The sequence below is a fragment of the Cicer arietinum genome, chromosome 2 (assembly GCF_000331145.2).
Source record: "Cicer arietinum cultivar CDC Frontier isolate Library 1 chromosome 2, Cicar.CDCFrontier_v2.0, whole genome shotgun sequence".
NCBI lineage: Eukaryota > Viridiplantae > Streptophyta > Magnoliopsida > Fabales > Fabaceae > Cicer > Cicer arietinum.
This window is the reverse complement of record NC_021161.2, coordinates 6,339,504-6,411,592: the sequence shown is the minus strand read 5'-3', so window position 1 is coordinate 6,411,592 and position 72,089 is coordinate 6,339,504. Positions and strand designations below refer to the sequence as shown.

The following is a 72,089-nucleotide window of genomic DNA, read 5'->3' as shown; positions in this document are numbered from 1 at the left end:
ATTAGTGTGAATTTCAGAATCAATATCTTCTTCTAACAAGTGGAGATTGATTGTTCTTGAAGCTGCCTTGATCGTTCTTGGTTCTGAAGAACATTCTCCGTTTTCCAGATTTTGTCAAGAATGTTCTACTTTCTTGTCTGTTCAGTTTCTTGCCTTTTTATGCTAATTCATTTGCTTTGTTTAAATCCTATCTTTAATTTAATACACTCAAAAGCACAAGTTAAATGAACATAACATTTAGAATCATAATTAACGTTCTTAATTAACCTTTGTTTATTTTCATCAAAACTTAAATTGAGAATTTGTCTTAACAATCTCCCCATTTTTTGATAATGACAAACATATTAAATTATATTTTAATTATGATCCTAATTTTAATTTTGAAGAGCTAAAAGCTCCACCTCAATTTATGCAGTATTTAATTTTGACAGAAAAGAAAGCATTAAGATACACAATTTTAGTATAAAGAAGATGTCATTGATATATTCAATAGATACACAGCTTCAGCTTCCAAACATATACATAAGTACCATATACAAAAGGTCTTCTAACTATTAATCAGAATATATAAAACTAAACTTAATTCTCCCCATTTGTCATACAAAAAAGCATGAGAAAAGAACGCCTACTTAGCCAACGACGGAGAGGATCCCTCAGATAAAGAAGATTTTGAATGATAAAGAATGGGTTGAGATGGAGGATGATGAAGAGGAGGGGGACTTAATCCTAGCTTAGGAGCAAACTGCTATGTCATCCAAGTCCGTAGTAAAGTAGTTTCCTTATCCTGCTCAGTTTGGCATGCCAAAATGGTTTATTTCAGTGTTTGATGGTTCAACCTTGGGAAAAGAAGTAGGAGGATGAGTGGTGGTAGGAGGAGTGGTAGCAATGGATGTGGTCTAGGGAATGAGGGAGATGCAAATAGATGGAAGAGTGGCAAAAGAGGTAATCACTAGTGGTAAGGGATCATAGGAAGATTGTTGGTTGATGGATGGGCCAAGAGTGTCGGGAAAGACTAAAAACTGATCGATTCAAAAAATGGAGGAACTAATTTTTTGTGGTGAAATGAAAATGGGAGACATGGTGCTGATATAATGGTTAGGAAGTAATGTACACAAGTCATGTCGTGGAGAGTGTATGGTTTGTGAGTAAGAAAGGAAGTCTGTTGAGGATATAGTGGATGGTTGAGGAAAAACGGAGAGAATAGGAAGATTGATGAGTTGTTCTGGAAAACATTCTCGGTTTGGTGGATAACGTTCTTGAGCATTTTCAATGACTGTTTGTGGTTCTGAATCAACATAAGGAGATGTCGAAGTTGGTTAAGGTGATGCAACTCTCTTCCTTGATGAGCGTTTTCTTTTAAGAATTTTTGGTGGAAAGGTGGAAGTGGGAACATTTTTAGATGAGGTTTTCTTCATGTGAGAGATGTTTTTGGAGGAAAATTTGGAGATTTTGATCAGAGATTTTTCATTGGTGAGAGGTATGTGGAAATGCCTAAAGATTTTGGTTAAAACCATTCCATAAGGGACAGTGTTTTTCTTGTAATCTTTAGTAGCGGTTGTGATAATGTGATGGAGAATAATATGGGGATATTGATTCGTTGCCAGTTGAAAAGATGGTGAATGATTAAGACATCATTATCAGACACATACTCATGACTTCCACAGTGAGGAAGAATGACATGTTGACTAATTCTATTGAATACCTTAGGAAAGGGTTTTAGGTAGATTGAGCGATAACAAGTGGATCCTTCCTGAAACAGATCAGAGAACACCTATGTCTTATTTAAATTTAAAGCGGAGTACCAGTTACTCCCAAAAATGGTAGGTTCTTCAGTTGGAAGGTTGAGTATTGAAGCAAGAATGTCTGGAGTGAGTCGAATCTGTATCCCCTTGATGGTGGATACAAAAAGCGATTTGTCGGGGATTAGAGATGATAAAAACATAGGTTTGGTGTTTGGGGCTTTTGAAGTTCCGATTCTTGCCTGGACATGGATAGAGCGTCTTTTGGCTGTTGTAGGATTGAGGGTAGGTTTCCGTAGATGTGGAGGAATTTGAGAAAGGTTTGGAGGAGGACATGTGTAGAGAGGTGGGAGTACTGTGGACAAGGGATTTGGGGGTAATGGGGTTAGAGTTTGATTCTGGAGATGATGATATGTAGTATGAGAAGGTTTTATCATATGAAATTTCTGGTGGAGTTCATCTTGATGGAGGAGATGGTGAACGACTCATGGAGGCTGATGATGGTGAGGATAATGATGGTGTGTTGGGGCATGAGTTTTTGCATGTGGATTTTTTTGTTCTTGCCATTTCGGGAAGTGATTCAGATTGTGGAGAAGATGAAATGTTGCTTCAGAACAAATATTTTAGAAGAAAAGAAATGGATTTTCGTGTTTTTGAAGAGGAAACGTAATGATGATTTGAACCTAGGGAAGAAGAAGAAATTGGAGGCGGGAAGTCACCTAACAACATGTCTGTGAAACTTTTGAGGACAAGAAGACAAATGCATTTAATGCCAAAACTTGCCTTTTTCCTTTTTTTGAGGAGAGAAAACGACGACGCAGAGGATAATGTTGAACGAAAAACAGACAATGATGTTTTAAAAATGGAGTTCGATAAACGTTCCCCGTTTGTGGAGAACACAATTTTAACGCGAATTTACTAGACTTTTTTTTGACAATTTTCGGTTTTTCTTGGATGAAATTGAAACTTTACTCAACCAGAGGCTTTGTAAAAATGTCAACAAGTTGTTTTTGAGTATCAACAAAGATTAATTCAATTTCTTTCTTGTTAACATGATCACGAATGAAATGATGTTTAATTACAATATGTTTGGATCTAGAGTGCGAAATGAGATTTTTAGACATATTAATTGCGCTAATGTTATCATAGTAAATTGAAATACTTGAATAACTTACAGAGTAGTTTTCGAGTTGATTTTTTATCGAAAGAACTTGAGAGCAGCAGTTCGCTGCTGAGACATATTCAGTTTCAATGGTTGATGAGGCTATTGTGTTTTGTTTTCTGCAAGACCAACTTATCAATGCTTTACGTAGGAACTAAAATGCTCCACTGATGCTTTTTCCTTTCAATTTTGTCTCCAACATAACCAGTATCACAATATGCTACAAGATTAAAATGAGAACCTTTTCTATACCAAAGGCCAAGATTAGTAGTACCGACAAGATATCTAAAAATTCATTTTACAACAATTAGATGTGATTCTTTCGGTGCTGATTGAAATCTTGCACATAATCCAACTGCGAACACAATGTATGGTCTACTTGCAGTTAAATAAAGTAAAGATCCTATCATGCCTCTATACTCTTTTTCAGAAACAAATTTTTCACTTTCATCTTTATCTAATGCAGATGATGGATGCATGAGAGTAGACATAATTTTTCCTTCATTCATTTTGTACTTAGTTAAAAGATCTTTGATTATTTCTATTGACAAATAAAAATGTCATTTTCATGTTGCTTAATTTGCAAGCCAAGAAAATATCTTAACTCTCCCGTCATGCTCATTTCAAATTCACTTTGCATGAGTTTTGAAAAACCTTCACACATTTTTTCATTTGTTGATCCAAAGATAATATCATTCACATAAACTTGAACAATAAGTAAATCATTTTTATTAGTTTTCTTGAACAATGTAGTGTTGATTTTACCTTTAGAAAATCCATTTTTAATTAGAAATGAGCTTAATCTTTCATACCAAGCTCTTGGTGCTTGTTTTAATCCATATAGAGTTTTGGTAAGTTTGAAAACATGATTTGCTTTTGATTGATCTTCAAAACTAGGGGGTTGTTTTACATAAACTTGTTCATTTAAAAAACCGTTTTTAAAAGGCGCTTTTAACGTCCACTTGAAATAATTTAACAAGCTTATGAGATGCATTTACAAGAAGTATACGTATAACTTCTAACCTTGCAACTCGAGCAAAAGTTTCATCATAGTCTATACCTTCTTGTTGATTGTAGCCTTGAGCAACCAACCTTGCTTTGTTTCTAACAACCTTACCATCTTCAACTAGCTTATTTCAAAAAACCCATCTTGTTTCAATGACAGTTTGATCTTGTGGATGTGGAACAAGAGTCCAAACTTCATTCTTTTCAAGTTGAATATGTTTTTTCTTCATAGCTTCAATCCAAGATTGATAAATTATGGCTTCTTTAATTGATTTTGGTTCACTCTGAGATATCATTGCCATGCAACTATTTTCATCATTCTTGAATGACTTTCTGGTTCTAATTCCATCAGTTGTAACCCCAATAATTTGAGTTTGAGGATGATCGCCTATCGTTCTCCAACTTTTAGGTGGAGACTGAAATAAAGACTGTTTATCGATCTCTATTTCCTGCAGATCATTTTGCTGCTGTAGACCAGATTGCTCTTCTTTTTCCTCAATTGTTTTTCTCAATTCTAGATCATTAAATTCATCAAACAATATATGCATATTGATTTCAACCACTTTAGTTCTTAGATTAAACACTCTATATCCTTTAGACTCAGTTGAATAACCCAAAAAGATTGCTTTGTCTGATTTTGCATCAAACTTACCAAGGATATCTTTGTTGTTTAAAATATAACAATAACACCCAAAAATGTGAAAATAAGAGATATTTGGTTTTCTGTTTTTCCAGATTTCATATGGGGTTTTGTTGATAATTTTTCTTATAGATACACGATTTAAAATGTAACAAGAAGTGTTAATAGCTTCAGGCCAAAAATATCTTTTAACGTTAGATTCTTCCAAGGCTGTTATTGCCATTTCTTGCAGTGTTCTATTCTTTCTTTCAACAACTCCATTTTATTGTGGAGTTCTTGCACAAGATAGATTATGAGAAATGCCAAGTTCATGAAAGAAGGTTTTAAAAGAATTCTCCTCCATGACCACTTCTTATAGAAATGATCTTGGATTCTTTTTCATTTTGTACCTTTTTTCTAAAAGTTTTAAATACATCGAATGCATCATCTTTCTGTTTTAAAAATAATACCCAAATGTATCTGGAAAAATCGTCAACAATAAAAAAAAACCATATTTCATCCCACCTAGACTTGTTGTTTTGATTGGCCCAAAAATATCATGTGAAGCAAATCAAAAGTTCTATTTGTAGTTATAAAATCTTATGAATGAAAACTGCTATTGACTTGCTTTCCCTTTGCACATGTTTCACATACTTTATCTTTATCAAAATTTAGTTTGGGTAATCCTCTAACAAGGTCTAGTTTTGAGATTTTAGAAATTGTTTTCATACTTATATGACATGTCCTTTTATGCCAAATCCATTTATCTTTATCAATTGACATAAAACAAGATTCTTCATGAAGTTCAAGGTAAAAGACATAAAGATTTTTGTTTTGTATTCCCAAAGAAGAGAACTTCTCCAGATTCTGTTTTCCTAACTTCACATACTCTTGGTTTGAAGATGACTTCAAAACCATTGTCACATAAATGACTTATGCTTAGAATATCATGTTTCAAACCTTCAACATATTGAACATCAATTATTTGAGCGTAGTTTGTCTTACCAATAGTTCATTTACCTTTAATATGAGCTTGATTGTTGTTTCCAAATGTTACCAATTCTCCATATTTCTTGACAAATGACATGAAACAGTTTTTATCTCCTGTCATATGTCTTTAGCAACCACTGTCCAAGAACCAAGGCTTTTTCTTGACATTTGGAAATTCAGCCTGCATAAGATGTGATGACTCTTCATCATATGCATATTTTTTATTGTTTTTAGTCTTATTTATCTTTTATTCATTAGTTAATTTAAGAATTTATTTGATATGTTTTGTTAATTTTAGTTCTTTGATTTAATGAAATGTTTATGTTCTTATTTCTTTGATTAACTAGATATTTTTCGTAGTTTTGCGTTGTTATGTTGTTTTAGTGCAGTGCTGAATTTTGGTGAGAAATTAACATGACTTATAAGGAGTATATCAGCCATATCTGAAGTTTTAGATGTCTAATTGGAGTCACACCAAGTTAAAATGAAAGCTAAGATCCATAGATACAACTTTCATGAAGACACCAAAACTAAATGCGGACTCAAAAGAGGACATGATTGCACTAAACGCCAGACACAAGATGTTGTGCACTTGGAGAGCGCCTGAGACGTATTTCCACGATATTTTCGCATCCTGATTCTGTCCATGTGCGCTTGAGGCGAGCCTGAGGCGCATCAGAACTCATTAAAACGCATTTTCTCAATTTTTAGGGATCTTTTTACTATTGGAAAGTGCAGACACTTGTGCCTTAGTAGGTAAACTCAAAGACGACTATTCTTAATACCATTGGAGCAGTTTTTATCAAGAATCATTCATGAATCTTTCTTGTAATTCTTCTCTAATCTCTATCTTTTCTATCTCTGTCATGAGTAACTAAACTCTATTTGTTAGGGATGAGTGTAACAAGATGAAACCCTTATTTTTCTGATTTGATTTCTAGTTATATGAATGAGTTTATTGAATTATTTTTCTCATCTCTGTGCTTAATTCTTTTTATTGCTTGATCAACATTAAAAAATTTTACGATTCATATTTTAAAACCGAAGTGGACTTTATGAATGCTTGAGATGAGAAATTCATGAATTTGTAGTATAGGGATAGATGCAGGTCATGAAATCAATTAAATTAGTTGCAAAAGACAATAGTTTAACAAGAGAATTCATGTATGGTAAAAGGTTAATTCTAATATTAAATCCACTAAGGAATTAGGAGTTACTTTGAAATTAAAGGTTCTGTCACTAAGACATTATGGCAAGAATAATAAAGAGGATTCGATGATAATTCAATTAAGGAATTCAATAAATAGGATCAAATTAGACACCAAGGTTGGATTCAAAGTGAAACTCATACCTAACATTTTTCTTATTATAAATGATTCATTTTATTATTGTTGTTAATTTCAAATATTATTTCAATCAATTCGGAAACTTTTTGTTCAATTTTAGTAATTAAATACAACTCGATAGTAAAAAGCAATCATTGAGTTCGACACTCGATACTATCGTTTTATTATTACTTGCAACGATTCAGTACACTTGCTGAAATGTTATCAAGATGTTACATCAACTTTAGGTACCCATTTGGTTTTGGGTCCTTGAGTGTTAGTTTGAAATTTTGATTTCTTTTTAAAGTAGTAGGTTGATTCTAGATGACAATTTTTGAGACAGTAGGAACACTTTATTGTTAATCTTGGAGGGGATTTCTAAATCTGGATTTTAAAAGGTTTTGAAATTTATTTTGAAAAGATTTCATATTGTTCTCCTTTTTTCAGACTTTCTGGAGAAAAAATTGCTTTTGTTTTAGAACGTTCTCCGTTTTGAGAACAGTCTGGAGAACGTTCTCCTTTTTATAAGTTTCTTGAGGTTGGTTCAATTTTTGTCCTAGAACGATTTCCTTTTTGAAAAATCATTTTTTTCTTGATTTTCTCATCTATTTTCTTAAAGTAACAAACAAATTCCAAATGTCCAATTTTTTTACAATATGAACATTGTATTTTGCATTTATCTTCCTTTCTTTTCGGAACAAAAAGTTTTCATATATTTTTGTTTTCTGAGTTTGATTAAAACCAAGACTAGCTTTATGAAATATTCTTACTTGAGATCCCATGATTTTTTGAAATGTTTCAGTGGCTTTAATAAAATTTGACAAGTTATTTTTAAGAAGTTCATTTTTGACTTTCTTCGTTTCAGCTGCAGAACGTTCTTGACCATTTTGACTTTCAAAATTTTGTTGTTGTGTTTCTTTTAGTTCTTGAGTGATATTTTGAGAACATTATTCATAGCTTGAGCTTTTTCTTTTTCTTCTTTTTGTTTATAAAATTGTTCTTTTAAGGAACTACATTTTTGAATGAGAAGGTTTGAATCATTTATAAAGTTGTCAAATTCTTTTCCAATTTGTTCACATAAATAGCAATGTTCAAAATTTGTTACCTTATCTTCTTATGTATTTGACATCAAGCATATGTTGACTTCTTCTCCTTCTTCTATATCTGATTCTTATGAATCATCATATGTGGCCAACATTGATTTCTTTTTAATAGGAAATCTGTTTGGTGGTTTTTTACTTAGGGGACATTCGAATTTTTAATGTCCCAACTTATTGCACCCAAAACATGTGATTTGACTCTTGTCCACTTCTGTTTTGGAACTTTCTCTGTTGTTTGGGAATCCCTTCTTGATATGATCTCTTCTTCTCATCATTCTTTGAATTCTTCTAGTGAGAAGAGAAATTTCTTCTTCAGCATCTTCTTGCTCAATTTCTTTAGATTCTTATTCTGTTTGTGCTGGTATACTTTCTTGAGATGCTTTTAAGGCTATTGTTTTTCCTTTCTTGGCTGGTTTGTCTTCTTTTAATAATACTTCATGTGTTCTTAAGGTTCCAATTAGTTCTTTTAATGCAAGTACTTCAAGATTTTTGGCTTGGCTTATGGCTGTCACCATTGGTCTCCATATGACTGGAAGGCATCTCATAATTTTTCTCACTTTGTCTTGTACTGAGTAAGCCTTGCCAAGAGAACGCATCTCATTCATTATAGTTGTGAACCTTGAGTACATCTCATCAATAGTTTCTCCTTCATTCATTTCGAACAACTCAAATTTCCTTATGCCGATGTCTATTCTTGCTTCTTTGACATGGTTTGTTCCTTCATGATGAGTTTGCAGTGTACCCCATACATCTTTAGTTGTTGTGCATTCATCAACTATTTCACTTTCTTCCCTGCTCAAGGCACATGATAAGAATAATTGAGCTTTAGAGTTTACGAGTACCTTAGTTTTATCTTCAGATGTCCAGTCTGCTTTCTTTCTTTACAAAATAGGTTGAATCATTTTGATCAACTCTTGATATGAAATCTCCATCTGTAATGATATGCCACATTCATGTATCTTTAGATTTCAGAAACATATGCATCTTATTCTTACAAAAGTAACAATTAGTTCCATCAAAGTAAGGTGGTTTGTTTGAAGATCCTCATTCAACAATGTATTTTGCTTTTGACATTTTTTCTTCTAGATATTTACTATAGCAATTGTTAGGTATTTAATCTTTAGATATTGAGCTTTGATGCCAATTGAAGTAGAAATGTTGATTTACAAGGAATGGAGGTTTGAATTGTAAATGTCCCTATTTAAAATTTCCTGTAAATTTTTTGATTTTAACTCAAGATTGATATTGGTTGTGAAAACAGAAGACAAAAAACGTTATTGGTTTTAACTAGAAAACATAGAACGTTATTGATTAGTTAAAATCTGCAATTCAATTTAAATATTTAATTTGATAATTAATCAGACTTAAATTAAATAGAGATAAGAGAAGAAATACCACATAATGATATATCCTGGTTCACCCAACAAGGGCTATGTCCAGTTCTCACAATTGTGAGATTTTCACTAAATAATAAAAACGGAGAACAATCTTAGTTTACACCACTTTTCCAGATCAACATTGATCTGTTACATAGCAAGTCCTTTCTACCCAGAAAGGATTTCGAAACAATCTCCTATCAGGCTCTAGATAGGACTTTACACTTTACCTTTTAACCTTAAAAGGATTTCTTATACTCTACTCAAACTATACTCAACACTTGTAGTTTCTGTTTTATACAATTATGATAAGATTGTTTTAATAGAATATGAGATGTCTCAACTCTTGTTTGAGATTTGATTATTTATATAAGATTTAGTACAAGTATAACAAAGGATTGAAATAAACTTAGAGCTAATGCTTCTTGAGAAAGTTAGAATTTCAAGTAACTGAATATGAATGATTTAATGAGACTTGTTAGCACTTGAACTTATGTGATTTCCTTGAACATTGGTCTTCCTTTTATAGGCCTTTAGGACATTTAATGATGGTCAAAATGAGTTTTTGGTAAGGCTCTTGTCAGTCTTGACCAAAAAACAAATTATATGATAAAAATTTGTTCCAGCCTTTGAATATTCTGAGTTCTGTTGACTGGACTCATTTTCTTCATTCTTGGCAGTCTTCTCTTGAGTTTTAATGATCCTACATTCTTAAGATATCTCTATTGATGCCATCAGTTTAATATGAAGTTTTGATTCTTGCAAAACATGCTGAAGAATGATTGCATTTTATTGCAGAATGATTGTTGAACATTTTGGAGAATGTTTGATCATTATGGAGATTTAATGATCATTCTGGAGATTGATAATTGATATGGAGATTTAATCTTGATCATTCTAGACATTTGTCTGATCGTTCTTGAGGGTGTTGTGATGTCTTACATATCTTCAAGATCGTCCAACGTTCTTGGCAGTCAGTCTGGAGAACGATCCGTCTTGTTTGATCTTGTGATTCGAATTATTTCTTTGAATGGAATTGATCTTGTTTGTTCCTTAGTTAGTACTGATAATATTAGTGTGAATTTCAAAATCAATATCTTCTTCTAATAAGTGGAGATTGATTGTTCTTGAAGTTGTCTTGGTCATTCTTGGTTCTAGAGAACATTCTCCGTTTTCTAGATTTTGTCAAGAAGGTTCTCATTTCTTGTCTGTTCAGTTTCTTGCATTTTTATGTTGATTTCTTTGCTTTGTTTAAATCCTATCTTTAATTTAATACACTTAAAAGTATAAGTTAAATTAACATAACATTTAAAATCATAATTAACATTTGTTTATTTTCTTCAAAACTTAAATTGAGAGTGTGTGTTAACAATATGCTCCTGTTCCGAACGAGGGATGTACATGCAAAGACAATCTGATGTCAAAGTATGGCATAGTGTAAGCAAATAGCAAGTATAATGAATAATGTGTGTGATCCCTGGGGGCAAACTTATTTAATTTATAGAGTCACTAGACTCATATCCGCTATACTATGTTGCTATTATTAATTAAATGATTGTTGAGATCACAGTAGAGTTGTTGTTCGCTGCAATACAAGTGCATACAAGATAAGTGTTAGGACTTATCTAGCTGAAAATGTGTTCCACAATGCGTGAATGTTATAAGCATGTTCACCTTTAGGGATGACGTCAGTGGTAGTTTCCATGTTGTGCCGTCCCTTAGTGTCAAGGTCACCACGCCAGATCTTTATTTAGCCCGACCTCAATATTATGCATACTTGTTCCATTTGTATTGGATTTCCCCTATAGTCAATCCATAACACATTTGGGTTCAGCCTTTTAGGCCCATATCGTTACAATCTCGAATTTTGAAAAGGAAAGCCTAAGCCATATGTCTGAGAATACCTCCCAAGACACAACAAATGAAATATTTTCCATGTAACAGTAGATATTTGTTTCATGGTAGCACAAGCAATCATCCAAATACTTTTATTAGCAACATCGAAGGACTTCAACTAAATTTAAGACTCATCTTTCAACACATACAAATAACAGGTCCTCGATACCTCTTTGGCAACCAATGAGTACTTATCGACGTTAGGTGGTATCTCGAACTCATTGTGAGAAGGTGGAGTTGTCTTTCACATTTGTCCATACTCAAATTAGAGGAAGATAAATAAATTCAAGGCTTATCAACCTTATACCTCTGTTTGAGTTAAAGAAGTGCTCAAATCGGCCGCCAATAGACCTTACAAACTTCAAAATTCAACCAAGGATATCCTCGCTATTAGTAATCCCTCTCAAAACAGTTGGGAGAGGAAAAGTAGAAGAATGAGAGGAAACATATGACACTTATTTTCAAGGGTTCAAACAACTACCATTAGAGGTGGCTCCACTCAATCTGGAGGAGACGTTGGAGGTTTTGGAATCACATTCCCATAATCATCAAAGACCTCACGAATGCAAAAATAAAAGGTTGAAGAAGATGCAAAAATATGGAGACCATCATGAAGTAAAGAGAAAACATGGTAGAAAAGAAAGAAAACCATTGTAAAATGGTTGGGGGCAGACAAAACTGAGATAAAAAGGCAAAGCTTCAAAATACGTTTTTCCTAATTCTTAAACCCTAAAAGGTAAGTAGGGGAAAACCATGAAAATGTTGTTTTCCCTTATATGTATATCTAACAAAAGGTGATTCGATAAAACAACATTTTGGTCCATTCAATGGTTGTCATGGATTGTTCAAGCACATTAAATAACATTCCCTAAAAACTCAAATGTTGTTATTATAGCTTTCATGTGTTTCCTTTGGAAATCGCAAAACATCACTTCATGTGATGTTTTTTGTGAGAGGCGTCTAACTTCGAAGCAACTTTTCAATTACAAATTCAAATTTACTATCAGTTGCACGCTTTACTTGTATTTAGACTCCTTACTTTTTATAGACTAGGCCAAGTCCTAAATTCGATCTAGACTTCTACATTGAAGGAACAATTCCACATGAAGAACATGTTGAAGTAATAACTTTTTTAACATGTGTTTTCATAACAATAAACCTGATGAAATAAATGTTAAGTTTCCTAAATGAGGATTTACTAATGTTTGCATTTGAGCTTTTGTTGAAAGAACAGAAGTGGTCAAGTTTGAAGCTACTCACATAAACAAGTGTGTTCTATCAATTCAACAATGAAAGAATTGAGGAGCCTAATTCATCAATATAAATATGATTGTTAGAACCAAGTTGGTTTTACATTTAGAGTTTTGATGTTAACAAAAGTATTTTATGAAAACAATATATTTGACTTCAAAGAGTATGAAAGAAGATTCATGTTTTTGAAGAAAATCTAAGATAAGGATTGATTCAAATTTATAATTAAAGAAAATCTAAAATAAGATTTGATTCAATTTTATAATTGATGAAAATCTAAAATAAGATTTGATTCATATTTATAATTGAAGAAAATCTTTGACCAAGTTGAAAAGAAGATATGGTCAAGATTTGAATAATACTTGATCAACATTTGATGAAGATTTGAAGAATATTTTATTTGAAGAATTTACAAAGTTAATCTACACAAAATATGAACAAAATTAATCTGAAGAACTTACAAACTCAATCCACACAAAATAGGAACATAATCAACCTAAAAAATTTACAAACTCAATCTAAACAAGATACAATTTAGAATTAAACAACGACTAAATTGAAATCCAAATTTTCACTGTAAATAGACACTCAAGGTTGAAGGAGAAAAATATCGAAAAACAGAAAAGAGTATAAGAATTCAAACTCAAAGTTTTTAATTCATCTTAGAGTTCAAAGAGATAAACACTTGTTCATGTTATAAATATTTTTTGAGTGTTCTTTTCTTAGAGTGTGAGAGTTATTATTATTATCAACTTTGTTAGAAGCAACTACTCAAATTCAAATCTTTGGTATCTAACCCAATAGTGATTTAGTTCCATCTTCAATCTGGGGTTGTCAGGTTGTTAGGAGAAGACTTGGCTTGCAGGGGCAAGGTGGTTAGTTCCTCAAAAGTCTATGGTTGCCAGGCTATTTGGGAGGACTGACTTGGAGGGTCAGATGCTTTGTAATTCAAGGTATTTGAATTAGTGGATTAAAGCCCTCTAAATGAAGGGACATTGTTTACTGCTTTTGAAACCGATTGCTTCTTATCTGAGTAGTTCACAAAAACCAAACAACCTTCGTCAATTAGCAAAAAGTTATCAACTTTATCAAACACAATTCAATTCCCCTTCTCGTGTTTGCACATGCAATGATTTTCCTCAAGCCAAGGATAATCATCGCAATATGTTGCATCTCAATCACACATAAAATCTCTTAGAAAAAGTCAAGAAAAACTATGGATCAAATGTGTCTATATGAAAATTAGATGATGAAGTATCCAAATTCGAGGATGAATATTTTACACAATCTTATATCCGAGAATAAACCCTATGATGAACATTCATCACAATCTCAGCTTTGAGGATAAACATTTTTCACAATCTCAAATCCGATGATAAATATTTATCAAAATTTTCATCTCACAATTATTGAAAAAGTAATTTTCATAAAAGTACAACATGAGAAAAGTTGACAAGTTGTTCACACTATTCAAGATTTACCAAAAGTAAACATAGAAGTGACATCACATCAATCACATACTCTTAGGTGAAAGATAAGAACTTTCATCCTCGCACTTAACATAACTTGAGCATGAATTCTCAAAAACATCATACTTTCATATATTAAAATGAGGTCTTAGTAAGCAGTGAAAAAATATTATGTCAGCATCGTTCAAATTTATACCAAAGCCTTTGAAGTACGACAAACACACCAATCGTGATTTTCAATGTATTGGAAACAAAAAGGAAAATTCTCATCCATAATAAATCAAGAGGATAATAAAAATATCTTTTAGAAATCATATTCTAGAAGTTTACCTAACAAGTAAAAATGTGTCAACATGTTTACACCAAATTCCAACAGTCACATCTTGAAAATAAAGATATAGAATCATCTTTCAAAGACTTGCATAGATTCGAGAATGATCATCCATTAATATCCTTAGAACCAGTTACATAAAAGGATGAATACAGTCTCAAGATGAGAATATACGTAAAGGATATCCTTATAACAAAATTAATACATAAAGAAAAGTACAAAGGTACAAAAATGTGAAGTACTTGACATGAATGACACACTTAACATGAGGATAAATGCTTAATGGCAGTTTTGTAAATAAAGACAAGTCCAAGGAAACTTAGCAAAGTCCTCCACAACTATATTTTGCTAACTCATATGTTTGAAACTCCATAGGCAACTATAAATAGAGAAGTATTAATCTTCAAACATTAAGAGAATCATCTACAAAAAAATATCTAAATTATTCAAGTTTATCATCATTCTCTTTATTCTATACACTCTTCTAAACTTAAACATATATGAGGATCATTTTAATTAAGTGTGTTATGTACAACTTCACATCACTATCTTATCTTAAAAAGTTGTAATTTCATCCCAAACAAATCAAACACATTACTACTTGTATATCCTAAAGTTGATATAAACTTTAGTTATTTTGTAAGTCTGTCGAGGCTAGTAAAAATACAACGTTGTAAGCCTGGTGAGACTAAAACAATACATTGTTGGAAAGGTGTAGATCAGATGACAAGTTTCTGAGCACTAGTGAAAATCTCACAAAGTTGTGAGAAATGGAACATCATATATTAAGTGAACCAATATAAATTCTATGTGTGTATGTTCTTAGGCTCTACTATCTTTATATTTGTTTTACTCACACCATTAGCACAATTTATCGTACATATTTCAAATTCATACTATTCTTCTTTATATCATCCTCAAAAGAGGAGAATTATTTTTCATCTAACCATCCTTATTCAAAGACATCTTGAGAGAATAATATAAGTGCAAGAACTAAAATTTAAAAAGTGTCACAATTGAACCTCCTTTTGGTGACATTCACTTTTACTTCAGAACATCCCTATAAGGATCAAGGACTACATGATCATGATCAGATGCTAATCTACGCATCACACCAAGATCCACACGTCTGATAACATCCTCAACGAACTTACCCACCATGTATGTTGAATGTCTCTACTATATAAGGAGTTCTTTCATCGGGAAGAAAGGTACATTATATTTCTCAATGCCTCACACTCACCTTAATTTCTCACTAACTTAAGCACTAGAGTATTTGCAGGTACATCACCTCTAACGAAGATGTCAAACAATTATTTTTAGTCGCGCTTACAAAGACTAAAAACATGTTTATCTTTAAAAATATATATATATATATATATATATATTTTCCCTCCATTACATACCTTCTTTTGGTGTAGTCATTAATTTTTGTTTCGAAACTATCGATGCTTCGATTCCATTGATTAATTAACTTTTTTTCCTACTAGAATATACCCCTTAGTTTGAGAGACAAAAATGGAAATATTCTAGTCTAAATAGTAAAACATAATTTCTAAATTTATGTACATATCAATCTTAAATATATATATATATATAATGGAGTATCAATTATGCTGCTGCTTCATTTTTCTTATATAGAAACTACGAAGCAAAGTACTTCTAAACGGGTACTTACCGATACCCAAGTGTATTTATGAGTTTTTTGTTTTTGTTTTTGGTAATCAAATATAATTTGTGATTTCAATTTTTATTATGATTTTATGTTATGAATTGAACAATTTAACTCTTTAAATTAAATTATATAAAAATTTCATATTTTTTATTGACATATTCATTTCTTAATTTTTTTTAAATGATGTATCTGATACTCACCATATAACTTAATATTGTTTGATTTGATATTAAAAAAATATAAAAGTTCAATTAATAATTGAAAATAAAAATATTAAAAAAAAATACAATATAAATATAAAAAAAAAACTTTACACCGATATCCAATATAATTCATAAATTTTGTCACATAATACCACTCATCTCAATTTTATGATAAAACGTGACATAATAATAGATAATATTCAAATAGATATCAGTATAGAACTATTTTACATTTATAATACATATTGATTAAACTCTTAGGCACTATTTAATAACGCTAATAAGTTAGTTTATAGTTTGTTAAACTAGCTTATAAGTTTGTTTGATTAACAAGATGTGTTTGGTAAACAAAATTTTCTCACAAGCTTATAGTTTATTCTGAGTCGTTCTTTTCATGTAGTGTTTGAGTTTATAGTTTAAAGTTTTTTACACTTTCTTCCATTTATAACTTCATTAATTTATTTTTTGTATATAAAATATAACCACCCCACTAACTTATTATTCACCCACTATCTTTAGTATCTTCTTCTTGGTGCTATAACTTATGTTCTTTTGTTAAGAATGGTACTATTACTTCTAGATAACACATCCATTCTTTCAATCATTGCCATGAATTGTTTTTTACGATTACTATTTATATACACGAGGTTTGTTAAACTTTTAGAAAACCCTTCAAATTTATGTTTATATTGTCATAAAAAAAAGTAATTGATGTGCCACATAAAAAAATGAATACCATGTTTTTTTTCCCAGAGGTTTGTTACATTTTTTGGATGTTCTACCACAAAAGTCATAAATGAGAAAAATATAGTAAAATAAATAAAAGAGTAAACATGAGAGACTATTAGGCGAATTGGACAATCACATTGGGAGAAGCAGGGGAGAAAGGTGGAAGCTATAAAATAACATCAATTAACTAACAACATGAAGAAGAAGAAGAAGAAAACATAAGAAATAAAGTGTAACGACATGGAGAAGAAGAAAAACATAAACCATAAAGTGAAGTAGGAAAATAGATTGAGTACAAAAAAAAATATAAATCGACTAAAATAATAGATAGAAGATTAGATAAAAATGTCATATTTTTTGTTATTTTAAATTAAATAATCATGTCCTTTTATGTTATTTTATATTTTCAAAAATTAAATTCACCAAATATTTTAATTTCAATTAATTAATTTTTCAACTATAAGTCATCAGTTATCAACTAGCTTCTCGGCTATTAGTCAAACTTTTCAAATAATTTATTTTTACCAAGTGAAACCTTAAAAAATATATGAGAATAATATAATAACACTTTTGTTTCAATCACACATGATATGGTCCAATAGAGCAAATTATTCTAGTCTCAAAATCACTTTATAAAGAGACAATAAAAAGTAGATACAACAGGATGGTTTTGTGTGGTCAATTTTTCGACCATGTCTGCTCTTGTGCATGGAATAAGTGACTGACGTCGTTCGAGTAATTTGCTTCCCACTTTTTCATTAAGTGGAAAATGATATTTTGTCCTTAGGAATACAACTTAGTCAAACCTCACAAGATATTTCTTAGATATTTTCTAAATTTTTATGGCGGTTTAGAGTTAGAAGAAAAAAAATTAGGGTTTAGCTTTTTTATTTACTTTTTTTTATCTAAGACGAATTAGGGTATAATTCGATCTAAAGACAAATGACAAACCTTTATTCAATCTATCCCTATCCATCAAGTAATAAGCCAATAACAAGATTTTATTGTGATAAAGGTAATATGCTAAAGCTTTAGAAAGGTAAGTATATATACAAGTTTGCAATTCATTATAAAAAAATCTTGTAGTAACAATAATAATAAAAATTTTGTCATATAATATAATTTATTTAAAATGATCTGATGTGTCCAAAACATTTTTTAATAAATTATATATATGTATAAGATTTAAAAGAGATATTCCATATTTTTTTTTACATTAACAATTAATAATAACTTATCACGCCAACAAAATATATTGTAATAGAATAATGATATAAGATATTAAATGATTATAATAGAATAACGGTGTAAAATAAATTTTACACATTGTAATGCTAACTTTAAACTCATATATATATATATATATATATATATATATATATTATTTAATAAAAATTTATATTATCATTTATCAATATAATGTTTTTCAACGTTAATATAATGACATAAATAAACATGCAAAGTATCAATATAAAAAATAAGAGTGGTAGTAATACACTCTTCAAAAATACGAAGTATTGATGTAGAAAAGAGAAGTACTATCAATTCATATATTCTAATTAAAGAAAATATGTTAAAAAATATATATTAAAGAATGTGTTGTTAATATTATTCAATAAAATAAAAAATGTTTTGGGATTGAGCCTTTGCCCCTTCGGATCCATCTAAAAAATAATGGTTGTAAATGTCTTAATTAATAATGACAAAATTTAAGAATATTTACACGGTGTTATAGTTACTTATTTATTTTTAAACACAAATTGAATATTTATTTTTAAAGTTTTATCATTTATTATTGATGAACGTTTATATATATAGCAAAACGAGAGATATATGAATAATGGTTTTTTTTTACTGCTTATTTGAAATGGTTTTTAATTTTATATTAAAAAGATTTTTTTAAAAAAAACTTCAAATGAGAAATTGATTTGAGTAGTTTCTCGTAAATATATCAATTTAAGTATTTCATTCTTTTAACACATGTTTTTTTAGAACATAAAATTTTTAAAATCTAAAAACTACTTCAAATGAAAAGTTGTTTTGAGTAATTACTCATAAAAATCATTTTCAATGGATAAATTTTTTAAAATAAAATGTGATTTTTAATATGTTAAAATATCTAACAATTAATATCTAATTACTAAATAACATTATTTTTTTAATCCGTAATAAATTAATTTAAAATAATTTCTACTATTTTTGATAGACTATCATAAATATATACTACTAAAATAAAATATAAATAAAAGTAATATAAAAAAAAGTTTGATGAATTTTATAAAAATAAAATACCCTTTTTATTTAAATTTTATTTCAAAATAGTGTCATTTTTATAAATATAAAGTTAAAATCATTTGATTTTCAATCTATGACAAACATGCAAATATGACTTAAAAAAAAAGTTTAGAAAACAATTCATAACATGAAATAAACAATTGCTTTTGTTTTAAATGTTCATCGGCGAAATCACACACGAAATACAGAGAAATATTATATTGCAGGTTACGGATCAACACTTCAAATGTCATATATATCCACAATCTTTTACTATATGATATACACTTATTTAAATAATAACCAAGTTTTAAAAAGTGGATTACAATTAATTTAGAGGTTGTGGAAAGTGAAAGTGTGACATGATAACATCCCTTCACGTGGTGTTTGTTTTATGATTGGTCCAATTTCTCTTATTTGAGCTGAGAAGTGACATTATATGCTTTCAATCAAAGTATAAATAGCCACCTCTAGGGTATGAGTCTTTTAACCAATTAGCACATATATATGAACGAGTATATGAAACTAAGTCAAAATTTTTTATAGAGCTAGCAAATTTAATTTTGTCAATTATTTCATTCACTATATAGTCATGCCTAGTGGTAGTACTAGTAGAGACCCTCTTGTTGTTGGGGGTGTAATTGGTGATGTATTGGACCTCTTTCAAACTTCTATTCCTATAAGAGTCACATATAATGGTAAAGATGTTACCAATGGTTGTGAATTCAAACCTTCACAAGTTGTTAATCAACCAAGAGTTAGTGTTGGTGGAGATGACCTCAGAAACTTCTACACACTGGTAATTAATTAGATCCCAAAACTTATTTTGCTGTCTATATAATAGAAACTAAAAAATAATTAAATTAGCAACAAAAATTATTAACAGGCAAAATAAAACTTGTTTCTAATTCTTTGATTTTCGTTGTTATTTCAATTTCTAGTCGTATCATGATGGTGGTTTCTATTTGGATCTTAATTTCAATTGATTTTTTCATTGTAGATCATGGTGGATCCAGATGCACCAAGCCCTAGCAATCCAAATTTGAGAGAGTATCTTCATTGGTAAGTAAAAATAATGTGGTTAATTTGAACATGCCATTAACATATGTGTATATACAAGAAGTGAACTAGATTTATGATTATTTTTTAATATTTCATTATTAATCTTCCCTTAATATACATCAGGTTGGTGACTGATATTCCTGCAACTACTGGACCTACTTTTGGTATGTTCTTTGTTAATTAGCCCTCTTTAAATAGTAAATAATTTTTTATCTTTTTTTATGAGAAAAACAATTTTTTGATGAGGTGAATAATTTTCTATCAAGAGTGAAGACTAGCCAGTGCTTAAATTTATTAAAATGTATAATTTGAACGAATAAATGATTGTAAAAATAAAATAAAATAAGATTAACCCTAATTTTTTACAGGATATTTATCTTTGGTGTATTATTATCTCCTTCTATAATATCTTCAAATTGATGGAGTGATTATTATACAACAATATATTTAGATTAACAAATCATGATTCTGGTTGCAAGCTAGGTCCCTTCATACTTACATATTTATATGTTAGGAGATTTTTGTTATATATCTTCCTCTAAGAGTTATATATTTGAAATTGTCAGTAATCATGGATAAATATGATATATGCCATAACAACTTAGGTTATAAAGCAATTACAAAGATCTTAGAAGTCATAGTCACTTTTAATATTTGCAGACTCAATGACCTCAATTTAAAACTTCAATTTTATCTAACTTTAGTCTTATGAATTTAAATAAAAAAAATTGAGTTGTTTGTAAAATCTAATTCAAGTGACAATGACAATATTATTAGGTTAGACATTTTTTTGAGGTGACACAATTACGAATTCGAAATTTCTATTTTGTGTGTGTGAATTTACTGACAGTACTTATCATTTTATCTACCTGACAAATAAAAAATTGGGTTTTTTTTTCTTTTCTTTTCAAATTGGCATGCAAAACCATCATTCTAGAAAATTGCAATCTAACTATGTTGTCACCACAACCTCTATCAATTATTTGCAGGACAACAACAAATTGTTAAAGAGTATTGAGTTTCTTATACTAGGGCTTAATTAATATAACTTATAATGAGACCAACATATACTTATCCTATTAGGAAAAAAATTAGACATGATTAATTATGATAACTACTTACTCTCTCCGTAATAAATTATTAAAAAAAAAATACATATATCTGAATCATATTAAACTAAATATGATTCAAATACGTGTATTTATTATTATTTTTTCTTATATTTTGTTGTTTAAACAAAATACTTGATATACTATTGCTTAAACATATACTAATGACAAATTTAATTTACTTTCACAGGTAATGAGGTTGTAACTTACGAAAATCCGCGGCCATTTATGGGAATTCATCGAATAATCTTCGTGGTTTTTCAACAACTTGGTAGAGAGACTGTGTATGCTCCGGGATGGCGCCAAAATTTCAACACAAGAGAATTTGCAGAACTTTACAATTTGGGATTACCAGTTTCTTCTGTTTATTATAACATTCAAAGGGAAGCTGGCTCTGGTGGAAGAAGGTTATGCTGATTGCTGATCATGATTATATCTATTATACATAGAAAACTATTAGATATTTCAATAAATCTAAGTAAAATCTATACATATATGCAAAATAATGGAATCCAAGCATTTTGGTTCATAATCATAATGATATGTATTATCAAATAATGTAAAATGGTGTTATAGATATGAGAAAAAAACTGGAAGAAAAAAAATTGAAAAATGTTATAGTAGATATATATATTTTAATATGCACTTTCAGTATATTTTTTAGGAAAAGTTACTCTAAAAATGTCCTAACTTAATTTACATTTTACTATTCTTCCTTTAATATTTAATGGACTAATTGGACACTTTTAATATTTAAGGAATTAGTTGACATAAAATTTTGTTCGTAAATACAGTTCAGATAATAGTTGCAAAGACATGAATATCTTGAAATGTAATTTCGAATTTAAAATACTCCTTTTTCTCCACATTAAATTTTTCTGATATTAAATTAAATTCTTCAAAATTTACAACATTCACACACCACACTATGCATCAATCACTTGTGCCAATAAATTTTCTATATTTTTTAGTTATATATTGAATTTGTAGAAAAAATAACAATAAAGTTTCACAAAATTGGTAACTATAGGAAAATGCATAAATTTTAGGTGTCTTCCATGAATATGGATATAAAATGACTATTAAACATATATATTTTGAAGAGTAAAATTAATTAGGTATATTTTGTAAAATAGATGTATAAAATTAGGTAAATTGAAAAAGAAGCCGAAATATAAAAATATAAAAATATATACTTACATATGATGCAGATCTAGGGCTCAACAATATATCATCTCTCTGCTCTAACCGGTTGCTGCCAACAAACTGCAAACTCAACAATTTCATAACATTCTTCTTCTTAGCAAACTAAAAAAGTTGTAACTGAAAAAATAAAAACAAGAGAAACATTTCAACCACATTTTATTTGAATGTGTTGATGAATGCAGGTGCAAATATGAAGGAATAGAAAATCCAACAAATTTGGAACAATCGAACGGCTCAAAACGCTCCGCTTCGAAGCCAGATCCAAATTCTTCAACGAGGTCGAAACGCTTCGCTGCATTACGGTCGTATCGGCCTCTTCGGATCGGCAATTCAATGACGGAGAGAAGAGCGTTCATCTTCAAAGACAGAGTTGAAGATGGTGCTGCTTTGCAATCTGGAAACTGACACTGTTTTTATTCTGTACTATGCAATTTATTTAGATTAAATCTTTTTTTTATTAATGTCTATAAACTCTGAAATTAGTATTTTAGGACATTTCACTATTGCATATGCTACTCTTTATCGACGGTGATTCACGTCCGAAGATGAAATATTACCAAAAATTAGTTTATTTATATTATGCGATCCAAATCAAAATTTAAGCTTATTATCGATATTATCTTTTTTATTAATAAATTTGGTTATTAAAATTATAAAAATAAATAAATTATAAAAGTGATAATTTAGAGATATCATTATTAAATAAGAGACGAGTTATCTTTTAAAAATATGAAAATACAAGGACAAATTGTATGATGTTTTTTCACGATATTGAGTCAATTGTACATATTTCATAGAGTTGTTACAATATATTTCTATTATGATTCAAGACTAAAGTTTAAGATTTGTATTTAAATATTACAAGTAAATTTAAATATTATTTATAATCGGAGAGACTAGTCTACTTACTATAAATTGTGAGTTATATTCAACGTATTAATATTTACTTACGTTTCATTTCAAAAAATGAATTGATTTACGAAATGAGTATTTTATTAGCACATGAATTAGATATTTTGTAATTGAGTTTTTTTTACGTAATTGTAAATTTCAAAGTAATTAAGATTGATTTAAGCTACATGTTCTTTTAAAAGCATGTGCTATTTTCGTATGTGCCATTCAGAAATTGAACCTTCGCCAAACGATAAAAGGATTCAAGTATTTATGACTTGTGTTGTACCATTGCAATACAATTTCTATTTTCTTTGAAAAAAATGAGAATGTTGATAATTACAATGTCGAGGAGTACAAAAAGACTTGAAAATATGAAAGCATTCTAGTTGAAATATCTTATACTAAGTAGATGATTCTAAGGCTTCATCACTTCGGATATGATTGTAGCAAAATTACATGCTAGAAATTATCCCTCAAGTGCAACATAGAAAATCCCAAACCTTCACTAAAGAAATCATTGTGTAGTAAGTGTGAATTAAAAGTCTCACATTACTTAAAAAAATTAGAATTGAGCAATAGATAAATATGAGGTACCATAAACCTATTGATTTAAGGTTTTGAATTAAGATGTAATGTCTAACTCATTTGTGTGGTTACTCTTACATCAGTGTGGATAATCCGCATACTCCCTTCATGACCAACAAGACATTAGTCAAATGAAAAACATTATGAATTTGAGGGAAGATATTGGACACTGATAAGCTAAATGAGAGATCTTCCCAAGGAGAAACTCATGTGATATAACCATATGAGAAGAGTCCAACACAACATTAGTCTATTAGGTGGAAAGTACCACATTGAATCTCATGGTTTAAATACTCAAAATATGAGACTCGTAACATTGCTAACTCCTTTAAAAATCTATGTTCAAGATGACTTTCATTCTATCCGCATTGACCTTGTGATAGTTTTGTTATTTTCCCTCACCTATCACTATTTAGTGGAGCACGTTAATCCCTTCTATAGATAGTTCATTACATAACACAACTTTCAAGCAAAGCACTCATCGTAAGAAAACTACTTTTAGCATCTTTTTACATATCTAAAAAAATTACAACCCCGTATGGAAGTATACATCTAGAGGGGAAAAATTTATATTTTTGTTCAGAAGTACATATCCAAAGAATAAAAATATTGTGTTTTTCTAATATGCGACTTCAAATTACAATTGGAGATGAAAAAGAAGCTCTGGATCAATTGATATAATTTAAGTCCAACAGAAAAATCCAACTCAATAAACTAGTCCATTACGTGAAATAATACCTTAAAACCTTGTTAAGGCAACGGGTAATAGAGAAGAAACTACCATACATAAGCAATAACGGAAACTTGTATAGAGGGTTTCACCACAATGGAAGAAATGGGAGACAAATTAAGGTAGCTCTTTAAGATAATAGACCATTAACATGGCATACAATAAAATGCAAGAGAAATAGTTACCATCATTAGACACGACTCTCTAATAACTCGTCTTGCAAAAATTTGAATGATTATAATGGTGCTCAATGTCCGCGATTGAAAGGAGCCACAAGCCCATTTGTTTGTAACCTTAATAGCATACACCCCAGCTTAAGTTGAAAGCTAATTAACCATTTCTAAAAATCACTTTATCCAAAAGTACACATATAAAGCACAATAAATTAAGAAAAAAATTGTGTTTTTTTAGATGTATACTCTCAAGGTATACGCAGGGGTGGGAAAAGAAAATCCCAATAAAAATTGTTGAAATCCCACAAAAACTATAAAAGTCCCAACATTCTACAAGTCAAGAAACAATGGACTTCATCTTATCACAAGACAACAAACCTCATAAGTCATAATCTTAGTTTGTCAAAAGTTAAGCTTCCCATGCATGACTAGATATTATAGATATGCTCAAATGACATAACATAACATATGCTCAAACCTAACTAGGGATTTTGACCCCAAACAATAAAAAAGTTAACACACTTCCATGAATATTGACCATTTTTTTACTCAAAATTGCTTATAACATTTTATTAATAATGATTTCATGGAGTATCAATAAAAATATAGAGACTAGTTATACATATGTCTTTCTTGCGAGCACATTAAGAATTTCATTTACTTGTTTTTTAATAAAAGTTTCTAAAATAAGAATTAAAAAAAAAAAAAAATCTAGTCATAAAGGATAACATCTAATTTAGACATATTCTCCTTATTAGAATTAATATTATCAACTACACACTTCGAAACCAATTCAAAATCTACTAACTCAAGTTAAAATTCAAGTTAAATTTTTAAACCCATTTTAAAGTAATTAACAACTTCAGAAGATGCGACTACACCCTTGAATAAAAAATCAATTTATATGAGCATTATCATTCCAACTTATTTTGTTTACGAGTGTGGATCAACATAGTCAATTTAATGATCCAACCTAACTCAAATCAATTTGTTCATTTTTCTTTTATAATTCGTGCTAAACTCAAATCAACTCAATCAAAAACAAAATAGTTTAGCTCAAATTACGGATTTGAATTTTCATACTCACACCTGGTGCATTGAAAAAAATTATGAATTTTTTCTATTTATTAATATAATTTAAAAGTTTCATGTGTTAAATCTAGACATGTTTAAGGTTAGTTTCAAGTGGTAAAATTTGAAATTACAAAATTGAATATAAATGTTGAAATTTTCATAAAATAGAATTCAACAATTTAATTTATAAACACATAGAGTTTTTATATCGTAAATAAATCATATTCATCGTATCATTAGAAATGTTTAATTTTTAATTAAACTCTTCAATTTAAATTTATTCATTCTTTTTCAAAAATAAATATGTCATATCAATGGATCCTTCTTTTAAGAGAGGCAATATTGTTAGTCTTTGAAGTGGTACCACCAACATCACCTCGATGGTTGCTTCTTATCTTATAATCAACCCTTATCTTTACTTTATCAAAAGCTTCTAACTTTCTTACACTACTCATAAGATTCTTCTCAACTAGTATAAACGAAATTGATACACAATCGAAAATTAGAATAAGACACGTACACTTGTCTTTTGAAGGAAAACACGACACGTACACTAACTCCGCAAAAGAGTACCTAATTCCACAAAAGAATAATCCATATAAAATTCTATGTAATTTTTTAAAAGTAATAGGAAAAAAATATTTTCCCTTATTCACTTAGTTGAGCCGATTCGGTCCACATTCATGAATTATTTCTAAAGTGATCACATTCAGTGCTAACTATCATTTGAGCATACATATATATCTCACGAAACTACCATCAACAAGTCGATGTCAAATACAACGAATTAAATTAAATATAAACATGTTCATAACAACTATTTTTCGAACAAGTATAATGATAACCAAAATAAGTCAAAGATTTAATTCAGAAAAAACCACAATTTTAATATCTAAAAATATAAAATACTATTATTTTAAATTCGATTTAACAAAAAATTATTAAATTATCAAAATATTAATTATTTTATATTGATATTACATTACAATTAAACTCATAAATCAAAAAGTTATATATACTAATTTTACATCAAGCAACGTGGCTTGTTTTCAAAGTGTATGTTTGGATGGAGATTTGAATTAGACACATTAACTGAGCAACGCACTAGTGCATTTATATAGATTTGACTAAATTGACGATAAAGACCGATTTACGATATAAAATTGACTTTATTAATATTCCGATCTCAAATAAATAGTCTATGATTAAAGCGTGTGTTCAATTTCTGCATTCATATAAAGTAGAAGGTCAAAATTGTAATTAAGATTTTATAAATTTATATATTATTTTAACAACTACTTTTTATTTTACTCTTAATTTTTGTTAATTTTTTTTAATATTTTAATATATAAACTTTAATATAAGGTATTATCTAAAATTTTGAACGAAAACATAATATAAAAGTAAAATATCCTAATATTTACCGATAAATAATAATGTAAATGACTTGATAGCTTTATAAATAACTATAAAAAAAAAATTAAATATCGTTCATAGTTTAATCATCCTGTCAATCTGAAACTGAATACAATTTCATCCGGTTATAAAAAACTGAATACAATGTATGGATTGTTGATTATTAATACAATTATAAATTATTAATGATTTATAGTAAAACTATTGCACTGCCTTCACATTCTTAAGATATATTTTTGAAAGATTTTAACATTAACATTTATTTATTTTTACAAAAAATATCTAAATAATGTGAAAATATCTACTGCCACGTGTTTTTCGTCGCTGATTCGTACAAAAGATATTTATAATTCGCACATAAAAAATAAAAATAAAAAAGAAGACAAGATCCTATAATGGAAGGAGAAAGAAGAATACCTACAAACAGAAACCCTAATTTCAGTCTAATTGGCAAATCTGAGAAGTCCGTTGAATCCAAAGCCAAGAAGGATCCCAAAAACAGAAACAGATTCAGCACTTTCTATTTTTTCTCAAAATGAAAATTATAGAAAAAGAAGATAAATAAATAAATAAATGAATAAATAAATAAAAACAAAGTCGCTATCTCTTTCTCTCTGATTTTGGATTTCACTCCCTTTGAAGAATCGTTGTAGCTATATGTATTGTTCCTTTGCTCAGCGATCGAGAAGAAGAAGAAGAAATAGGAGTAGTAGTAGTAGTAGTAGTAGTGAAGTGAGGCGGTGATTGTGGTTGGAAAAGGAGGGTGCAAATAGCAAAATGGATTGAAGTGAGGCGGTGATTGTGGTTGGAAAAGGAGGGTGCAAATAGCAAAATGGATTGTTATGGATATCGACAGAGAAAGGACTAGGGTTTCTTTTATACATAAAGTTGTTTTCTCTTGCGGGCCATTTTTTATTCTTTCTCTTTTTTCTTCATGGGCCCATTTGAATCTTTTTGTTTTTTATATAAATTATCATATAAAACAATTTTATATTGGTAATCTAATATTTAATAATAAACCACTTTATTTTAAATTTTAATGATACGAAAAAACAAAAAAATATAACTAATATAAATTTATACGATATATTTAAAAACAATTATAATTAATAATTCGATTATTATAATTTATTAACTTTATAAATTTTTTTACCAATAATGTAGTAAATTGAATAATTTATTATTTCATTTTCATTTTTATTTAAAGCATAAAACAAGATATTTGATCAAAACCAAAATAGAAGTAAAGAAGACATAAAAAAGATAGTACTAAAAGTACTTGATATAAAGATCTAAAGATAAAGCATAGAGGCTTATAAAATAAAAATAAAAATAAAGCATAGAGCATTCAACCCACCCTTGAGAATTCCGAAGGGGCAATATTATTGTAGGAGAATTTTAACGTTCATGTAATCTTTTTTTTTTAAGCTCGTGTAATCCTTTTTGGTGGGGGCGGTTTTTAATTTATACAATACCCAAAAAATAATTAATATAACAAAGTCAATAGAAGTAAAAATGATAGTTTGGTACTATGCAAAAATGTAAGATATGTGATGGAATTTTTCGTTCTTAAAAATTGTTTTTTCTTTCTATTTTATCTCATTCAATATTTTAGTCTACATATTTCTAAATCTACAACTTTAGTTCTCAATTTACACAAAAACATTACTTCTCTCCATCTATGTATTTGAAGTTGAATTTTGATAATATGATAAGTAAAATGTTTATGTGATAATTGAATCAATGATGTGGCATTGTCCAAATGAATTATCACTTAACAATTCATTTTAGTTTGATCATAATATATAATAAATCATATTACAAAAGCAATTGAATTTGATGCAAAACAATATCCAGGTGGATTCTTGCATAACTATTGTCATATAAGCATTTCATTTTTCATATCACAAAATTCAACCTCAAATACATAACAAAAAAACATAAGACATTTAGAATATGATAATCGTAATTTTAAATTATGAATCAAAATTGTGAATGAGACAAAATAAAATAATGAGCAAAATTGTATTTTAACTTTTTGTGTGTGTGAAGAATTTAGCTATTTCAAGTGTTCATAAGATTATGCACATCATATACCAACAAACATGAGGAATATATATGAATCTTATTTGACTAGCTTCGGTTTAGTCGTTGTGAAAAAATGTCCTTTTCCGTCACATTTTCAATCCCAAACAAATTCTATACATCATTAAACTATAATCGTAATTATGACTCAAATATGGAGATATATTTTCTTCATGATTTTGCTCAAATTCAAAATAGATTAATTTGTAAATCAAATTCAAAACTTACATATAAAACTCAAAACTTATTTTTATTTTTGAAAATTTCAAAATATAAAATAAATAAAAAATACTCGGAAAGGACCTTAGTCATTATTAAGTGGTCTCTACCGCATTTTTTTTATAAAAGAACCTCTTTCATGTCATATCATAAAAAATGATACACATTTTTTCTTTAACGACAAATTTTTTATAGATAAACTTATGTATTGTTGCTAAGAAATTGTTCCTACAGTTTCTATTAGAAAAACTAGGAGATGACATCACATGCTGAATCAATTGAACAAGTTTTATGGGTCATAAAAGGTAGCCACACAATTTCGGCACAAACACGTAAAATAAAAAAAGTTTGAAGAAGAAAGAATTAAATAATGTGAATTGTATGTATTGTTTTTTTATCCAAATAACTTTTCTTTGGAATTGAGACTATTAGTCCTATGGCTTCTCAAAATTTAGAGGGATGAATAAATTTTGAGTATGCAGCAGATAAAAATCGATCAAAACTTTTTTGCGAAAAGAAAGTGATGTTATTGGAGTTATTGATATAAACTATGATATTAATTGAAAAACACTATAATAACAATAATTTAATATATTAATTCTATAATTGAAGAGAGTTCGATTAGACACTTAATAAAGATCAATCAACAATTTTATATAAAAAAACAAGATTTATCAATAATTTATACACAAATTGAATAACACTTGGGAAAAATTAAACAATTCAATAACATCAAATTATAACTCTAAGAACTACAACAATGCAAATATTTTGATGAACATTAAAAAAAAAATTGCAATAACACTTCACTTTTATTTTCCACCTTATATTTAAAAACATGAAAAATCAATTATCAATTAGGGATGAAAAAGTGGATCGGTATGCACCATTTAGCACGTCCCGTGATTAGTTCGTTAAAAAGTAGAATGAGACAGACTAATTTAGGTAGTCTAGTTAAAAGTATCACCCTGTTTTGTGGCCGATTGGCAGGCTTTTTGGTCGGCTCGTCAAAAAATACTTTTTCTTTTATTTGAATATTTTATAAAAAATAATAAATGTAACCATAATCAATCAACAAAGCTAAATGTCATAACAAAGTCATTACTAATATAAAAAAGTCTCAAAATAAATTCATCAATATTAAACAATTCAAATTTTCTTTTTACAATATACTTAGTATTACAATATACTAAGAAATATAAAATTTTAAAAAATTATTGTAATTCACTATAGAGTTTAACTCTGTATTCTCAACGTCAAATTATATGTTATCACATTCATATACTAATAAAGCACTAGTTAAAGTTCATTAATATATGATTTTTTTTTATTCTTGTACATAAAAATCATATCTTCATTAACTTTTAATTTAGGTTGGATTTTTTAATTAAATTGGATAAATCAATGAACCACTTTAAGTTTTGAGTTTGGTTGAGTTATTAAAAAAAAAACTAATAAAGTCATAAAAAATAGCATTTTTTTTAATCTGACCTTCTTCTTTCACCCCCTTTTCAGTGGTTTAAACAGAAGAGACCAACTTAGGTAAGTGAGTTTTCAAATCTTTAGCTCAACTCGTCTAAAATGGTGAACAGAACAGTGGATTTGACTCGTTTTGCCATCACTATTATCAATATAACTAAAAGTCACACTAAACATAATGTTTATCAATGTTCTTGAAAATTGTTTTTCAACTAAATGTGAAGCAATTTTCTGCACACAACTAAATCGGAAAAAATTTCAACAACCTTAATTAACATTAGTGTAGAAAACTTTTCACATTGACTGAAAAATCATTTTTCAAGAATCAATTATATGCATTAATCAATAATTGCTTAAATGAAAATATTATTGGAAAAGGAAAATAACACCAAATTTTATCTTAGTTCAGTCACTCCGTCTTCTTTTGTGATCTACATTTATTCCCCTAATTAGTTGATGAGAGATTTTCTTCCTTTATTTTGATTATGAATGATATTTGAATACTACAGAAACTTTCCTCGAATGTTATTAATCTAAAGCAAATCAACCTTCAAGTTCTTCAATATCTGTTTATTTTTCAAAAACCCCAAATCTTGATCCACAAGATTTGATCATAATCTTCAATTTGATCAACTACACTCCAATTGATGAAACCCTTCCTTTGAACCTTCAATTTCCAATTGAATCTCCTCTGAAGTCTTCAATCCAATTGAGCTAGCTTTCCTTCAAACTTGACGATAACAAACCTCACTCCTAGAATTTCCTTTCTAAGAGAAAAGAATTGAAGTTATTTTCCTTTTCAATTGCAACCTTGAAACCCTCAAAATCTACAACACCTTGAATCCCAATTTGATATAACTACAAATTCAACATCTATATGAAGCCTTCAACCTTGAGTTTTCATCTTGTTGATTCAACTCCTTCAAAACTTGACAATGTAATGAGAAATATTTCCCCCAATTAGGGTGAAAGAAATTCTTTTTTTTTCCTTTCCTCTTACTTGTAGATGATGATGAATCCTATCATTCCATCTCACAATCAATTGAACACTCAACAATTACAAAGCTCTACCTAGTTAAGAATCTCACCGACAATCACTCGCACCATCTAAGAGTTTTCAAAGAGTTTTTTGAATGAGAGAAAATGGAGAAGAAATTATGAATGTTAAGTTTTGATGAATAAGGGTAATTAGTATTTTATAGTAGAACATGAAAAATCACTTTTAATGCACTTAAAAAAAGCCAGAATTTATTCAAGAAAAAACTATCATATATATCATAAACATTAACAAAATGTTCTTACAATATATCTGTTTATATCTTTGTTGTAATTTCTAGTTGGAACTTCCCCAAATTATAAACTTTGCTAAGCTAAGAATCTTCTAATTTTCTAACAAGAACCTGTGATTTGTTTACTTTTGAAGTACTTTTGATCCTTCATAGGAGAATAAGCGAACTGCATTCTGGTAACTTAATTCAGCTAGTTCCTCTTTTGTAATCTCTAGCATTGATGCAACATAATCAAGTACCTGTATGTAAAATGAAATCAAGAATGTAAATCTATCAAAATGGTTCCCTTTTACATTCTAAATTTGTTAAGCATTTTATGTTTTGTTCTTTCCTGTTGAATTTTCTTCAGAATGTTATCATATGTCCCAAGTTGTTTATTTTAAGCGATGTTTTAAAAATCAGACCGAGATTGAACCAGTGAAACATCCGGGTCATGGTTCAATCAGTTCAACTAAAGTTGAACCAGATAAAATATAAATACTAAGTTAGAAAGTACTAAAAAATTAATTAAAGAAAACTGTCGAACCAACTACATTTCAACCAAACTACGGTACAACCAAGATCAAACCAACCAAGGAATTGGCCGATTCCCAGTTCGACCGGTTGAGTCAGCCAGTTTGGTCTTGTGTTTAAAACACTTATTTTCCAAGGTTGTGTCACCTTTGATCCCTAAAATTGTAATTGAGAGGGAAGCACCCTCATGTAAGATAACAGTACATTTTCATCCCTCAAGTTAATCAAGTATATTGACATGCCCTCTTGATTGAAATTATACAACAACGTACCTTCAGGGGAAAGAAACCTACTGGTTGAATTTGTTTCAAAAAACCCTCCATACATGAAATTATGTCACGAGAGAGAGAGCTTTCTAAATAATTTCACACTAGAAGCATCAGAGAGGTAGGTTTTTAAAATGCAACAATGTTCATGTATGTTTTCTTAATTACCAGAAAACTTCAAGGGACAGAGTACAGATTCCCTCAAGGACGGTTGTAAAATGGTCATTAGTACTGCTTTAATTAGTAACAATGACCAGAAAACCATTATTATTTCCATAAAGAAGCTCAAACAAGGGGAGTTTATTTTCCCTAATAAAAAAGTTAATATTATCTCCAAGATAATAGGGATACAATAAGAGATGCTTATTTTGAAAGCCCAAGGTGACGATAAAGGAAAATACTTGAGCTACTTACATTAAGAATGTTAGCCGGATGATTGAGTGTTTCCTTCGGCAACATCGAAGCATCTGTAAAGACTTGGGGCGAATCAGCAGGAGACAGATCAGAAGTTGAGGATGAAGTTGTTCTTTGGCGATGAAGCTCTTCGACAAGAGAAGTATCTCCTTCAACAAACAAAAGAGAATCTATGTTCGACTTTGGTAGCGCATCAGGTGCATCTGTCTCCAACAAAATCCTATCCGAGGAGACCTAAATACAATATAAGATTAAGAGTGTCACTGTTTTGACATTTATAGTATAAAGTTACATTGAACATAACCTTATACAACAGAAGTGATAAAAATCACCATCTTCAGCATTTTCTTTGCCTTATTAGCTTTTAGTGACATAAGGAATCCAGAGAAGGAAAAGTAAGCACCAAGCTTTGAAAATTCAGGAACCATCTCAGCAGAACCTAAGTAAGAATGAAGGATTACACCCGCAGGAAAGGGTCCTATAGTCCTGGAACATAACAGTTGCTGGTTATATGTCTACATTATGGTGACAATCCTCACTATTCACAGACTTCTAAATGTAAAAGCATAGGAAGTGGTGCTAACTTAATTGCTCCCTTGTAAATTGCATTTGTGATTATTATTTGTTAGGAGTGGATTGACTCTTGTGTATCTTTTCTTTCAATAAAATAGTTAATTCTTTGGAATCCAGTTCCAAGAATTGGATTCCAAACATTATCATTGTAATTTCCATGTATATAAATTAAGCAAGCATGCAACTGGGTGCTAAGCAACTCAAGCACATTCAAAAAAAATTGTGTTTCAATTATTCATAGACATGCGGAAATTATTGTGAGTGTGAAGCTATTAACCAAAACGAAGGTGCTGGAGAAAATGTGGACGAGGAACATGAGGGTTCCAATCAAATCGAACTGGTATAAAGGTTTGGTGCACTGGTTCTTTATTTCTGAACCGAACTGAACCAAAACTACCTTTACAAAAAACTGAACTATACTTTTTCAAACTGAACTGATTCTTGTGCACTGAACCGTACTGAATTTTTCATTAAAAAGCACTGTGAATCCTTCAAGCGTTGCACTGGATTTTGACCATTTCTTGCAACATCCAGTTTTTAGGTTGCATTGGACTGACCACTAGCCAATTCCTTGTCAGACTGGTTGGCTGAATAGGTCAGTCTGGCCCGATTTGCCCGATTTTAACAACTATGAATTGAAGTCGCTCTATGGTCCATCATGAGGGTAGTGTTAGAAATAGATTTAGAATTAATGTTCATTAATGTTGCACCTATGTTAGAATCTTTGGTATAGAAGTAGAATAGATTCAATGCACCTACAGTGAAACCAACGAGGCATTGATGAGAATGTTCACATTCAAGAAATGGAACTCCAAACAGTTTGCAAAGACTAATAGTGGGGGTGCACCTTTAGATAATTTGGAAATTCTTAATTTAGGTTATGAACTTGAAGAAGTTGGAGATGCCATAGAAAATAATGGAAATGAAGATACATAAAGGATGACTATTATCATCCTTGCTTGAGTGATATACTAGATGGACTATTTTAGATACATAAAGCCTTGATGGACTATTTTCTTTTATGTGTTGTCAAAAACTTAGGTGATTTATGAGTTGTCTAAGATCTTATGAATTTTCAATTTAAGTTTAATTAAGTCTTTTTTGCATTTCATGTATTTTGTTTTCTACACCAATATGCAAGTTTAAATATAATTTTGCATTTTGGCAGGAACTTATGGTTTGTGTTATGATCAGGGTTTTTAGAACCGAACTGGACCAATCAGGTTTACCAGCAACCAGCTAATCCGCTGATTGGTTCAACCACAGTCGATTCTCATTCTGTTAGAACTAGATCAAACCATGTTGGTTCAACAAATTTTTCATTTTTTATTTCAAAAAAATATTTTTAAAACTTATTTTTGTTATGTATTAGTGATCTGGTTCAACCGTGGTTCAACAGATTGAACCAATTGGTTATCATCCTACACCACCTGTCCTTTATTTTCCATCATGAAACCCAATTTTGACAACATTGTTGTTTGCAATTTAAACCTATCATCATCATTATTCTCAAGCAATCTTTTAAAGTAACAATCACAAGTTCACAACAAAAGAGAGAAGATTGATAATGCATACTTCATTAACTCAAGAAGGTCACCAAAAGCGCGAACACAGTGTACCGATGCAGGCTTGTTTAACTCTTTAGCAAGTTCAAGCTGCTGCCTCAATACTTCAACCTGCATAGAAACCAACAATCCAGCTAACATTCTTCAGCAAGAAAGAACCATCTATCTTTTGTCATCGATACATGATTATTGATTAGTTGATGCCTCAAATAAATCAAGTGGTTGGGATGAACTGGTTAATAAGTTTCGGTTAAAGACAAATTGTTCGGGAGCACCTGAGTTCAAACACTGACTAAAACAATCATTAGCCAGACGTTACTTACCTGTTAGCCGAACTCTGGATTACTAGGGTCCATGTCCTATGGAAAGGGTTAAGACCAAAATTAAAGGCTCAAATACAAACAAATAGAACCAACATTAGCACTCACAGGTCAGCATCTTCAAAGAATAAACTTCACTCTCACACCAATACCAACACAAATTTAGAATTTCCCGGATTTTTGTCCTGTCACGCTACTACAGATTCAGTTTTGAAATTTTGATATTTATCAAATTCAGGGTCACTAACTTCATATATCAATTTAAAGTTACTAAGACTTCTCAATTCAAATTACTTGAACAGAAATAATGCCTAACTTCATATACATACAGTACCAGTTGTTCTCCTACATGAACAATAAACAATTACTGCTAAACGGACAAAAAATCATCTTAGGATAACCATTGTTAGAGTGTGTAGTAAAATGCATGAACAGTTTCTACTTGTTGTAGTGTTGGCTTACACCTCAAACCCTAAATCATAAACTGTTGTAACAGATATAACTGATTCAGTTATCTGTTATAACAGATTGGATAACTCCAACTGAATTGCAGTTAAGTCTTTGTTAGTTAGGTCTCTCTCTCTATAAACAGCTTATCTCTTCTAGTTCACATAACAACTGTAACTCACTCTTCAGAAATATTCAAATTACTTGCATTTTCTCTCAAACTCTTCAGAAATATTCGAATTATTGTAGTATGTATATACAAAAAATAGCAAGAAAAAAGCGCATCTAGTTAGTGATTAGAGTTTCAAAATCAAACCAAAAAAATTGGGAGCTAAAACCTGCTCAGAAAAATCAATCTTCTTTCCATGTGATCCTTTGTCTACACCAATCTGTGGAAGAAAAAATAAAACCCAATAATTTTATTTGTACTTTTATTCAAAAAAAATCTATTACCGTTATGTTGTTACATTAAATAATTTAATTTTCTATAAAATAAAATACCTCTCCAACTGCAGCAGAAGGTGTAGAATCAAAATATTCTTTCAAAGTCTTAAACCAATTAGGGCTCCTCTCAGCAACATACCTGAAAATTACACAATATATAATTTATATATCACAAACACTTCAAATTGAAGACGCGTCTGAGCTTGATTACATTGAATTGAAAATTGTATTACATTGAATTGAAAATTGTGAAAAATAACGAACCAAGGATGGAGGCCAAAGCAAGGAACAACGGAAGGGTGCGTCTCAGATAATTGTTTCACCGAATCCCAGTCTTGTTCACAAACTCCGTTAACTGCGAAGAAAACGACTCCTCTATCTTGTGCTGTTTTTATGAGCTGTTGTGTCTTGCTTATGATTTTTGGGTCTTGAAGATGACAGTGTGCATCAAACAGTTTCATCATAATCGATTATTTATCGATTAATCTCACAATTCAGAAACCTTAAAACGGAAATTGAACGTATGGTGTAGAAGCGTTTTTCATGAGACTACTGTGTAATGTGTAGAGTGAATAAAACAAACAAACAAAAATCACAATTATCGATAATCATGAAAATAAAGTTGCATTTGTTATAGCTTCTTTATGCTAAATAATCGACTTTTTTTTATAAATTAATCACTTTTGTTATTTTTTTTTCCAAATGAGAATATGAAAATAATTAACAATTATTTTATGACTGAATTTTTTTAGAAAAATTGTTTTTCAATGTGGTAGACAAACACAACAATTTTTGTTTTTTTAAAAAAACAAATTAATCTATAAATTATTGAATGACAAAATTTTTTTGTTTTAAAACTATAGAAAATAAACTATAAATTGAGACAATTTATTCAATTCATGAACATTTGTATAAATACTATACTTTTTTAATGTTGATGTGTGTTTAAATAGGTAAACATATAAGATACAAAGATGAGCTAGTTAGGAGGAGTTTCAAGAATACTACGAAATAGATGAGGGAAAAATACATTGTTAAATATAATTAACCTATTTATCTTCCTCTTTTGTAGTCTTCTTGTCTTATCTAATCAGTAGAGATGTCAAAAAAGTTTCCAATTGCTAAGTCTCTTAACTTTTTTTTATTAAACTCTTAATATTAGACTCCTTATCAAAATAATTTTTTTAAAATATCGGCCTTATTATTTCATGGGGTTTAAGAGAGGGGGCTCATGGGCTTATAGGCCTCCAATATTTTGATAATTTTGAGATTTTTTTTTCTTAATTTTTGAAAAAAAAAATTTCGAAAAAATTAAAAAATATTTTTTTTTTCAAAAAAGTTTGTAAGAAAAATAAATAAATAAATCGATTTTAATTCTCGAAAAAAAAAATCGACATTTTTTTATCGGTGAAAAAATCGAAAAAAAATATTTCTCAAAAAAAATTGTCAAAATTAAAAAAAAAAAAAAACAATCGATTTTTTTAAAAAAACGTGGGCCTACTAAGCCCACAAAATTTTAGGGAGTTGGGGCTTTCTTTTTTAGGGCATTTTAAATTATAAATTTTTTTGACCCCTCCAACACGTGGGTCGGGGCCAATAATTAGGGGACTTTCAAATTGACAGCTATACTAATGAGCCTTTCTTTGAACGTTCAAACTCATTAGGTTATATTTATGAGATCCACACTACTCGTCTATACGAACACTATATCGCATGAAGCTAATTGTTCATTCTCCATGTAGCACACTCATGTCACTCATTCGTGCAAGGCATGTGACATGTCATGGATCGCTTCTCAAGGGGACCGCAATTTCACTTGGACAATAACGTCTTGGTGTCTAAATGTCTTGTGTAGTTGAACTAGAGTAAGCTTGGTGTAGTTGATCAAGGTGAAGTTCAACGTGACCTGAATGTTGGAGTTGAGTTAGGCTGAATTGAATAAGGCTAGAAATAATTCGAACTTAATTTCAGCTCGATTCGACTCGATAAAAATTGTTTTAGCTTGAAACTAAACTCGAGTTCGTCGTGAACTTATTTTTCAGTTTTAACTCAACTCAATTCAAGTTCACAAGCAACTCGGTTCGGCTCAATAGTTCCAATTAAATGAACAAAAAGACAAAAAAAAAAAATTAAAAAGAATAAATATTTTCCTTTTAAGTTTAAATATTCATTAATGAAAAAATTAACTAAAATTCATATAATTTGAATTAAGCTTAAAAATCAATCTTGATCAATTTCTCATTCATGATTGTCTTACGTGTTGATGGTACATTCTTTATATATAAGATAATGTGAGAGTGTAAGAGAATATATTTTTTAATGTGAGACTTTCATAGTGAAGTTGAAGAGAGTTAAGTGAGTATGAGTGTGGAGAGAGTTCATGAAATCATAAACATTTTATTATGGAAAATATTAATTTAGTTGAATAATAAAGTTATAACATTAAATAAAATTTGAGTAGATTTGGTTTTAATCAATTTTATACATAACACAAGTTCTTTAAATGTAGAAATAAAGTAATAAAAAACACACATTTCATGTATAAAATTATAAGAACGTATACCAATTAAATAGAGATAATAAAACATTTACTGAATTGTTTTTATCAATTAATGATGTATTTGTAATTATCATTAATGTAAAAGCAGAAGATGGTACAATTAAAAATAATAATAATAGATATTATATTAAAAATTAAAAACTCATTCATTTTTAAATTATTTATTTTAAAAAAATAGGCCACTTTTAAATTATTTTTTGAATATAGGTTTTTTTTCCTTTTTGAATTAAGAGTGTCATTTAAATTATATATTATTCTTATTAATTTGTACATAACTTTAAAGTTAAAACTACAATTAATGTAAAAAGCATAGAGAGAGTAATTGAATGTGTGTGTAAAACTTTGTCCAACTGTGAGTATATAATCACTAAATTTATAATTAGGCTAAAATATACTTTTAGTTCTTCTATTTTAGTAATCTTATAATTTGATTCTTTATTTTTTAAAATATTGACAGTTAGTTCCATACTCTTAATTTAAACTTCAATATTTATAACGTGACAATAATTTAAATGATGTGTAATTTTAAAATATTTAATACTACTTTGATAAGTTTTGAAAAAATATAAAGAAATTAAATTTTTTTTAAAAAAATTGTAATAAAAAATAAATAACATTTGTTTAATTTTGAAAAAATTACATCTCTTTCCTTCAAAAACTTCTAAAAAAGAGTAATTTCTTTGAATTTTGTTTTCAGAAACTATTAATGTAGTTTTAACTAAGAAAATTAATTTTCTTTGAAATTTTTTTTCTTCAAATTTTTAGAGTAAATATTCTTACAATCACTTAAATTATTGACATTTTACATACATTGAAGTTCAAAGTTCAAATTAAGAGAGAGTAACAAATGTTAATATTTTTAAAAATGAATACCTAAACTATAATTTATCCCTATATTTAAATGGGGAACATTTACTAAAATATACTTTTCGGACCTTGAATATAAGGGAAAAGATCCACTTTTAAGGTTTTAAATATAAATAAAAGTTAAATAACTCTAAGACATTTAATGCTATAATTCCTACATTACCTTTTTCATTAATTTAAATTTTATTTTTCTAATAACCCTTTTATACATAGAACAAGTTCACCTGAGGGGCAATTTAGAGAATATAATTAATATTTTTTAAAAATTAAATAATATTAACTACTATTTTAAAGGGTGTGAGATGATTTATTTGTTTATATATAAGTTCATATCAAGTATCAATGTTTAACTTCTAAAGCATATTAAATGTTAGGATTTCAAATTAAAAATGTATAGTAACTTGAATTTTAAATGTCTTTCTTCATTAATATTTTAAAATTTTAATAAAACTATTTTTTTTATAATGAAAATTTAAGATGTGAGAATGATTCAACAATTTAAAATTAAAAAGACATTAGAATTTAATTAAACATTTATAAAAAAAAATTATATTTTTCTCATTCTAATTATATTAACGAGACTCAAATTCACAACTTATAAATTTAATATATTTCTTTTTAATATTAGACTAAACTAACTATTTTCACTTTCTAAAAATAAAAAAAAAAAAAATGAATTCTTATTATTATATTATAATCATTTTTTTTTGTCTGTATAGTCTATTTTAATTTGACGGTATAAACTAATACAAAGATTAAGTGACATAATTAGAAAATGTGATTGTATGATGTATATTCATTAAAGTCATATTTTAAGTAAGGAAAATTTACTAAAGTAGGATATTAATTTGATATTTATTTTTCAAAACAAATTAATTAAATGCTGGGATTTCATTTTTAATGCATAAACAAGGTAACGTAAATTTTATCTTTCTTTCTATTATCATTGAAATTTTAATAAAATTATTTATTTAATATGAATTGTCTTCGGAAAATTTTGATCACTCTACCTATAGGTTTTAATTTTTAGAAGAAAATTCTCACAGACATCAAAATATGGTCTCTTTTTTATTTTTCCTTCTGACAATTGACTAAAAAATTAATTACAGAATTTTAATTTGGAAGTATATACTATCTATTATCTAGCAGAAATTAACTATAAATCACAAAGCAAAATAACACGGTTTGTCAAAACAAAAATTCACAGTATAGTAAAAAGTAAAACCTGTCCAAAAAGAATGGTACACTGAAACAAATCACTTAAATTTTAAATTTTTTTTTTTTTGACTCACTTAAATTTGAAGCTAACAAATAAATACATCATTAATGAAATATATATAATTTAATTTATGAGAATACAAATATGGTAGTTGTTAGTAATTAAATTATTTCAAAGTAATTAACAAAGTTACCCAATTTGGAGCATATGTAATTATAATATATAATAGGATTAAATAAATTTTTAATCCTTATAAAATTTTATATTTTTAATCTTATAAAAAAAAAATTGTCCATTTTTTAGTCCTAAAAAAATTCATTTAGGTTTGATCCCTATTTTGAATGGTCTTTGTTAAAAATTAATATTTTTAGCTCATGTAAAATCAAAATAGGGATTAAAAATGAATAATTTCTTTTAATGACTAGACTTGAAATGTCATAATTTTATATTGACTAAAAACATATTTAATCCTATATAATAATAGTGTATAATACAATATAAAAAATAGTTTTGTTGAAAATAAAAAAATAATATAATATGAAGAGAGTTCAAATTACCCTTGAATAGTTATACAAATAGTTACATTCATTCCATAAAATCACGTCGGCTAAATATTTTTAAAATCAACTATTAAATTAAAAGTTATTATCATATAAGTCAAATTTTGAAATATCAATATCAATCTATTATTATTTTCTATGTCATCTTGATGCATTAAAATTAACATCAACAATGTAAATGTATATAACATTATTTTGACGCATCTTTTTATAGATACGATGATATATATAATGTTACATTGCATTGAATTTAACAATTGATTTTTAAAAATATTTATTATATACATACTATTGAATGAATACATAACTCTTTCGTATATTATTTATATGAAATATAGGTTGAAATTGAACTATGTCTGAGTTGGCCTAATTTTTCGAAACATAAAACATAAAGCGAAACTTATCGAAAAGTGTAATCTCAAGAATTAATAAGACCTTTTATCGAAAGCACAATAAAAACCAAAAACCAAACGTTTCCATCGTAAGAGTGTAAGGTCGTGAGTGAAACGGAGAAGAAAAAGATCAACGAGACTAATTCAGTCAAACCATATTCTCCCGGTAAGATTTACAATCGACTACTTATCATGTTTTGATCTCTTAATAATTTTCTTCTGTTTTCTTCGATTGTAATTCTATTTAAAAAAAAACCAAAAAATCATTTATATAACTATTATATATTTTGGAGTTGATTTGGTTTGTAACATTTAGTGTCCGATACATGAATTTATCTTGTAATATTGATTTTCATGTTTTTGTTTTTAGTACTTCTTTATTGTAGGATTTTTGGTCATGTATTTCTTGTTTGTTGAATTTTTTTTTTCTTTCCATACGAGATAAAACAACATACTTTATATGTTGATAATTTGTTTATGAATCTTTCACCGTACTTTTATAATGGATCTAAAGAAATCTATGTCATAATTTATTCTCTATCGCATATTTTTGTGTCAATTGTTTACTTTCTTTAACTCCGTTCATTCTCAATTGTAAATTCTCTATTTAAATTGTCAAAGAGTTTAAGATAATAAGGTTACATGCCTTCAAAATATTCGCGATTATGATTTGATTGTATTCAACAATGTATCTTTTTCTGAGTAAAAAAAAAAAAAAGTATATTTTTCTGACTTTCATCACACGAGTCTTTTTTGGATAGTTTTATACCTTGTAATTGACAAACCAATTTATTAGTTTTTTTTTTTATATAGTTTGACTGATTTTATTTATATTTCGTCATAAAGAGTATATAAATAAAAGAGGTTAGTGTATAACTTTTTCATATTAAATATTTTTATTTAATTCTTTTAATTTAAATATTTTAATATTTTTCATATTAAATATTTTAATTTAATTCTTTTAATTTAAATATTTTAATATTTTTCATATTAAATATTTTTATTTAATTATTTTTCATTAATGAAATTATTATTTATTTCTCAAAAGAAATGAAGAGTATCTTATCTCTAACAAAACTTTGTACATATTATTATTATTATTATTTAAAATTGGATTAAGGAAATTAAATGTTAATGACATTTTAAAAAATACTTTTAAAAAAAAGTGTTTATGATATTGAATATCAATTTCTTTTTTTTTTTAATCAGATATTGAGTTGTGACGAAAATATGACAAATAATGAAAGAGAAAATGAGGAAAAGGGAAAAGAAAAAGTTGAACCATCAGAACAAAAAGAAAATAATTCAAATTGTGTAAGGAAAGTTCGAATTATATACTCAGATCCATATGCAACAGAAAGTTCAAGTGACGAAGAATTTCAAGTTACTAAGACTACCCGCATAAAACGAGTTATAAAAGAGGTTTTTATTCCAAAGTTTGAAACGGTTAACCAATTTCATGAAAAAGACGAAAACCAAATAACTGTTTCTTCAAGTAACTACAAAGGTGTTCGACTTCGAAAATGGAAAAGGTACCCGTGTCAAATTCACAATCCATTCAAAAAGAAACAAAAATTGCTGAAATCATCATTTAATTTGAAGAACACCAAAGAAGGTTTGATTCTACTTTGTTAACATGAAATTGAATATTTGTACATTGAAATTATAGTGATTAGTGTATTGTTAATTTGTTAGATGAGTCAGTTACATCAAGGGTGGATGATTATGAGAATGATCTCAATTGCAAGGAACAAGAGAAAGGGTTTGGTGATGGTAATAACTTTCATGATTCATCAGATGACGACGACGATGATGGTAGTTCACATCATAATATTATAGATTTTCAAGGTATATATAGCAATATTTCATAGAAATTCTTTTTTTTTAGATAAATGATGAAATTAACTTTGAATGTTGATTATTTTGCAGCATGTTGATTGATAGACACAAAGATCAAAGCCTTTTAGTCCTTCAAATTAAGTTGCTAGGTATAATTATTTGGTACTAATAGAGTTCCAGAAACTGAATTTTATTTCATTTGCTCTTTTTCTTTTAATAAAATGTAACTAACTTTCGTTGATTATTGAATTGTTACAATAATGTGAATTGCGTTACAAATGATTGTCTATCGAAGTTAATATATTCTCAAACAAACTAACAATAAAGTTATCTTATACACATAACTAATTTTATAATTTTTTGTTGAGAATGTTTAATAAGTATTCATTATCTTCAATCTAATAGATCAAGAAAAATTAATATATAAATTTCACTAATAACTTTATATAAGTATATTTCAATAACACTAATTTATTTTAATAAGCCACAAAAAAATGACGAGAAACATTAACTAATTCACTTGAATATATATGTTTTAAGTGCATCTCAATGTTCCATTTTATGGTGCTAAGTATTAGTTGTACGTTTTTTTAATTATAAGAGTCATTTTCAAATTTTCCATATATTGAAAAAATTAAGTAGATCAATAGTGTATTTAATATGTTTATTTTGTGTATAAATATTGGTTTTGATTCTTTATTGTAAAATTAATTATTATAGAGTCACTTTAAGTTTGCATAGTGTTATTTTTTAAAAGAAAAAGGCAACTCTCATTCATCTTAATTTCTACAAGTCCAACTTCATCACAATGAGTGCTAAACGTGGAAATACAACTGGAAGAATTGATAATGATCCGACTGCAAGAATGTGTCATAAAATTTGGGTAGAAAAAGAAGGTTTTGGTTTTCTTGTTAATGTTGAATATGAAAGTATTCCTTTATTTTGTTCTCATTGCCACTCGATTGGTCATTCTTTTACCACTTGTAAAAGTATAATTTGGCTTACAAATGAAAGGTTGATTCGATAGAATGTTAATCCTAAACTAGCTGTGAGAAGATATATGTTTGTGCAAAATAAACCTCTGATAAATAAGGAGCTAGGAAATAATGACGTTGTCATTAACCAAAAGCTTAATGTTGATAACGAAGCCACGTCAATACATTGTGACATTCGATTGTATTGATACTAATCAGTTTTGGAGTTTACTGATGAGGTTGTGAAGGTTAACCAGGTGGTTGTTGGGACTTCATACAATGTCATAATGGTTAATAGGGATACAAAAGATACTACTAATAAAGAAGAAAAATTGCAACAAACTGAAATTACTCTAGTGATTTCTAAATCTAAAATGAAAAAGATGAGGAACCAGGAGCTTATGAAAAATATTGGCGAAATTGTCATTAGAAATAATTAGGAGTTTACATCCCCTATGAGCTCTAAAAGTGAAATTCAAAAGGTCTTTTGAATCAGCTCATCTCATTCAGATGTTCTCAATGATAAAAATCATCAAACACATTGATATGAGAACAAATTAACCGTCAGTGGTTAGTATGACACATCTGAATGTTGTTGTTATTGACAATCATAATCATATTATTGATGAGGAGCAAACTATGACAGTTATAGATATAGAAACCTTTTACAAAATAGATTATAAAGAATATAAAAAATAATATGCAGATCAAAGTTCAATTATACAATATATGTTCAAGGAGTAGAAAACATAATTAATCTAGAAAAAATTCTATTTTTTGTTTTATTTTTTTTTTTTTGTTGGGTAAGATTTATATCCCTGAATTTTTTATTTTTCTTTTTCCTTAATGAATTTCTTGTTAGCAAAAAAACAATTTTTTTTTAATTTATATTTGTTTTATTAGATTTCAATTTTTAATATTTTAAATTATATTTCATAAGAGTAAATCAATAAATTATTATTTTTATCTTATTTTATTCATTTTTCATCCCACTTAATTTAAAACAATAATTTTAATTAAAGAGACAAGATAAAATATAAAATAAATTTTATAATTAATTTATTATATTCTATTGTCTCATCAAGTAATTGAGACATAATATTAATTTCATTTTTTTAATAATATAAAATTGTCAAATAGATCGTTACGAGTCTTTTAACAATCTACACATCAATCGTCATCCTAACACTATATATCATATAAAAATGAAAGTTTATTGATTTGAGAGATCTAAAGAGAGATCATAAAAAAAAGAAGAAGATGGTTAATGCAATAAAGGCAGCAATTGGAGATGCAGTATTGACATTCACATGGCTGTTTATATCATCCACACTTGGATTAGTCACAAATGAAATTATGAAATTTTTTGATCTTCAATTTGTGACATATAATGGTTTAAATTATCCTTTTATTATAATCACAATATTACTAATATTCATTACTATAATTACTTTCACTACAATTGGTAATGCTTTGGGTGGTGCAAGTTTCAATCCCACAGGCAATGCTTCTCTTTATGCAGCTGGTCTTGGTTCTGATACCCTTTTCTCTATGGCTCTTCGTTTCCCTGCTCAGGTTTTTTATTTTATTATTATTATTATTATTTAATGTCAAAAATATTTTTTTTTTGAATTTTTTTAACCCTCTGATTCTAAAGGAAAAATGAGTTTGGTAATTTGATTTCTGGAGTTCGATTGATAGATAAGTAAAGTCTGACCAATGATTGTTTCAATCAGAATTCGAACATGTGTACCCTTAAAAAATTCGTCTTTAACTATCTTAGTTTGGATTTAGGGGTTGTAATTATGCCAAAATGTTAATTTTTCTCAAGTTGTTATTTGAGGTTATTTTATGATTTAGGATTCTTTCCGTCAAAAAGGTTATTTATGATTTCTTTGATACCCTTTCCCTTTTTTTTTGTTGTTGCTTTTTTTCACTTTTTAACTATTAATGGATTAAAAGATTAAAGGATTCTATGAACAACATCAAGACTGCAATTTAAGCATCAAGACCATCAATACTGTGAAACATTGACACATGACATTAATCATACTGTTATGTCGGCACTTGTAATAGTTCAAAAATATGTAAGTAATTGAATGTAACTATGTGTGTTGTTGTCATGTTGGTGTGATACAAACTCAATATGAAGTGTAACCATATGAAAGTAATTGAATGTAACCTGTCGTGTTGTGTCACTATCGTGTCAGTGTAACCATATGGAAGTAATTAAATGTAACACACATTTAATATAAAGTGTTGTGCAACATAGGTGATACTGATATATTGGGGCTGGTAATTATTTATGGAGGTAATTGAGTGTAACCATATGTGTCTATGTTGTGTCGGTGTCTAACCATATAGAAGTAATTGAATGCAACATGCTTTGTTGTTGTCATGTCAGTGTAACCATATGAAAGTAATTAAATGTAACACACCTTTAACCTGAAGTGTCGTGCTACATAGGTAGCATATATAGGTATAATGACAAACTCAATAGGTTGGCATAGCGATATCATGTTAGGTTTGCAAGTGAGAAGAATATGTATCGGGATATTCTCTAGCAGACAGGTCTTTGTGTGAAATATAAATTGCCTGAAGCGATCTTGTACTGTTGTTTCTCTCTCGGTATCGATCTATATTGCATTTGATACAAGAATACTTGTAGATTTCACCGAAAACAAAACCTATGTTGACCGAAATTTATGTACATGATAACTTTAGTTACAAGATTTTTTAAAAATCATAATGTAACAATTGCAGCTGCAATTTAAAACCAACACAAACCCATATTTGTAAACTTGTGTTGTTCGTTTATTTCTTTTGATGATATTTCAGCAATTTATTAGAGAATTTCATATATAGATTGAAGTGAACTAATGAGTGATATTTCACAGGCATTAGGTGCAGTGGGTGGTGCTGTTGCAATTATGGAGGTGATTCCGCCGAAATATCGGCATATGATTGGAGGACCTGCTTTGAAGGTTGATTTGCATACTGGTGCTATTGCAGAAGGAGTATTGACATTTGTAATCACTTTTGCTGTTCTCTTCATCATGCTTCGGGGTCCTCGTAGTGAGTTGGTGAAGACTTTGTTGACGGCCATCTTGACCGTGGCTTTGATCATCGTCGGTTCTGCTTACACCGGACCATCCATGAATCCTGTCCTTGTGGGTGATCAAGTTTTTTGCTTTCACCAGTTGTTATCATTATTTTTCTTGTCTGAATAACATGTGTTACCGGCTATGAAACACTGATACAAACACAGACACCAGACATAACACTAAGAACAATAATAATTTAAAAAAAATGAAATGATTGAATGTAGTCAAATGAGTTGGTATTGTGTCGGGGTTGGACATTTACATGTTTGGACACCAGACACACCTTTAGTCCAAAGTGTCGGTGCTACATAGGTTACATGCACCGGTTTTAGTATGCTATACACCATCTTATCATGGGGGTGGCTTAAATTCTATTTAATTTTTGTTTCTATAGATTGTGATATGTATCTCAAGTTTGAAACTTTTTAGTTAGTAATTTGGTTTAGCCGCTTTTGTTTTGCAAAAAACATTTTATCACTTTGTATTCCTTTTGTCAATTTGCTACTTGTTGCATAATATATCTCTAAAGTGTTATCATAAGGTTAGTATATTTTTTATGTAGATAGAGTAGGATAATTGATTACCTATGGTATAATATTCTATTTGATTTAAGGGTATAAAGCTATTTCTCACTACATAAATGTTATTTTGTTGTTGCACTATCACCTATAATGAAAAAAAACTTGATTGTAGCTTCCTATGGCTTGAATCCTTAAAAGTTTTGTTAGTTCCATTTTTTCTTCTTCTTGTATAATTACTATACTTGTCAGACATTAATGCACTAGCACCTTTGTATCTAATGGAAATTCTTCTTCCATTCAAGTTTGACTTTGATTTCATTTTCAACTATTAGAGTTAATACTTATATGTAGCACTGAAACTTCAGGTTGAAGTTGTTTCTGGTGTTTGATACCGACACAACACCAACAAACGTAGTTATATTCAATCACTTCTTTTTTATTAAATTATCATTAGTGTTTACATGTTAGTGTTAGTGCCGTGTTTTTGTCAGTATGATATTGGTTTTGATGGCAATTTTGTATCCACTTTCTTGTCTTTCATGGACATTTACCAATCTGTTGGATTAAAATCTATCAGCCATGCCATCAGTAACAAATCTATTATCTTGAAGAGAAGCATGCTACATTGTGGTTTGAAAAACATCAAAAAGTGTGATGTCGTGGCCCAAACCAGACTAGTAAACTTTTACTTCAAACTGTGAATATATAGTAGTCAACTATGTGGCACCAAAAATTTATATTGAAGACTTTTATGACCGTCTAACGTCGACACAAAATTTCCATAGTCACCGATGATTGCATACAATCACTTTTATTTTCTCAAATTTAATATCAGTGTCAATGTTAGTATGTCGGTGGTTCGTAAATACTCAATCATTAAGTGTTACTTAATGCATTGTAGCTTCTACGAAGTCTATGTGGTTTTAATCTTTCTTATGTGCACAATCCTTATGACAATTTTTAATGTAAACTCATTTCACATAGATGCATAAGGACTATTTAATTTAATGATTGGTATACATTTTATTTTCAGGCATATGGTTGGGCATACTTAGACAATTGGCACAACACATGGGACCAATTATATGTTTATTGGATTTGTCCTTTCATTGGAGCAATACTTGCTGCTTGGCTGTTTCGTGTCGTCTTCCCGGCACCGGTGGTGGTGGTAAAACAAAAGAAAGCCTGAAGAGGCATAGTAAATGTGTCATTGGTCCTATGCATCTAGCGCATGAATAACCATTATTTTTTCTTCCTCATTTTGAGTATAACCTTTTTTCTTTAAATCACCTCTTGTTCATTCCCATATATACAGATGATGTGTAGGACTCTAGCTTTCAGTTGATAATGTAACTTATTTTTTCCTTTTCTTATTCATTTGCACTTCTTTTTGTCTATTTAGTAGAAGTATATGGTAAACAATTTGATATTGTCATCAAAAAAAGAATATTTATATTGTATTTGATTTACTTTTGTAATTCTATTGATTGGTATCAGAGTCTAATTTACACATGATTTGAACATGCCTACCGTTATATTTGGATTGTTAGTAAATCATTGCCATTTTGACAAAAGTTAGTCTCTACAAAATCACAATCGATTACAATTCATGTGACCGGTTAGAACCCATTCGCGTATCAAATTGATTCATTTAGATGACTTAGATGGTTCTGTCGGATCAAACTAATTTTGCACACCTCTACCTTATTTGTATAAAGCTTGAGTTGAGATGGATTTATGTGCTTATAATAAAACTTGAAAATAATAAATTGATAAACCAAAATATTTTGAATTGATTTGTGAATTTAGAATTGGTATTTTTTTTGTTAGATCCTATTTGTTATTTATTGGTTTATGTTGTTTTGTCTTAGTCGTCATTATTATTAGCATTGATTTAAGAAGACTTTTTTTTTTAATTGAGAAGACTATTATAAATTTAGAAAACAATTTTTTAAAGCAATTGGGAAGACTTGTTAACCTATTACTATGATAATAACATTGTAAACTCCAAATTCTCAAACCAAAAATACTTTTCAAAATTGAAAAATTAATGATTTAAATATGCTTTTTAGTCTTTTCAAATACTTAATTTTGCTTTTAATCTTTGATTTTTTATTTATTTTTAGTTCATGCATATAACATTTTTTGATTTGATCTTTGGTATTTTGCTTTAATTCTTATAAAATTTGTTCGTTGTAATATATAAAGTATTTGATTTTAATTCCTCCAAATTAACGAGGATTAAATAAACTTTTTCAAAGATTAAAAAAAAGTGATATATTATAGAGTCTAAATGTTAAAAAAAATGTTGGAAGAAAAAACAAAAATATAATATATTTATTAAAAAAATATTAAAATAAAATATATAACTAAAATACCGTACAACCATGCCAATCATTAATGTGCAATTGCACATCGACACTGATTTATATTTAACATAACTACTACTTAAATATCTTGAATAAGTTGTGTTATCTGAGTTGAGATTCAATTTATTTTTCAAAAGATACGGAACACAAAATTATTATAGTTTTTGTGTATAAAATCAATAAATATTAAATTTATGTTACATATCCTAAAATGTGTGCAAATATTCACTTACAACTATAATAAAAGGAGAAATTGAAAGAATAAAAAATGGAGACGATTCTAAGTGCTATCTATCCTTATATTGATTCAACATTTCAACAGCTATGGTTTTGAAGCTAGTGTTTGCAAGAATGGGTTTACCTTTGAGCATCCTCTATTTTTTTTAAGCTAAGCATCCTATGTTTACTTAACAATACTTTTGGGTAATTGTCTATGCAAAATCTTATTTTATATTTCTTTTTTCTATTCACTTGTGTCTCATATTAAACAATATCAAAATCTTCTTTTATTTGATTTAAACTTTCTTGCATTTTTTTCCATTCTTTTTTGTCTTTTCTACTTGAGCGCCTAATACAAGGTGCATTATACTAGCAATTATAAGTTGCAAGGTATGTTATACTATGATCCAAAATAGCACATGTTGAAATATACTAAGTTAAACAGAATCAATTGAGGAATATAAACACATGACATATGATCCAAAAATCAAGAAGGGCAATAGTTAAAAATATTCATTGGATTGTTTATAAATATAGGGCAATGATTGGTGTAGAAAATTGATGAAAATTCCCTTTCTTCCTATGGTACTCTCTCAAGTAGAGTAATAGTCTCAAGTACTTGTGCTTAGGATCTTTTTATTTTCCTTTCTAGTTTTATTGCTTGTATTTTCATGAATTAATCATGTACTATGGGTATCCATCGTACTATTTTATTTTATATTGGCATCTAGTGAAAAATATATTATGTTGCCAAATAAATATATTTTTGTAAGTGTATTTTAATATTTATGGTGTGACATAAAAAGTAAAGAACTTCTATTAAATATTAATATAAAATTAATTTATACCGCAATAATGTAAATAATTAAATTCAATCCACCGACGGCAGGTTTTTCTTTATGTATTTTCTTTAGTATATGCTTGTATTTACTAGCTAGTTCAAGAATGCTCCTACATTGTTAAGACTTTTCAACGTTATTAATAAAATTAAATTGTTTGAATTTTGTGTCAAAAGCTACTTGACCTATATTCCACCATCCAATATTTTTTTTTTCAAAACTAAAAAAGGGAAGAAAAAAATCCTTGTATAGATGAATTACGTACTTAATTGGATCTTAGAATTAAATTTGGGATTAGACTTCCGTATGGCCTAATGTTATACCAAACTTATGCTTCAAACTTCAAAGATATTGATGAACTTTAGAAGATAATTTTATATTACTTAATTGATCACTTGAATATGTATTGCTTTTTTTAATAAATAAAAGTAACTATCATGAGTTACATATATATCTTTCTCTATCTCTTTTTCTTGATTCTATATATTATCAACATGATTTGGTGATTTTGGTCCAAGACTTTTTCTTCATATTTTAATTCAAAAAAGAAAGTAGAGTTTTGTTTCTACTCACGTCTCATGCACGGATACTATATATGAATGATGCACCCTCTTTATACGTGGCATGTCATATTAAATATATTAGTATATTAAAATATATGGACTAATGGTAAATTGTTAATCCTATTTGTATTACCAAACAAATTCTTTAATTAATATATGAGAAGTTGAGAACTATATTGTGGTTAACAATTTTGTTGGATACAAATGATATTATTATTCAATATAAAATTATATTATTTTTTAATATTTAATTTTAAAAATAATTTTATTTTATTTTCTTGTTTATGATTTATTATTGTACGCTAAATTGGATTTCATTATTTAAGGTAAGAAGTAGAGATAAATATAAAAACCACCAATTAGGCACAACTTCGTATAGTTAGGTATTGGTCTATGTATGAAGTTTGAATTGTAGGGAGAAAATATAAAGTTAATTAACGAAAACCAACATGGAAGTACATTCGATCATAGAATCAAATAATTAATTATAATAGAGACAAAATTAATCATCTAAATGGGTGTCAAAATTATATGGTATTTTTGGTATATTGATACCGACAAAAATGGAAAAAAGAGTAAACTTAAGTTGATTAAGTTTTCCTAATTTTGGACGGTGACCATTGATTAAGAAGAAAACAAGCTTTCTTGCCCAAAAGTATAATATTTTTAACTTAGTTTAATAATATATAATTTGTATGATTGATAGCCAACTGTCTCAACCTATGAAACAGCCTTTGTCTAATATTGCTGCGTTTTAGTTTTTAGGTTAGAAAATTATTTCCAAATAATGGATCTCCATGTTTAGTCTAAGTTTTAAGTCATTGTAGTATTTTTAGTAAATAAATAAATAAATAATTGTAGTATTCGTTACTAATAATTTTATTATATTTATTAATTAACAATCTAAAGAAACTGTTTGCTAGCATATTAATATTTAACTTTTTCATAAAAAATATTTTTCTTGCTTGACTTCTTTTAAAAACCAAAATTTTAAGTTCTATAAAAAATAACATAAATAATTGAAAAAATTACAAAAATAAAATGTTATCTTTTTTATTTAATATTTTAATTTAACTATTGATAAAATATTCTTACATAGGTCCATCCATAAATAAATTATTCGAAGCTTCTATAGGATTCGATTGGATATGATTCAAACAAATAAATAATCCAAACCAAGTCAACGAAATTAGTTTGGATCAGTCTTTCACTTCAAATCAATATTTTCTTTAAATACATCGGAGAAGAAATGACTTGTAAACTATGATGTGATTGAATATATTATTGGAATACTTTATAAAATATGATAGTAGATGAAGTTTTGTTTTTCATAAAATATAAAATTATTGTATTTGTATTTTATTTTGAGTCAAATTTTATGTTCTAATAATATTATTTATGTACTATATAGACACATAAATAACATAATACGATGCGAATATAAGGACTTTTGAAATTCAAAATTCCACACGAATTGGACGTGTGACTAAAATTTAATAAAAGAATTTATATAGATGTAAAATATTTATAAGTAAATAAATAAATTAATAACTTATTTATTAATATATAATAACTACAATTTACGGAATGTAACTAGGGATGTTTATATTTAAATCAATAATTTTCTTATAAAAAAATCACATAAAATTAAATCGGTTGATAATATGCAATTAATTAGATTCGTTCAATTTTATAAGAACGAATTCAACTCTTGCATGTTATGGACTATATATTTTACTTACATAGTATTTGGTCTTCATAACATGCAAAAGGCTTTTTATACCGATTCTCTAGACGAATAGGTTGTCTCGAGTTATTATGCGTCCACTTTTTAAATTGATTAATAAATCAACTTAAAAAAATATTTTATAAACTTTTTGCAAAATAAAGAGAAAATATTAATTTTATTAAATTATATTTATTAACTATCAGTGTATTTTAATTATCATAAATACAAAATAAAAGAATAATAAATTAAAAAAGTAACAGTATTTACGAGATAGTATTTTGTACAAAATATAATGGTTATCGTGGGATGGATGAAGTAAATGATTCTTTAAATTTTGACTTAGTCCACAAAACTCTCTTTTTCTTACTTTCTTTGTTTTTTTAAAGGAAAAAAAGGGTGAATACATTTATTGAAAAAGCAAAGAAGAGATACAATAAAGAACCTAGTAATAAGCATAGGGTAGTATTTAATAGAGATGGTCACGCTAAACTATCAGAAATCCTATTAATTTGTCTCTTAACAAAAGAGAGTTTGTTTGCAAGTGATTAGTAGAGGTTCGATGTATTCTTCTATAGTGATGCATTAACACTTCACTCCCTAACTTTTATCTATATTTACTTAAGTACCTCATAATTGATAGCTAGAAACACTTTTCAATAGTAAGTATCATAATTTTTTTAAAATAGACTTTTAAATATGTTTCAGTCTTGTCTATATTGAAAAATATGTTTGATATTTTAACTTCAAGATGTCATAGACTAGATTAAGGGTGTGCATATTTTATCTAATTACAGGAAAGTAATCATTTCAAAATTCAAAACTTAAAAAACATCCAAATATTCTTGGATTTGGATACAAACCAATTTCATTATGTTTTAAAAATGGGTTCGGTTATCTTATATTTAACAAGTTATTAACCAATATCCATTATGGTTAAAATAATTTTTTTACATAAAATACAATTTTTTGTATTATTTTTAAATAAAAAAATTCTGTTTTTAAAATAATAAATAAAATATTTTATAATGACTTACTTTTAAAATATAAAAAAAAATATAATTTAAAAAAAAAATTAATTTTAAAATAAAATCGTTGTATTGGATAATAATTTCTCAAATCAGTTTTTGGAAATGGTTTTAAAATCGAAATCATTTTATTGAATATTATATGGATATGTTTGGACATAAAAAATTATTCGTAAAGACCCCTAGGGCCTAGACTATATCATAGCCTCTGTTGCTCTAAAATATTAATGCTTAGCAACCAAGGATACAATACCATCAATCATCACACTCTACGTCACATAACATCACCAATTTTTGGTTTTATGAGAATTAATTATTGTTGAATTGCCTGAGTTTTGCTTTAGGATTGAGATTCGTTGCACCAAAGTCAAACATGTTAAGGAGCAAATTTAAATATCTTTTGCAATCCTTACATTCTAATCCAAACCATCTCATACATATAATTAAAATATAGTGTATTAATTAGAAAAAAATAATTGACTGATATGTTCATTTATGAGAAAGAAAGAGTGAATGATTTAGTAATTAAAAAAGATTATATATAGTATTTTGTGTGCTGTTTTTATTATTATTTAATTATGATTTAACTTATGATTTTTGTATTTGATTGTACAAACACAATCATTGTAAATCTATTTTAGTTGAAAAAAATATTAATTTATGGATTAATTGTATTTTAATTGGTGAACAACACAAAATAATTCTAAATTGTTTCCATAAGGATAAGGCATGTAAAAGGCTAGAATTTATATTTTAGGGGAGTTTAGGATCTTATGTTCATTCCTTTTAATCTCAACACCTTCTCTAGGACGTTGAATGAGAGATAAAATGCAATAAAAATGGAGGATAGAGGGTTTTTTTTTTTCTTTTCCCTTTTCAAAACAATAGAGAGATTAAATAGTAGAGATTCAAATGATAAAAGGTTAGTTTGGTGACTATGCTGGATGAATTAAGAAATCAAGAAATGAAGAGGTCGGGGTTGGATTCGCATCCTCAATATAATTTTAATAATTACTAATAATACCAACGTAACACATTGATCGTTTAAAAAAAATAGTAGAGTTTAAAACTTTTTTGTAGTGGCTAGGGCCGACTTCAATATCGCTTCACAACATTTTAAAGACTAATTTTGTTGACAAGTAAGGTAGAGACAAACAAAAAGAAAAATAATTAAGAGTTAAATTAAATTATTTGAAATTGATTCAACGAATATATGATGCATTTTAATATAGTGATCATAACAAAACTAATCAATCTTAAATAAATTGTCGTCAATAAACTAACTAACTTATTAAGTCTTTGATGATGACTTTATTATGTTTTTAGTGTTTATGCATTAATTTGAGGCATGTTGTTATTTTAGGAGAAAAAAATAGTAATTAAGTTTTTTTTAAAGGAATAATGTGTGGTTGGTTAAGTGTTTGTAGGTGCAAAGAAATCAAATGAATATTCCAACTATCTCAAACCAATAAATGAATTCATTATGTGGAAAATCAAATGAATATTTCAAATATTTCAAACCAACAAATGACACAAAGAACGCTTCACTAATTGAAGGACAAATCAAATGACTATTCTAGATGTCTCAACCTTTATTTCATTGGGTCAAAGTTGTTTTATACATAAAGGACAAAAGAAGTCCAAAAAAGAAGATATAATGTCCAAAAAGTATCATATCAAAGGGACAACAACTGCACTAAAGAGGGAGGTTGGTTCTAACCTAAATTAGGTTGGTTCATCTTCATTCTCACACATTCCATCACCGTCTCATTTCCTCCATTTCAAGATCATTGATGTTTTATTTTGGAGCTAGGAAGCAAGGAAGGATTATTTAAAGTTCATAGTTAGAATTTTCTTATGTTGTATTTCTTCTATCTTTCTAACCATCATGTTAATTATGTTTTCTATTTGGAATGTTTAGTTACAATGAATCTTGTTACATTCATTTTTGTTATTTTTCTTTTATTATGTTCACTGTGAGCTTTAATGTTACCTTTAATATTAACTTGATAACTTAAGTTATTTTAATGTTACCTTTAATTCTTAACTTGATAATTTAAGTTTTATTGGTTAATCTTTTGAACATGGAATAGGAAAAAAGGTGGATATACTTGATTTAATATAGATATAGTTAAGATGTATGAAAATATGGATGATAATAAATAACTAAGAATAACGTTTAAATTTTGAGAAAAGTTGAATTTTGTGAATGAAACATGATTGGATTTGTAGCATGAACTTAAGAATAGTATTAATCTAATGAAAATTATAATGATTGTGATGAAAAACCACTTAAGGTCATTCTAGTTCCATGATTGTTGTAGCATGTCTGGAATTATAAATGAACTGCAAAAATGTATTGTCCCAAACTAACTTTTTCAATAGATTTTATCTTTATTTTACTATTGTTCTTTTACTATTATTTTAATCAACCAAATTTGTGTGTTACTTTCCTTTAGGTCTTAAGTGGTTGAATTTATAAATTTTGTAATATTTAGAATTTAACCACCAGAGTCTTTGTGGAAACAATTTTTATTTTTACTTTATTATTTGTTATAATTGTAAATATATACTTCTGCAATTGAAACAAAATTAGTTTTTTTTTTAATTAAGTCAGTGCAATATATGTAATATTTGATTTTAGTTCCTCAATTATTATTGATGTAAAGAAATGCAACGACTATTTTTTTTCAAAAAATTTGCGAGAACTAAAACAAAATAACAATGACAAAAATATTTACAAGGACAAAAAATTGATAGACATTAAAAAAAAAACGTATTCATAGAAATCAATTATATATTTAAGTCATTTATTATATTTTTTACAATATTTATTATATAAATTGATGTTTTATAATTAATTTGGTAAATTCATAGAAAAACCGATCACTATTTATATATGATTTTAAGGACTTTATAAAGACGTTATTTTCCTATGCATGGCACGAGATATATATAACATTAATTTACAAACCATCTGATTCGGAATAAATTTAACAAAATTATAGCACTCAAAGACTCTCATCAAAGCATAAGGTATGCTAATAAAAGAGGTATAATACAAATATTACAACAGAAGAATTGAAACATAACCACAATATAATCACTACCTCTAACCACTCGAAAATTCTGAATGTCTAGACACAACAAGAATTGTGAACACCACAACCGTAAATCATAGCTAAAATATTTTAGTTTTACTTTAACTAACATCAATATTAAACTTTACAATCTCCAAAATTTAAATCACACTAATAGTCTCTTAATAAAATTATTATTTTTCGTACATGCTAACAAAATGATCACGTAATATCTTATCGTCTTAGATTAAACCTAAATGATCCACAAAGTGAATTGGTAACACACAACTTATATCAAGCCCATTAACAATTGTTGTCCAAATTTGTCCCAAAGAACCTAATTGATAAAAAATAATGTTGAATAGATTCATCAACTTTACAACCATAAACACATAAACAAGTGTTTGAGTGCATAACCATTCTTCTAATCAAATTGTTATTTCTTTGGAAGTCGACCACTAAATAATCTCCAAGCAAATAGAGAGATCTTCAATAAATCTCTAATTAGTCACTCTCATTGCGTAACAAAGGTGTGCTACGGAGTGTGACAACAAAAATGAACTACACATTCAAAATCCTTAAGAGACATTGACATTATATCTTCATCAAAAACTTTAATGCAATGGTATATAGATTATCACTCTTATATATCCTATATTTCCTCTATTTCTAGTCAATGTGGTGTTGGAATCAAGTTGGTCCCTTGAACAATTCTTTGTGTGATTTGATGTTAACAAATGTATTTTGTGAGAAGATTTATTACACTAATAGCTTCATTAAATATGCAAAAATTAGAATACGAAAATAAGAGTGAACAACCAGAGGAAGTAAAAAGATCAAAGAAAACGAAATCCTCAGAATCCAAAAAATACATGCGCTGGAAAAGTTATCACATTTGCCTCTGATAGCGTGCCTCTTGTATTTCCACGTCTGCCTCTAAAGACTGAAGCGTGCTCCTGGTTAGCATGCCTAAATCACCAAGATAATATATTCTTCTTCTTTATATCCTTCACCAACAATATCAAATATTAGTTCTTTATTTGATGAATTTTATGTTGTTTTTGTTGAATTTGATGAAAATATGGATTTTGTTGAAGATTATGATTAATTTAATGAGTTTTATTTAAAGATGAAGATGAATTGTATGAGTTTCTATTAAAAAATATTACGTTGTTGACATTTTAAGATGTAAGTGATCAAATTGTTACCTAAAATTAAGTAAATGATTCATTTAGGAAAAAAAGATAAATGACTAAATTATTAATTGAAATTAAATTAAGAGAGCGTGAGATATTTTGTCAATATTATATTTATTTTAAAATTTTAAATTAATATTCAAAAGTTTATGATTTTGAATTATAATTTATTAAATTATATAAAATAACAAAACTACTCTTGTCATAAATCACACATATTTTTAAAGTAAAATACCTAATGTGGTCTTTTAATGTAATTTCGGGTAACAAATCAGTGAATTATCTTTTCTTTCTTTTCAATTTGATCATTTATTTAATTTTAAGTAACAATTTGATTATTTATGTCTTAAAATATCAACAATACTATTTTTTTACATAAACCTAGAAAAATTCATCACCACCTTCAAACAAAACTAAGAAAATTCATATATTCATATATTCCTTTTATCTCTCTTCGAATCAAATCCCTAAAGATGTGAGTTCTTTATTTGATGTTTTATTTTTTTGTTAGAGACGAAAATATGAGTTTATTTGAAGATTTTTCTTATGAATCGTATGAAAACATGATTTTATTGTTGATGATAATTAATTTTCTGGGTTTTGCTTGAAGATGATGATAAAATTTATGAGTTTATGTAAAAATAAATTGTTAAAATTTTAAAACATAAAAGATCAAACGTTACTTAAAATTAAATAAATGATCAATTCAAAGAAAAAAAAGACTGAATCGTTACATGAAATTATGTTAAAGGACTGCAAGAGGTATTTTGCGTATTTTCTAAAATGAATTACTAATATTTCAATTTTAAATTTAATGTCAATTCTATTGACTTTGTATTTATATTTAAATTTTACTAGATTTCAATTTTGTATATTTTAAATTATATTTTATAAAAAAAATTGAGTAAATTATTGTTCTTATCTTATCATGTTGATTTTTAATTTAGCTTATATTTTAAAAAATAATTATAACTATAGAGATATCATATAATAAAATTCAAGAATACCTATCATATTATGTTGGTTGATCAAACATTAAATTTGATATGATAAAATATATTATTAAAATGAAAATATTTCCTCCAAAATTAATATTTTTGTATATCTACAATGTTATGTACACTTTTTTTATCATTAAAATTATATTAAAAGGGGATACAAGTAGTACGTCAATCCAATACAAATAATGGTCAAAAGTGTTTAGTGTGACAGATCATCATCAAATATTACGTTAATTTGAAAAGAGATTGAATTTTATCTTTAGTATCTTTTATTTTAATGTTTTTTACTATGTATGTGCATAGTGTTCTGTATGCTTCGAAATGATAGAATGGTCATGCTGTATGCATATTGCAGAATGCTCTGTATGAATTTTGCAATGAGCAAGTGATTTGACGAAAAAGCCCCACTATATTGAGTCGTGGCATTGTGAATGAAGGGTACTTTTGTAAATTTATTAACGATATATCTTATATAGTATGCAAAAATGTACTATATATTCAACTAGATTACAAGTAATAAAATCTACTCCCTCCATTCCACAATAACTTTCATATTTAAAAGAAAATATTTGTTTTAAAAAAACCGTGACTTTTAGTTTTCAAAATTTTAATTATTTTTTTAATTGTATTATTTAATTAATATTATATTTATCGTTCCTTAATTATTAATTTTTACTTTATATTTATAATAATGAAAATACATCAATAATTATTAAGAGTAATTAAATAAAATTATAATTTTCTTTTTTTAATTATTATATTTTCTTAATTTGTTTAAAATAGTTATTTTGGAACGAATATTAAGAACTACAACAAAATGACAATCTATTAAAAATATTGTTTAAATACATGAGTTTTTAACTATTACTCTAAAGAGAATAAATAATAATTAATCACTATATAGGAGTGCGTGTGTATATATAACAAGCCTATATGAAGCAAAATTATATTTATAAAAGTAATATTTTTGTATTGGTGCATGTGAATTTTTTCACTAAAAATATAGCTCTTTTCTTTTTATAAAACTAAACTAAAAGTATAGGTTTTAGATGTTGAAATACAACTACTACATAAACTTTTTACATAAAAATTTCATAGTTGTAAATAAAAATCTGACGACATATGAAGAAAGAATCAAACATTAAAATATATAGGTTCTATAAATAAAGAAAAATATAAGTATTGTATTTTGTTGAAAAATAAAAAATAAGCATTTAGGAAATGGAGGTGGAGGAGAGGCCACGGTGACACTTATAAAGTCAAATAGGCATGTATGCTTATTACAAATCAAATGTTGTTGATGTTTCATTTTATGTTCTTGTGTGAAGTAAATTGGTCTCTTTTATTATGTATATTCTCAATTCTCCATACATTTTGTACTTTGAATTTTATTAATACTATCCTTTTAGCAGTTTTTAAAAAAAAAAACATACATTTTTTCACTTTTCACTTATTACTAATATAAAAAATTGGATTTAAATATATCCTAAAATTTGCTTAGGAAATGAGCAAAATCTACAACCATGCACCCCCTAAAGCTCCATGTATTTATATAGAAAAAGACAAAATTCAACAAAACTACCATGTATCTTGAGAATGATCACTATTAGTCAAGTGGATTTTATATATATATATAGATATATCAATTTCAATTATGTATAAAAATTTAAGGATATTCGTTGAAATATTTAAAATTTTAATTGTTCTTTTAAACTTGATAAGATCAAAGGATATTTCCTACATAATTTCCAAAATAGAAAATAGAAAACATAATTCTTTTTCTAATTATACATTTTGTCGTCATCTTCGAAATTAGTTATGAAAAGATGAGTGTTGTGAGATGTGGTAGAAAATGTGTGATGGAAACTGACTATATGAAAATTCCATGAGTTAGGTTGAATTGAAAGTAGTGGATAAAGATGTATATATCTTTTTTTAAAATAGAATAACCATTGTCTCATTAGACATGTGAGAGTGTATGAGAATGAGGTAAGATAGAGAAAGAATGAGCAATACATATAAACTACAAGATTAAATTAAGCAAAAAGGGTATCTTTGGTTTCACAAATTGTGGGATTTTCCCACATTCATATAGCCAAATATCGATAATTGTTTGATGCATATAAAAAAATATTTGAATCTTTTATTGCAAGTGTTTCTATAATATTTTTTATACTTTTTTATTTTCTATTTTATTTTATTTTATTCTTTCTCATCCCAATTTTTTATTTAATTTAATGTTTTATTTTCTTCATGATCAAACAACTTTGCTATAGATGATCAGTATTGTAACAAATGGTTTAATTTGAGAAAAGACGATTAAGATTTAAATTTATTATTTTAATTAAAAATTATACTTATATTTTTTAAACCTTTAATCGGGATAGTATGACTCACTAGAATTTAAATATGAATTTGGGATTATATAAGTGCATAGAATGCGAAAATTTTAAAATTATACATTTTTCTAATCACGTGGAAACAGGCTGGGTAGACCCAAGATTTACTCACCGAGTGATAGTTGTTTATTTACGTATAAATACTAAAAATTTCATATATATATATATATATATTTTGTTTTTTTTTTTACCACTCTAAATGTTTAATTTTGCACTCAAAATTCTAAACATACTACGACCCCGAGAATTAAACTACTAAGACAATCTGAAAAATATTAAAAAAAATGATTTAATAAAAAGACGTCAAATTTTAATATTTTTAAAATTAAAATATATAAATCTTTTCTAAATTTAATATTAAATTAATTAAAAAATATTATATAAATTATTATATTAATTTAATAATATCATATTAAAATTTAAAAAAAAAGTTATTTTAATTTTTATATTGAAATTTGTCTCTAATAATATTCTGAACATACTCATCATCTTTATTTATTTTTTTTCTTATAATCTCTTACTTTTTTTATACACTCATTCAGGTTTTGTTTTTTTTTGTTGCAATTTCTCACTTTGAAAGAAAAAAAAACATCAGTATAAAAATATTAAAAGTCAGTCAAAATTGGACCTAACAGATATACAATTATCTTGAGTATATTTAATTTTTTAAAAGATTAAATTAATAGTCTGCGTAGAATCAATCTTTCTGTATTTTTCTAAAAGATAACATTAACTTTTACTCTATAAATTACATCGATCCCAACGAGTGATCTATTTGGCAATTTTATAAAAATTAAAAACAAAATTTAAATAAAAAGAAAAGAATAATAATTTTTATTAATTATTCTTATCAAGTACTTTCTTTAGTATAAAATATAAACAAAAATAAAATTAAAGAAAATTAATATATTTAATTTAAATTTTAACAACTTTTTAATTATATCTTTGTTTATATTTGAGATTAAAGTAATATTGATATCTTAATCATTATCATAAAAATGTAAACTAAAAGATATTAATTTAAGAATGATGTAAATAATATTAATTAAAAATTATAATTAAAAAAATAATTAAATATTCATTGAAAATTAAAAATAATATTATTTTTTTAAGATAAATTATTTTGTAAATGAATTATTCATCGCAAAACCACGATAGGACTATCATTTTTATTTTAAATTTTAAATATAATGACCTCATTATTCCAGAGTGTTGAAACTGTCCCAAGAAAGAGGGTCCACATGAAGCACATATTCTATTGTCCTATTTTGATTTTTGAAAAGTTCTATTGTTCTATTTTAATAATGTTATAATCTATCATTAGAAAGAAAGAGAAAAAGGCCGTTTCGTTTATATCCATTTTAAAACAGGTAGATACATCAAAAGAAATAAACAAATGTCATCCAAATAGGACATACAATACAACAAAATGAATAAACTTAGATTATTAATAAATTTTAAAATAAATTATTTAATAGAATTTGAGTTTAAATTTAAATTAAAACTATGTTTTTAAGCTTTTATTTACTGTTAAATTGAACTTTAAATTATTAATATTTTTTTTGTTTAAAAAGGAGATGATCAACATAAAATTAATATGACATATACTAAAAAAGTAATTGAAATATAATTTTTTTCAATAAAATTTAGAGTGTAAAGACATAATATATGACAAAATTGATATCTCAATTAGATTCATACTTCAAAATCACAGTCAATCATTTACAACATTCTAATAAATTTATATAAAAGAAAAAATAGAACAAATTTAGAGAAAAGTTAAAATCCAATGAAATAAACAATAGTACAAACAACTATCTAATTAAAGACCTTATTAAGAAAAAATCAAAAGGATAAGGATTTGGATTCAATCAATCCAAATCTCCTTTAATCTATCTCAATCATCTCTATTTCTCTTAATTTCACATTTTTTTCCAATAATTTTTTATTTGAATTCAAAGTTTATATCATATAAATCAGACATGTAAAATTTTATATAAATTTAAACTCAATTGATATATTATTGAGATACATCAAAGATATATTTTATGTACTTTTATTGAACATAGTTAATCTTTATCCGTCTCAATAACATACTAAATGATTTTAATTTTTTGTAAAATTTTACATATATAATTTATATAATATAAATATTCAACTCAATAATTATTTTTTTAAAATTAAAATTAAAATTAAAAAAAAATAGAGATGATTAAAAGAGATGAAAAAAATTTGAATTGAGAAGATAGAAATTCATAAAACCAATAACATAATTTAAAAATAAAAAATAATAAAAATAAAAATAAAAACTAGGCTTGTCCAATAAGTGTCTTCCACAACACGTATCTATGAGCTGTTTTCATACACAATAAAATTAACATAAACATAACATACGCTCTCTCTATTTAAACACATCACCTCTTCTTCTTTCTCCTTTCTTAAAACCTTCCCTTACCATATTCTTCATTTTCATTTCTTCTAATTTCCTCTTTATTCCTTTTATTAATTTCTTCGAAATTTCTTTGCCTCTTTCATATAATATTCTCATCTCTTTATACCAAATTTCTCACATATATATATACCTACCTAAGTCTAATATAATTGACCACCCCTAAAAATAAAACCATATTGTATACAAATTATTTTAATTATCTATCATGGATGAACCTATTGTGTTGAACAAAGTTGATGAATCTCTTGATTTGCCTCCTGGTTTCAGATTCCACCCTACTGATGATGAAATCATTACTTGTTATTTGATTAACAAAGTGTTGAATAGTAATTTTAGTGCAACTGCAATTGGTGAAGCTGATTTGAATAAGTGTGAACCTTGGGACTTACCTAGTAAGTTTTATTTTCTATTTTTTATTTATTATTATTATTTTTTATCTTACCTCTCCGATTTTTCGAAATAAATTGATTTTGATAATCAGGAGTCAATTATGATTATTTGTTGATATTTTTTAATTGTATGATATTTTTTTAATCATGTGATATATTTTGTTGATATTGAATTTTTATAAGCATATGATATGAATATTGTAAAATTGTAGAGATGGCAAAGATGGGAGAGAAAGATTGGTATTTCTTTTGCCAAAGAGATAGAAAGTATCCAACTGGAACAAGAACTAATAGAGCAACTGAATCAGGGTATTGGAAAGCAACTGGAAAAGATAAAGAGATCTACAAAGGGAAAAGTAACCAACTTGTTGGAATGAAGAAAACTCTTGTGTTCTATAAAGGTAGAGCTCCAAAGGGAGAGAAAACCAATTGGGTTATGCATGAATTTAGATTGGATGGCAAATTTGCAACTTGCAATCTTCCTAAGGATTCAAAGGTACCCTTTTTTTTTTTTAATTTATTTCTTTTTTATTTTCTTTATTTTGAGAAAGGAAAATATATAAAGCTTTTAAAAAGTTTTAAATTGCAATCGACAAATTAATGCAATGCTTTATACGTATGTTTTCGTAGTCGAATTGAAATTGTAAACTAAACTTTATTTAACTCTTTACGGAACTTTAAATTACCAGAATCTTACGTATCTATGAAAACTTAAGAATTAAGTTTCATAAAACTGTGACATTATTAGTCAATTGAATTTATCTATGTTTTTTAAAAAAAATTAAGAATTACGACAAAATTGCGATTACCATTTCGCATGTAATTTTCAAAAGTTAATTTTAATTATGGATTTTTACAATTCAATTTACCTATATTTTTGTTTTTGCTTTTTTAAAAAGTGACTTTTATGATGTAATGAGAGTTTCTTTATCATGTGGTCCTATATCTTCCCTTCATCATATATAGCTTTTGCTTTCTATGTATAGAAAGCTCAATTGTCAAAGATTCTAGCTAACACTTTTTTTTCTCTTTTTCTTGGGAATGCATGATATAATATATGATTTTAGGATGAATGGGTTGTATCAAGGATTTTCAACAAGAGCAACACAGAGATTAAAAAGAATTCATTTTCCAATCTTTTGAGGATAAATTCATTAAGTGATGATCTATTGGATTTTTCTTCACTACCACCTCTTGTGGATCCACCTTTTAGCAACACTATCAATTCGCCACCTTCATCATCCTCTAAACCGCCACCAAATGGTAATTATTTTCCAAGTTACTTAATCAACAACAATATTCAAAATCAAATTCCATCATATAACATTGCCACCAACCAAGAGAATACATTTTCTCATCAACCTCAAAATCAAATCCAAATTCAAAATTCAAGCTCTCAATTGCAACAAAACATGTTATCAAATTATTCTTATAATATGCAACAAGGGAATCACAACAATACTTATATTTATGGATTGGACAACAAAGAGTGCAAGATGGAACAATTCTCTACCAACAATTCTATGGTAAGTGTTTCACAAGACACATGTTTGAGCAATGACATAAACACTGACACATCTTCAGTGGTCTCAAAGCAAGAAATTGGAAGGAATACAACATTGTATGAGGATTTTGAGTGTCCTTCATCAATTGGTCCTCTCTCAAATTTTGAATCTTTGTGGAATGACTATTGAAGAATAATAGAGAAATTAAATCATGGTTTTTATATATTAATTCCATTATTACATATCATCATAGATATAATTATTAGATATGAAGAAAGTTATTGGTTATGCATATAGTGTATAGGTTTATGATTATGAAGGTGTTCTAAAGTATATAGGTTTTTTTTTTTATTATTATTCAGCCATCCTACTATTTAACAATTAGGAAAAGGACTTTGATCCTACTATTGTACATTTTCTTTTCGTTATTATTAGATATAGGGAGTTTGTTTTATTAATTCATTTTCTTTTGTAATTTCTATCAAAGATTGTATTTGTGTAATTCAAAATTTGTGTAATTAATGAAAATTATAGTTTAGAGTACATATATATTTACTATTATTTTTTTGTTATTGATATTTCAAATATGCATAATCAAATAGATGAATTCAAATGAGTTTGAATTGATTGGGAGTATTTAGTTCGAATTTTAAATTAAAATAATCATTAATTATACTCTTTTTATATAAATCATTTGTTATATATATTTTACTTACATCTCAGTCGAACACAAAAATAAAATATAAAATGTCTTTAACAATCCAATGTAATTAATTTAGTACCATCCTTTGCAAAAAGACAAATCTAGAGTAGTTTAAGACTCATATCAAACCCTTGAATGCATGTTATTATATACTTTATGCTTTGTGGAATATATTTATGTATGACATCCCACCAAGAGTGGGGAAGCATTAATTCCCAAGGAAATTTTGCATATGTTTTTTCAACTTTAATTAGAATTTAAAGATTGTGGCTACCATGGTAGTGCCTCCCACCAAGGCATGACTATTATTGTTGCCCTTTCTATGTTTCAAGTACTCCGCAAGATACGCTTCTATTAATGCTCTTAAATATATTGTAATTAAATGAAATAAAGATTACATTAAAGATCTATTTTTGTGGAAAATTGAAGCACCTAATTTAGTTCATAAAAAATATTATTAATACTTTTCAAAAATATCAATTTGAGATACATTATTCATAATTAACAAATATATTCAAATACAACCAAAATGGTCTAGCTCTAACAAATAGACTAATGTATGATCACTTCACTCAAAAGATTAATTAAAACCCGGTGCAATATTTAATTTTTTATAAGCAAAATGAAATTAATAGAGTATAAGGAGTATTTGTAATTAAATCATAGTTCAACTGATTAACATAACGTCTTTTCGTAGATTTAAATTCAAAATATCGTAATTATATATAATTTTATAATAATTTATTATCTTTTTTATAAAAAAATTACAATGAATACTCTATGTATAAAACAAAAATGCTAATTATTTTGTATTTCTATCTTTCACTAATTACTTTGTATCTTCTAATACTAATACAAATTTCAGAAAACACATAAAAAACAAACTATATATATTTGATATTAATTTTTTTTTATAATATCTGATATCAAAATTTTGATGTAAAAAAAAAAATCCTATTCATATATATTAGTATCATTTTCGTGCTAAAATTTTCATATATAATGTGCAAAGTAGCATGAAGTGATTATAGATGATGCATAAGATAAGACTAGAAGAATTTTTTAAAAATTAAAAAAATACATTAAATCAAAAGAGTCAGCATTAGTTAATGAAATGGAGGAAGCACGTGAAGAATTTCCTGAATATGTGCAGAAAAGATGCCTCTAAAGTGAGAATTTCCAGAACCACAATACTGTTTTTATGACGAAACGACAACAAACAATGGTGTCTTAATTTCTTGACTGTCAAAGTAACATAGTAGTCACATGCCTACACCCTGTACATACTCAAATACTTCATCTCTATCACAAAACTGATAATTACTATTATTTTTATTCATTTTTCATAAATTAAAAAATTATTATAAATAAAAAGTTGTTCGTAGTTGTTTATTTACAAACATTTAACGGAGTCGTTATCACATGATCAAAAATGACTTATGTCAAGTTTGTGGCAATGCTAACGAGTCGATCTTTTCATATTTTGTGTGATTGTCAACTTACATAAGCAGTTTGGTATTATGTATTACATGTGAATTTGACTAATGATTTTTTTACTGTAGATCTGGATAGAAGACTCGTGAATAATTTGAAAAGTATTTTTGCGGACAATGGCGTAGACGGGAGTATCCTTTTTGTTGCAGTGTTAAATAATGTGTAGAAGACTCGAAATGATTTGATATTCTCTAATATTCTTTCCACTACAAGTAGCATCGCCACCAAAGGTAAGTACTAAGTGACGACTATATCGAATACTCAACTAATTCAGGTTCGTCTTATAAGTGTGTCATCTCCTCCTCAATGTTGGTTTATTTGATAATATTCAAATGATGGTTGGGTGACGGTTGAGTGTTTTCTTTCTTCCTTTTTTAATTAAACAAATTTTCTATATATATTTTAACTTAAAATTCTTCTTTCGTACTAAAATATAAATAAAAATGAGTAAAATAATTTGATGTAACAAATATTTAATTACATTTTTAGAATTTTAGATTGATTAGAAAAGTTCTATAGTGGACCAATTGATAGATGGTCCATTACTTACTAGTATTTGAAAATTGTTCTAAATAGCCTATTTAATCGATGTTAATTTGACAAAAATGAAAGAAAATAAATGTGTTAAATTTTGAGTGACACATTTATATTTTCTTGTATTTTTGCCAAAATTGATACAAATCATATTATCATATTATATTATATTATATTCCATTAATAAAAATTATAAACTTTTACTTCCAAAAATCTGACATCAATTATCGCTACAGTCTTAAACAATTTTCAAACACTAGTCTACAATGTACTTCAAGTATATAACTTATCCTAATTTTCTTAAAATATTTAGGAGATTTACACATGAAAAAACCTCATTTCCAACATTTATGTGAACTTTAGTAAAAATAAATGATTGTTTTTACAAGAGGAAAACAACAACAAAAAAAACATAAATTATAATTCTCCATAACAAATAATCCTTCTGAAAAAACATTTATGTGAAGTACACATGTTTTGTACACATACGCATAATATACGTACATGTCTTGAGGGTACGAATGTACCTTGGTGAAGCTATATATATCCAATACTCCGTTAATTTCTATGACTATGCTTACAAATATACGTATGAGTTTGGTTTTTTGTTTTTGTTTTATTTGTTATTTTGTGTTGGTGTCGCTTAGGCCATTAATTGAGGAACTGAATAGATAAGATCATAGGAAGAGATCGAAACTAGAAATACATGAGAGTGTGTGAATAAAGAAATAAAAGGACAAAAATGGAAGAATTTAAAACAAAATGGGTAAAAAAGGGCATGAGATTGATGATATAAATAATAAATATAGCTAAGTATGGGTAAGTCATGCTATGGAAATATTGGAAGAAAAGAAAGGTGTACATCATTAATCTCGTGAGTATGGATATTTTTGGATTTTTATGTGATGAAATGGAAAATGTGATAAATGCACATTTCTTTCCATTCTAAGCAAAGCCTTCATTGTGGATTTATGCTTGTGGGGAACTTAACCACCCCTTTTTATATGCGGTGCTCATCACTTTTTCTATAAATAGATGCCAATAGATTAATTAGTCAATAGTATATGAGTAAATAAATTATTAATAATACATTTAATTTAAAGTTTTTTTATCAATTATAAAGATGAGAAATCTTATTAAGTTCGAATTTACACTTCAATATATCAAATATATTTTAAAATATCAAGACAACTAAAATGAAAGTTAATGTTACACTAATTGATCTAGGTGTCTATTATATATCACCTTTTTTATTTAATGGGAATAAAGGAGTGAAAAATTGGAAAGGTAGTGAAAATGATATGTGGAAAGAGAGAGAAAAATAGTAGTTATTCATCTTTAAAGGGAAAATTGGAGCATAGTGCTTATGTATATATGCTTGTTTGTGAATCAGAAAACCCTGATTTGTTGCATGAAAAAATGGGGTGAACGGTGGTGTTGGTGGCTCACCAACCAATGAGAAGCCTCCATCAAAATATTCATGAGTGTCCCATTGAAAACGATATCAAATTATCAATAGCTATAAATAACCTCATCATATGTCATATTT

The 72,089-nt window shown here is 27.5% G+C and overlaps 4 protein-coding genes across 5 annotated transcripts; 3 read left to right on the top strand and 1 right to left on the bottom strand.

Annotated features, from left to right (window-relative positions):
• Window positions 1–19,633: 19,633 nt before the first annotated feature.
• FTA3 (protein FLOWERING LOCUS T) lies at window positions 19,634–21,962 on the top strand. The gene is made up of 4 exons (XM_004489666.4): window positions 19,634–19,943; window positions 20,145–20,206; window positions 20,330–20,370; window positions 21,506–21,962. The coding sequence occupies exons 1-4, from the start codon at window positions 19,737–19,739 to the stop codon at window positions 21,730–21,732; spliced, it is 537 nt and encodes a 178-aa protein (XP_004489723.3). The 5' UTR covers window positions 19,634–19,736; the 3' UTR covers window positions 21,733–21,962.
• Window positions 21,963–32,423: 10,461 nt separating this feature from the next.
• On the bottom strand, window positions 32,424–37,615 carry LOC101515060 (uncharacterized). Of its 2 annotated transcripts, none has more exons than XM_073365275.1 (7): window positions 37,272–37,615; window positions 37,065–37,146; window positions 36,902–36,952; window positions 35,807–35,907; window positions 34,012–34,144; window positions 33,659–33,892; window positions 32,424–32,704 (listed from the first exon to the last, which is right to left on the bottom strand). In XM_073365275.1, exons 1-7 carry the CDS (start codon window positions 37,469–37,471, stop codon window positions 32,588–32,590), a joined length of 918 nt encoding a protein of 305 aa, XP_073221376.1. In that variant the 5' UTR covers window positions 37,472–37,615; the 3' UTR covers window positions 32,424–32,587. The 2 variants fall into 2 exon arrangements, with proteins under 2 accessions (XP_073221376.1, XP_004489722.1); XM_004489665.4 differs by having other exon boundaries at window positions 33,991–34,144; window positions 37,272–37,614.
• Window positions 37,616–46,595: 8,980 nt separating this feature from the next.
• LOC101514734 (aquaporin SIP1-1-like) lies at window positions 46,596–50,555 on the top strand. Its single transcript, XM_004489664.4, has 3 exons — window positions 46,596–46,993; window positions 48,316–48,588; window positions 50,077–50,555. The coding sequence occupies exons 1-3, from the start codon at window positions 46,679–46,681 to the stop codon at window positions 50,230–50,232; spliced, it is 744 nt and encodes a 247-aa protein (XP_004489721.1). The 5' UTR covers window positions 46,596–46,678; the 3' UTR covers window positions 50,233–50,555.
• A 15,339-nt stretch (window positions 50,556–65,894) lies between these two features.
• NAC14 (NAC domain-containing protein) lies at window positions 65,895–68,354 on the top strand. The gene is made up of 3 exons (XM_004489663.4): window positions 65,895–66,307; window positions 66,517–66,800; window positions 67,372–68,354. The coding sequence occupies exons 1-3, from the start codon at window positions 66,121–66,123 to the stop codon at window positions 67,996–67,998; spliced, it is 1,098 nt and encodes a 365-aa protein (XP_004489720.1). The 5' UTR covers window positions 65,895–66,120; the 3' UTR covers window positions 67,999–68,354.
• Window positions 68,355–72,089: the final 3,735 nt, after the last annotated feature.

Excerpts from the sequence above, each read along its gene's own strand:
- FTA3 (XM_004489666.4), top strand. The coding sequence starts at position 19,737 with ATGCCTAGTGGTAGTACTAGTAGAGACCCTCTTGTTGTTGGGGGTGTA. Across the intron at positions 19,944-20,144 it reads TCAGAAACTTCTACACACTG|ATCATGGTGGATCCAGATGC; the intron begins GTAATTAATTAG and ends TTTTCATTGTAG. Across the intron at positions 20,371-21,505 it reads AACTACTGGACCTACTTTTG|GTAATGAGGTTGTAACTTAC; the intron begins GTATGTTCTTTG and ends TTACTTTCACAG.
- LOC101515060 (XM_004489665.4), bottom strand. The coding sequence starts at position 37,471 with ATGATGAAACTGTTTGATGCACACTGTCATCTTCAAGACCCAAAAATC. Across the intron at positions 37,147-37,271 it reads TGCTTTGGCCTCCATCCTTG|GTATGTTGCTGAGAGGAGCC; the intron begins GTTCGTTATTTT and ends TGTAATTTTCAG. Across the intron at positions 34,145-35,806 it reads GACCTTCTTGAGTTAATGAA|GACTATAGGACCCTTTCCTG; the intron begins GTATGCATTATC and ends GTTATGTTCCAG.
- LOC101514734 (XM_004489664.4), top strand. The coding sequence starts at position 46,679 with ATGGTTAATGCAATAAAGGCAGCAATTGGAGATGCAGTATTGACATTC. Across the intron at positions 46,994-48,315 it reads CTCTTCGTTTCCCTGCTCAG|GCATTAGGTGCAGTGGGTGG; the intron begins GTTTTTTATTTT and ends GATATTTCACAG. Across the intron at positions 48,589-50,076 it reads CATCCATGAATCCTGTCCTT|GCATATGGTTGGGCATACTT; the intron begins GTGGGTGATCAA and ends TTTTATTTTCAG.
- NAC14 (XM_004489663.4), top strand. The coding sequence starts at position 66,121 with ATGGATGAACCTATTGTGTTGAACAAAGTTGATGAATCTCTTGATTTG. Across the intron at positions 66,308-66,516 it reads TGAACCTTGGGACTTACCTA|AGATGGCAAAGATGGGAGAG; the intron begins GTAAGTTTTATT and ends GTAAAATTGTAG. Across the intron at positions 66,801-67,371 it reads ATCTTCCTAAGGATTCAAAG|GATGAATGGGTTGTATCAAG; the intron begins GTACCCTTTTTT and ends ATATGATTTTAG.